The 64,992-nt window shown below is 58.3% G+C and overlaps 7 protein-coding genes across 9 annotated transcripts in view; 3 read left to right on the top strand and 4 right to left on the bottom strand.

Annotated features, from left to right (window-relative positions):
- The first annotated feature begins 7,298 nt into the window (after positions 1–7,298).
- TESK1 (testis associated actin remodelling kinase 1) lies at positions 7,299–19,983 on the top strand. The gene is made up of 10 exons (XM_082074702.1): positions 7,299–7,704; positions 14,600–14,721; positions 14,833–14,881; positions 15,782–15,928; positions 16,098–16,180; positions 16,528–16,618; positions 16,861–16,944; positions 17,364–17,453; positions 17,607–17,757; positions 17,989–19,983. The coding sequence occupies exons 1-10, from the start codon at positions 7,486–7,488 to the stop codon at positions 19,029–19,031; spliced, it is 2,079 nt and encodes a 692-aa protein (XP_081930828.1). The 5' UTR covers positions 7,299–7,485; the 3' UTR covers positions 19,032–19,983.
- A 1,136-nt stretch (positions 19,984–21,119) lies between these two features.
- Positions 21,120–25,566, bottom strand: LOC309451526 (B-cell differentiation antigen CD72-like; the record flags this gene model as incomplete). Its single annotated transcript, XM_082075233.1, has 8 exons — positions 21,120–21,237; positions 21,551–21,718; positions 23,064–23,215; positions 23,541–23,689; positions 23,921–24,235; positions 24,996–25,085; positions 25,307–25,396; positions 25,482–25,566. The coding sequence occupies 7 exons, from the start codon at positions 25,564–25,566 to the stop codon at positions 21,577–21,579; spliced, it is 1,023 nt and encodes a 340-aa protein (XP_081931359.1). The 3' UTR covers positions 21,120–21,237; positions 21,551–21,576.
- A 1,808-nt stretch (positions 25,567–27,374) lies between these two features.
- On the top strand, positions 27,375–30,375 carry LOC309451099 (B-cell differentiation antigen CD72-like). 2 transcript variants are annotated; one of them, XM_082074552.1, is made up of 6 exons: positions 27,375–27,577; positions 27,687–27,779; positions 28,920–29,234; positions 29,342–29,490; positions 29,722–29,762; positions 30,063–30,375. In XM_082074552.1, the coding sequence occupies exons 1-6, from the start codon at positions 27,433–27,435 to the stop codon at positions 30,205–30,207; spliced, it is 888 nt and encodes a 295-aa protein (XP_081930678.1). In that variant the 5' UTR covers positions 27,375–27,432; the 3' UTR covers positions 30,208–30,375. The 2 variants fall into 2 exon arrangements, with proteins under 2 accessions (XP_081930678.1, XP_081930679.1); XM_082074553.1 differs by having other exon boundaries at positions 29,373–29,490; positions 30,063–30,192.
- Positions 30,376–37,477: 7,102 nt separating this feature from the next.
- LOC309451525 (B-cell differentiation antigen CD72-like) lies at positions 37,478–40,403 on the bottom strand. The gene is made up of 6 exons (XM_082075232.1): positions 40,259–40,403; positions 40,057–40,149; positions 38,573–38,887; positions 38,317–38,465; positions 38,045–38,085; positions 37,478–37,746 (listed from the first exon to the last, which is right to left on the bottom strand). Exons 1-6 carry the CDS (start codon positions 40,386–40,388, stop codon positions 37,602–37,604), a joined length of 873 nt encoding a protein of 290 aa, XP_081931358.1. The 5' UTR covers positions 40,389–40,403; the 3' UTR covers positions 37,478–37,601.
- Positions 40,404–41,112: 709 nt separating this feature from the next.
- LOC309451510 (killer cell lectin-like receptor subfamily B member 1B allele A) lies at positions 41,113–44,066 on the bottom strand (the record flags this gene model as incomplete). Its single annotated transcript, XM_082075207.1, has 6 exons — positions 41,113–41,311; positions 41,868–41,971; positions 42,178–42,326; positions 42,907–42,987; positions 43,489–43,599; positions 44,018–44,066. 6 exons carry the CDS (start codon positions 44,064–44,066, stop codon positions 41,113–41,115), a joined length of 693 nt encoding a protein of 230 aa, XP_081931333.1.
- Positions 44,067–44,907: 841 nt separating this feature from the next.
- Positions 44,908–48,063, top strand: LOC309451312 (uncharacterized protein). 2 transcript variants are annotated; one of them, XM_082074908.1, is made up of 7 exons: positions 44,908–45,562; positions 45,673–45,747; positions 45,864–45,938; positions 46,891–46,941; positions 47,145–47,189; positions 47,359–47,502; positions 47,594–48,063. In XM_082074908.1, the coding sequence occupies exons 1-7, from the start codon at positions 45,226–45,228 to the stop codon at positions 47,929–47,931; spliced, it is 1,065 nt and encodes a 354-aa protein (XP_081931034.1). In that variant the 5' UTR covers positions 44,908–45,225; the 3' UTR covers positions 47,932–48,063. The 2 variants fall into 2 exon arrangements, with proteins under 2 accessions (XP_081931034.1, XP_081931035.1); XM_082074909.1 differs by lacking the exons at positions 45,673–45,747; positions 45,864–45,938.
- Positions 48,064–60,603: 12,540 nt separating this feature from the next.
- TMEM8B (transmembrane protein 8B) overlaps positions 60,604–64,992 on the bottom strand; it is an 8,864-nt gene continuing 4,475 nt past the window's right edge. Inside the window, exons 5-13 of the mRNA XM_082074714.1 lie at positions 64,793–64,992; positions 64,178–64,533; positions 63,766–63,862; positions 63,459–63,582; positions 62,107–62,249; positions 61,730–61,908; positions 61,494–61,640; positions 61,304–61,420; positions 60,604–61,077 (exon numbers count right to left, since the gene is read on the bottom strand). The exon at positions 64,793–64,992 is cut by the window's right edge and continues 60 nt beyond it. Of these exons, the coding sequence (XP_081930840.1) occupies positions 60,742–61,077; positions 61,304–61,420; positions 61,494–61,640; positions 61,730–61,908; positions 62,107–62,249; positions 63,459–63,582; positions 63,766–63,862; positions 64,178–64,533; positions 64,793–64,992 (1,699 nt within the window). The 3' untranslated portion in view covers positions 60,604–60,741. The remainder of the gene's footprint in view (positions 61,078–61,303; positions 61,421–61,493; positions 61,641–61,729; positions 61,909–62,106; positions 62,250–63,458; positions 63,583–63,765; positions 63,863–64,177; positions 64,534–64,792) is intronic.

The following is a 64,992-nucleotide window of genomic DNA, read 5'->3' as shown; positions in this document are numbered from 1 at the left end:
GCCCTTTGTTGTATAAATAGGTGCATAAAGTCACGTGCATTTCGAGGCCAGGATCAAACCAAGGGGAAGATCCTAAGCAGATCTACAGCAGTGCTACCGCTGACCTGGATGCAAAGGGAAGGTCTCATTTCATGCAACAACCTCCCAAGGGGAGCCCAAACTTAGTGTGGCCTATTCCCCCTTGGCCAGCAGAAATCCTGTGGAGCCCAGGGCCACGGGACAAGCAGGATGGGGAGACAGGTTTCCAGGTGAGAGTCAGTGAGGAGGGAGGGTGGATGCTGCTTCACCCCTGCCACAGAGGAAGTCAAGTGCCTGGCTGGCACTGGGAGGAGGATATCAGCCTCCCTCAGAGGAGCTCAGCAAGGTGATGCCTGTGATGGTCCTTCTCGTGAAAGCCCAGGCTACATGGCAACCACACAGGTGCTCCTGAATGTCCAGTAAGAAAGGATTCGCCATGAATCATGGCGTGACTTACATGCCAAGTACTAGACTGGTGGTGACACACTTGGCTCACCTACAGCCTGCAGCACCGGGTCTCTCCTGGCTGTAATTACCCCAGGAGACCAGTTTGTCCAGTGCTGGCGCAATCAGCCACAGCAGAACAAGGGCTCAGTAGGGTGGGGTGACCAGCCACCCATGACACAGGTGGACAGAAATTAGGCCATAGTAATCAAAGGTATTAATGTGTTGTGGAGGCATGTAGGTGCTGCCTGGGAACAGGGCTCTAGCTTGCAGGGCACAGCAGGATCATAGCTCTGCCCCATTCATCTCAGCTCTACCTTTTGCTGAAGCCTGCAGAGACCCCAGGTTAAGGCAGCACTGCCACAACTTGTCCTGACTCAAGTATCATTTGTTTTTACTGTAGCTAGCCTGGGACCATCAGCCACTAACATAGCTGAGTAGCACCCACTGTTCTTCCTAATTTTTTACCGTCCATGGGGTACAAGGCTGCTATGTGTGGACAGCCCTGCTCCCTCATCCTGTTGTGGTGTAGAGACATCCCCACATAGAACAACATGCACCTCATCAAATCATAGAGTACTTTAGGGTGGAAGGGACCTTTATAGGTCATCTAGTCCAACCTCTCTTCAATGAGCAGGGAAATCTTCAACCAGATCAGGTTGCTCAGAGCCCCGTCCAACTTGACCTTGAGTATTTCCAGGCATGGGCATTGACCACTTCTCTGGGTAAACTGTTCCAGTGTGTCACCACCCACATTGCAAAAGCCTGTCCCCTGTCCTTCTTATAGACCCCTTTTAAGTACTGAAAGGCCACGATAAGGTCTCTCCAGACCCTTCTCTTCTCCAGGCTGAACAACCCCAACTCTCTCAGCCTGTCCTCATAGGAGGTGTTCCAGCCCTCTGATCATTTTTGTAGCCCTCCTCCTTGCCCTTGTGTTCATAGCAGACCCTGGCACACCTTGTCTGTGCCTGACCCATCCATGTACACCAAGGTGTGGGAAGACTTTTGGCCCAGGCCCCATGGCGGGTGGTAGTGCACCCTCTTGGAGGTCAGGCTGTCTTGAGTCACAAGAGAGGGCGGAAAAAAAAAGCTTGCTAAGCCTAAAGAGATTTTCAACAGCTGGGAGAAGCAATAAAGAGCTGTGATTGAATCAGCTGCAAGAAGCAGCACAATGGTCACTTCCATGCTGAACACAGCACAACTGCCTTCCCTCCCCATGCAGGCTGCCTCAGCGTGTCCTCCCTGGCCAGGGCCTGGGCAGGGAACAGGGACAAGGGAAGGGGTTGTGAAGTGCCCTCAGTCACAGCGAGCTCATGGTCTTGCTTGTACATGGAAAGCTAATGCTCAGTCTTTCAACCCCTCTAACACCTGGACAGAGCATCACTGTCCACATATGGATGTGGCACTGGTCACCTCCAGGTGGAAGGCTCTGATGGACATTCAGAGCCCAGCACCTCCACCCTGCACCTCAGTTCCCCAGCACAGAGAGGGGAAGATGAAGGGAAAAGCAGCAGCCAGAGGAGGCTGAACACATGGCTCCACTCTCCTCTCTGTCTGGAGGTGGCCATGTCCATGTTTCCTCCTGGGAATGGCCCTGACCCATGACCTCCATTGACCCTGTCCTATTTGGAACAAGCCGAAACCATGTCAGGGAACCAGCCTGGCAGCATGGACAATTACAGGGCCATGCTCAAACTGAGGACTTACTCAGAGACGTATCGCCTGAGTGACTTCTGGCTTGAGGGTGGGGAGCCCCTTTCAGCACCTACCTCTTGTTCAGACATCTAGGAGAATAAGCAGGGCTCCACAGTCTATACTTGGGGGAAGGAGTGCACAAGTATCTGGGGACATCTCTCCCACCCATGCTGCTGTTGCCAGGGAGGGATAGGCCATTCCCGAACAGAAGGTCAGAGCTGGCAGGATAAGGGTTGTCCGGCCTGATGCATTGCTTCCTTCCAGAAGGTTTTCCTTTTGTCAGCTCTGGGATGGGTAAGGAATCCAGGGCAGGGCTAGTAATGTTGGTTTGCTACGTAGGGTCTCTGAGGTGGACTGTGCATGTGGGTTTGTCATGTGGGGTTTCTGGCAGGCACTGTGCTGAGTTATGCATGCCCTCACTGGCCTTTCCCTCCACATTGCTGTGCTGTTTCTGAGTTCCTCCCTGCAGTAATGGCAAGCTGTGCAGATCAAAGAGCAGCGATGAACCACAGGTGAAGGCTCTTCCCCAAAGCCATAGGCCAAGGCTCACTGAGCACTCTCAGCCCTGCTCCCCTGCAGCTGGTCACAGGGCTGCTCCCACCAGCTCAGCCGAGGCCAGTCCTGGACCTGCTCTGACGTGGTCCCACTCAGCCCACCAGTGCAGTCAGACCAGCTTCTTGGTGTCCTGTTTCTGGCTTACGTCTGGCAGAATCACAAGCACTTCAGGAACACTGCAGTGGCTGGGGAGTATTACTAATAGCCCAGCAAGGGGCAGGACATGGAACAGAGCTGGCACAGCCTCCTGGGATGAGTGTGGAGCTGCTGAGATGCCCATTGTCCAGGGCTAGGTCAAGAGGGCAAGAAGCAGCTCTGTTACCTGCTGGGCAGACTTGGAGGATGGGAGCATGGCACATATTGTGAGATGCTGTTCAGGCTGGTTCAGGAGCAAGGTGGGATATACTGGAGGTGACAGCATTACCCCTACCTGTTTGGCACAAGATGACCAGTTTCTGGTGAACAGTGAAGCTCCCTGCAGTGCTGGTTCCCTGCAAGAATATAGTTGTGCTCACATGACTGCATGTCGTGTCACCATGGGTCACAGCTGGTGCAAGCACGGCCAGGGCTGTCCAAGCCTCCTTTTCATAGATGGTAGCTGGTTTTGTTTTGTTCTGTTTTGTTTTGGTTTTATCAGTGTTCTCGGTGTTTTCAAATTCACAGTCCACACGGCTTCCAGCAGGAAGGCACTCAGCTGCATTTAGGCATGAGCTGCTCAGTCCCCTGTCGCCTTGTCATGCACCCTGGCAGGGGCATGGGGGCTTGTCTGAGGAAAAGCAGAGCAGGGTGCTGAAATCGTTGCCTGCTGCTAAGAGACAGAGATGGGATGTGGATGCTGCCTCCACAGATGTCACGGTACCAGCACCCAGGCGTGAGAAACATCGACAGGAGATAACAGGAGGCAGTGAGCCAATGCTGCCAGGTGCTGTGCTGAGTCTGCTTGTGGAAAATTAATGACACAACAAATATTTGCAGCCCTTCCACTGCATGCAGCCCCACGTTAGCCTTGCAGCTGTAGTGCCGGGGAGGGAATGGGGTGGGAGGCAGCAATGTGCCTGCACAGCAGGGACCTTACCAGTCCCTGATGGCAGCTGGACATGGGCTGTGCAGCTTGCAGCCATGGTGCTGGGTGTGGAGCAGGAATGGCCCTGTGCTCCCCGAGCTCAGCAGCATACAGTGTGCTGGGAAATGTAGTCCTGCTGCACCACCTGCACTGCATGCTGTTGGGCTTAATCAGGCTGCACATGAACCACTGGGTCTGGTACCTTCTCCCATGTAGTCCAGGATCCTTGCACTGACCAGGCCTCCTAGCAGGTTGCAACAGACCCTGCTGTGCCCCCCTCTCCTGTTTCCTGTGGGGCAGGAGGGGGAGACCTCCTGCCCTCTCATAAGCAGGAAGCTGGGGAACATGCAGGACAGTGGCAGGTGGGGAGGTCTTCTGGGTGATGTGTGGTAATATGGGAAAAGACCAGAGGTTGTCAGGGGACAAGAGATGACACCTGGGACCAAGAGGCTACACCCACATTCTGGGAGAAAGTACCAAAGAGAGTTATTTGAGTCAGTCGATGCTCCTTGTCCTGCTTACCTCTGGGTCGCACAGTCCCTCCAGGCTGGAAATCTCTCCTGCAACAAAGCATTGTGCCTGCTCTGGCACAGCTTCACTTACTCCCCACAGCCATCCCTGGAGTCCCCACAGCAGCAGCCATTGATTTTCCTGAGTATTTACAGAAAGGATGGATGGGCTCATCAGGTCTGGATGGGCTCTCACACGTGGGTGCAGAGGAGGGACCTGCTCCAGTTCAGGTTCTGGGACTCTGAACCCAGCAAGCCTTTCATCAGGGTGGGTTACTGTCAGCTGATCCCAACCAGAGCTCTGATGAAGGGATCTGGTGCTGCAGGTTCTGGTGTGGAATAACACCAGGCTTTCTGCGTGGAGCCCCCCACTGCATCCCTCACTGCCCTGCATGCAGCCTGGCCACCCCACAGCCATGGTGTGCCCTGATCCTCACAGACCAGCTCCTGACCCTGCACCCCTCCAGCACCAGCTTCCTTGGGCTGTTTGAAGGCTCTCACCCCTGCTCTGCAAGGGTGATGCACCATCCCCAGCAGGCAGGGAGGAGATGTTTGTTAATCCCTGCGCCTTCTCCTTGTGAGAGGGATGTGGGTGAAAAGCCCAGACGGAGAAGGGTGAAAAGGACAAATCTTGCCTTCTCTCCCCTGCAGCTCCACAGGAGAAGAGCACAGCCAGGGAGACATCCTTCCTAGTCTTCCTCAACAGGGCTTGAGGAGCTTAATTCAGAGTTTACTGCAGGCTCAGACCAGCCTGGCTTTGCACCCAGCTGCCCAGAGTGTAGCTGCCCGCACCATGGGAGGGATTTGGGGCACTGGGGACCTTTAGCCATGTCTCAGCTTAACGCTGCTGTGCCAGGCAGGAACAGAGCGTGGTGGAAATAGCACAGTAAAGTTACCAGCGCTGATGAGAGAAGGGACTGTAAATCCTGCAGCAGCAATTTCCACAGTCAGGGCTGTCTCTAGGGCTTTAATTTATCCATTACAACTTAATTGGATGTAAACCCAGTCACTTGTAAGCAGCAGGAGCCCTGAACAGGCAGTGGTCCTGAGCTTTTCTCTGCAAGATTCCTCACCAGGACTCCCGTATCTGCTGTGATGCCTTGACCCTCAGGGGGCTACTGCTCAGGTGCACTCAAGGGAATGGGAGACGTGACGTTTGCTCTCTTTCTGGCCCCAGCTGAGCTGGCTTTCCTCCTCTGAGCAGCTCCCTACACCACTGAGGAGCTGGTCACTGGGTGCAGCAGGGTGCTCAGATTTCGGGTACCAGGGCTGAGCCTGGGCAGGCAGGAAAGGCACCCGTTGCCATCCGAGCAGCTGCAGCTGGCCATGGTAGTGGAAAGGCAGAGCCTGCAGCCTCCCATCCCATGACGCGCAGATGCTGGTCTCTCATCTCCATGGCCAACACAAGCGGCCCGTGAAGCTGCTCCTGTCATTCAGGCCGTTGTCAGTGGAACAGACATGTGAGGCCTGGGAAGCTTGAGAATGTGGCGTGTTGCACAGCACGGTTCCCCATGGCTGCAGCAGCCTCCCTGGTACAAGCCATCAATCACCCTGGCAGGCAAAGACACCAGGCTGGAGCAGTACTGGTGAAGAAAGGGATGGCTCAGACCCTGTGAGATAGATGGGGGCTGGCAGAGCCCTGTCCCCAGGCTGTGCCTCCCCACAGGCAGGAAACCTGCCCTGCACAGACCCAGTCCTTTACGTGAACCTGGAAGAGTGGAAATACCAGGCATTTCTAGGGGGCACAGGGAACTGCTCCCACTATAAAAAGGTCAGAGGCTCCGTTCAGCTGCTGTAGCACGCAGGCTTCTTCTACCGTCTAGCATAAGGAAGAGAATCCAAAGCTTCTGATCCATGGTGTCTACATCGTGTTTGGTGGCACCTGGAGCCGAGCCCTGGCCAAAATATGCCACACCAGGAGACACATCATGTGCGTGCTTTTCCCAGCAGGGAAGGCAGCTAGTGTGGTGCAGGGCACGGGGAGCAAGCCGTACTGCACAGGGGAACAGCTGGACCAAAGCAGTCATGGGGTGGCTGCAGCGGCAGGGCAGCACCAGAGGGTTGTGGCAGCACTGGGAGAGGTGGCTGGGCCAGGGCTGGGCCAGCACAGGCAGGTGGATGCCAAAGGAGAGCAGCAGTGGAATGTGTGAGATGGAACAAGGGCAGATACAGCTGCAGGGAGTCCTTGCCTGGGAAGAACAGGACAGACGAGCCTCTGGGAAAAAGCCTTGGGGTGGGAGAGCAGCAAGCAGGAGGAAACTGGGTAGAAGTGGCAGAGCTCATGAAAGGAAGAAAAGAAAAACGGTAAAACAAGCACTGACATTCACTGACAGCCTGCAATTCCATGTTCCTCCAGACAACAGACCTCCACAGGCCACAGGACACCATCCAGGCAGGGGTGGGTGCTTGAGAAGTAGAACCCCATATCTACAGCATCCATCCAGCCTGGTGATGGCTGTGAGGAGACATCCAAGCCTGTACTGATGTTGCCCATCCTGACAACAGCTGCTTGTGTGGGGGAATTGGACCCATGACACTAAAGGGGCTGGGGATGGATATATGGAAACCTCAGATCGCCACGCTGTTGGCTTATCCGCTTGGGGAGTGGGGGCTATGAGGAAAAAGAGAGTCTTGCATTTACAATGGGCATCCAGATGGGACCCAGGGGAGAGCGAGTCCCACGTCTACAAAGAACATCCAGGCAGGGCCCGGGGTAGGGGAGGACCAGGGCACTGTGTCCATGAGGTCTGCCCAAGCCGTGTACCACGACCTCAGCTCCCCATAGCCCATGCAGGAGCGCAGAAAGACGCCAGCTCGGCACGGGCGCTGGTGCTGGTTCACGCAGACACCAGGGCGTGCGGGATCCCCGCCCGCGCGGGTAGGGCGAGGGCTCCGTCCGGCAGGTCTCGGCGGCGGCGGCGGGTCCCAAGGAGTTAAGGGCTGTCCCCGCCCCGGCTCCGCCCCGCCGGTGCCAGCGCTCGGGGCGGCGGAGGCGCAGCGCCGGGCCGCGGCGGGGTCGGGGCAGCGCCGCTCCGCTTGCGGGCCATGAGCGCCGTGCGCCCCGCCGCGCCGCCCGCCCCGCGCCGCCGCCGCCGCTGCCGCTGACATCGCCCCGGGCACCGGGACCGGAGGGGGCTGGGGAGGCGGCGGCGCCCCGGCCGCGGGGCTGCCCGGCCTCACCGCGCCCGGGCGGGGATGTGAATGGCGCTGGGGGTGCTCGGCGGGACCGACATGGAGTGGGAGAAGCTGCCGCGGCGGCCCGGTGAGGGCGAAGGGGAGGCGGCGGGGCCCTGGCCGGGCTGCGGGCGGCTGCGGCCCTCCTCGTACCGGGCGCTGCGCAGCGCCGTCTCCACCCTGGCGCGCATCGACGACTTCTACTGCGAGAAGATCGGGGCCGGCTTCTTCTCCGAGGTCTTCAAGGTGTGCAGGGCGGGAGCGGGGGTGGCGGTGTTCGGCGCATCCCCCCGTGTTTGGCCATCCCCCCGGGGAGCGCGGCTCCCACTCGGCCCAGAGGTGCGGGGGGCCGGAGGGATCTGGCCCCCGACCCCGACAGCTGGGCGAGGTCGAGGGGTTTGTGCCGTGCGGCGGGGACCTGGGCTGCCAGGGAGCCCCGTCCCCCCCGGGAGTGTTGTTCCTCCGTCCCTCCGTGCAGTGGGAGGGAAGGGCGGCTCTGTTTACAACCCGGGAAGGCTGAGTTCTCCGAATCGCTGCGTAGTTCGCAGCGAGGCCGTGTCGGGGGGTCGGGGCACTGCTGGGGTGCTGAGCAGCCCAGCTCTGGGGACCGCTATCAGAAGCCTGGAGCCCTCACAGCTCCAGGCCCGGGATGTGCCTGTGGCAGGGGATGCAGGCAGTGTTTGCAGACCAACCGTGGTGGTTTCCAGCGTTGCTGGGCCTGCTCCAGCCTGCACTGGGCAGGTAGATGGGGTGGAGTGCCCCACCAGAACCTCCTGAAGGTGCCCGAGTCTGGGAGAGGGGTGTGATGCTGCAGAGGAGCGCGGGGGAAAGTTCCCTGCTGGGAGCCCAGAGCTGCCTTTGTCCTCCGTCCTCTCTGGGCTTGCCAGCGTGGGGACACCCGTGTGTGGCCCACACCCTGGTTAGGGGTGTGTGGATGCTGGTGTGGAGCTCCAGGTCCCAAGAGTGTGGCAGAAGTGCCCGGTGATGGTACTTGGCCAGCCCACGCAGTACTGCCAGAGCCGAGGGGCTGTGCCCTGCCCTGCTGCCACGGTCGCCTCTCCTCATCCGAAGGGAGGAGTGTTCATGTGTTGTTTTCGTTCTTGGCATCACGCAAGGCGCCACGAGCCGTTGGGCGAGGACTGCCTGTAAGAACAGCTTTGGCCTAGGCAAGACACCCACCACCTCCCACCGCCGAGGTCCCTGGCAGCCCTGTGCTGTGTCCCCTGCATGGAATCACACTCCAACATGCAGCACACCTGGGTGGCCATGACCCAGCAGGATGCTGAGGTCCGCCCTGCTGCTCTTCCCTACTCATTGGGGAGACCCAAGACCTGACTTCTTTGCAGCCACAAAAGAGGTACCCTTCAAGGGGTGCCTCTCCTCTGTGCTCCCTCTTGCCCTGCGGAGCTGTGGCCTCTCTGCTGGCCAGGTTCCTGCTATTGATCTCTGGCTTGGAGAGCACGGCAGCACCTTGGAGCAGAGGGAGGCATTTAATAATGTCAGGCGTGGATACGGCTCTTTAATAATGGATGCTCCTGTGTCTCAGCCAGGCCATGGTGTTTCTTTGCCTCACTGTTTCTATTTCCCCGGGCCCGGCAGGAGCCACAAAATGCCCCTTCTCCCACTCATTGGTCATGTTCTTGCAGGGCCACTTCTATGTAGGATTTAGGGGAGCAGTGGAGGCTGGAAGGTGAGAGCAGGATCAGGCGGCAGAAGCCAATGTATGTGTATGCTGTAGAGGAGGCTGGGGCAGGAGGGGGCCAGATGGGGCTTTGTGCTTTTGTGGTGGGTTGCATCCAAGATCTCAGCAGGATGTTGGGACAGGCCCGGGATCTGAGCTGAGGCTTGGCTGCTTGAGCTTGCGAGGAGGATGGAGCTTGGCAGGGCAGCACAGGACCTGTTTTCCTCCCACCTCCCTTGTTCCTGCTGTTGATTTCCCTGGCTGTGGGCACTCGCTGCTCAGTCTCCCTCCTCCATGTTGCTGCTGGTTCCTGCTTCATTCCAGCCTTGGTGGGCGTGGGGGATGAGAAGGGGACCTGGACATCTTTGTTCCTACGCAGGTATCTCAGCCCTCTATGTAGCCAAGCCAGGACCAGGCAGGGTGCTGGGGTACGGGCACAGGCGTCTGATGGTGTTCTCAGCATTAAAGCTAAAGTGCTCAGCACGTCTGAGCACTGGTGTCCCAAGCTCGCCCTGTGTTGAGCCTTATCCCGCTCCACCCACTTCTGTTGGAAAGGGCATCCAGAGTGGATGTGAGACACTGGCGATGGAAAGCTGCCCTTTTCCCTGGGGGTTGTTCCCTGCCGATCCCCCGCTGTGCTGCAGAGCTGGGCCATTTCCCTGTGGAACAGCTGGTTCCTATTGCCTTTCCCTGTGCGATTTCAGAGGCACCCGGCCCTACCGTTTTCTTCAGTACATGGACACTGCAGCGAGACGTCTCTCCATCTCCAGTAGACTGAGCAGATTGAGCCGGGTGTGTTTGTGCCAGACATTTTCTCCAGCCCTTAAACCACTGTTACATCTCCTTCCCAAATCCCTCTCTTACTCTTCCGTGATCAGCCTGCAGCAGACGCAGGGGCTGTGGGCAGCATCCTGGCTTCGCTTTCCTGGGGCTGTATCCAGAGGTTTTCGGTCATCCTACTCTGCACGTCACGCCGTGCTGTCTTGCATCCTCCACGAGACCCAGCTTCCCAGGTCACAGCCCTTCGGTGTGCTCGGCCTGGTGGCCTGTTTCCACAGAGGGATTAGCATCTCCCAGTGTGGACAGAACTCAAGATGGGGGCTTTGGTGCTAGAACCACCTGCCCTTGTCTGCTCACTTCCCCGCCAACCTCCGAGATTTTGTATTTACTCCCAATTTACCACCACGACTAATGACACAGCTCGCTCTCTCGTATCTTCTGCCCTTCATCAGTGGACCTTGCCTTGTTTTACAAAGGAGGGTGGAGCAGTGTGACACAGATGGGGAAATTAAGGCAGGCGGGGAGGAAGTGAATTTGCCGAGGTCAGCCAGCCGCGGCGACGCCGGGAGCAGCGCTGACCCCGCTGTCACCGCTTGGGAGCTCTGGGCACTGGAAACACATTTTGCTGACCATCCAGGGAGCTGCCAGCACCTCTCCTGTGCTGTCAAGGGGTGTGATCCACGTTGCTGGTGAGGGCTGGTGATGCCCCGCTGCCGTGGTGCAACACCGGCGCTGCCCTGGCACCTGATGTGCCCATGGTGCTGTGCCTGGGAACGTGGGAGGTGAGGGCTGCTGGTGCTCAAGCATTCGTCGGGAGCAGGTGCTGCATGCCCTGCTTCTTCTGCTTCCCCAGAGGAAGCCTGTCTTGGCTGATCCTACCTTTTCCACATGATGAGCAAGTTTTCCAGTCCCCCCCAGTAAAAGACCTGTTGTACTACTGGAATTCCCACGAGTTCAGATGCAGCTGTCGCAGGTGGCTGTGGGATTACTGGCAGAATTGCTCGCTCCCGTACCTGCCCACCTGTCTCTCTCCGCTGGGTTCCCCAAGGCAAGGGATGCGGGATGATGTCCCTGTGTGGCTGTGCTTTGCCTGCGCCAGGCTGAGGCAAGGTCGTGGGCACTGAGCGGGATGATGTGCGAACCTGTCCCCAGTGTGGGGTGCAGGGGGGCTGGCTGCTGAGACCCCAGCATGGGGAGACTAGTGGGGAGGCTTCACCTCATGTCTAGACGGGAGTGCCAGCTGTAGGGAGGGAGCAGGCCGGCTGCTCGCTCTGATTAGCATGCTCTTTAAATAAGACTCTAATTTCCGCTGTTAAAAGAGCTCAGATCCCTTGTGCCCAGGCTGGGGCCGCAGCCAGCCCCATCCCATCCCCCAGGCCCTCACACTGGCAACAGATGGGATGGGGACCGATACAGAGCAGCACCTCAGCTTGGCCACGGTACGCCCATGAAGCACCCAGCAGAGGGGCCATGTAGGGTGCTGGGGGACATCGGTGAGGGCTTGCCTGGTTCCTGGGTGGGGGCCGGCAGCTTGTCCTCCCCCTCAAACCCCAGCACGGCTGCCCAGCTGAGCTCAGCTCCGGGGAATGCGCTGGGATTCCTGGGCGCCATGCCAGAGCACAGAGAGGCGAGGGGGGACGCCATCCTACCCAGGGAGCCTCAGCTGCCCACTGCCTTCCCCAGACAGCAGTGGAAAAGCCCCTAGCAAGGGGCTGGAGCCCACCTGGGATCATGGCTTGCTCCCTCCTCTGCTGTGCCTGTTGCCAGGGCGCTGGGCTGCTGCTAGCACCTGGCTGGACGGGGTAAACTGGGCAACGTGTGGGAGGCCTTGGGAAGCGCAAGGGAGTATAACCCTATCCCAGCCAGCCTGGGCAGCGACTGGCCTTGAGCTGCAGAGTGTGTAGTGGGGACAGCAAGACAGGGACTTACAAGCAAGCTCAGGATGGTGGATGCCCTCGAGGAGGTCACGTCCAGTGTGTGTGGGGCTGTTGCTGTCCTGGGAGGCCCTGGAGCCCTGCCTGCCCCTGGGGATGGAGTCCTGGAGCAGCGCTGTGCTGGCCGAGGCCTCCTGGGGTCCCTGGGAGAAAACCCAGGGAAGGGGCTTTCACTGGACCTTCCCTCCCCCAGGCTGCCTCTCCTCTTGGATTAAAGCATTAGATGCCGTGTGGCTGCACTCAGGCCTTACCCAGCCAATTGCAATGGCAGGAGGCTTATTAACAGGGAATTAAGCCATGGGCACGTCCCAGCTATGTGAGGCTGAGCCAGTGCCTGCTGGGGGCTGCACACTGATGCAGGAATGCTGCTGCTGACAGGGACCCGGCCAGCCCCACGACGCATGGTCACCGAGTGCCAGTGCTGTGCGTGCTGCCCGGCGTTCCCATCGTGGGCGCGTGGCGCCGGAGCCTCGCCACCCGCAGCCATCCCGGCGGGACCGCGCCTGCCTCCGCCGTCGAGCCGGGTCCTGGCGCCTGGCAGCTGCCGGTGCCAGCCAAACCGACTGAGCCAGTCCTGCCAGCCCCACACAGCGTGGGAAGGGAAGGCAGCGCTGCCGCCGGGTGAGCTGGGTTAGGAGCACTGGGCTTTGCTGGGCAGCACCCAGTGACGGAGACTTGGTGGAGCTGGGGGGTCCCACTGGCCTTGTGCCAGGCTCTGGTTCCCTTGGCCCCTGGTTCTTCAAGGAGCTTGAGGGGCGAAGGGACAGCCTGCCCACCCTGCTTTGGCCTGGCAGATCCCATCCTTAAAGCCCACACAGCTACCAAAGCTGGGCTGGGAGCCCCATTTCTGTGTCTGGCACTGCCTCCAGCTGCCTCGTGCATGGAGATAGGATGGGGGGAAGGCAGCGGTGGGGTTGGGGTGATGGTGCCCCTTGCTCTGCCTGCTGGTGCAAGTGTGGGCAGGGAGCCCCTGGGCATCAGGGTGGGACTAGCAGCAGTACCAGGTGCTGCAGGTGATGGGATGGGGTAGGCAGGATGGTGTCCACAGGGAGGACCTGGGGTGCCATTAGACGGGGAGCCCTGAGGGAGCACAGGGCTGGAGGAGCTGTGCTCCCCACAGCGGGGACTGCGCTGTCACCCTGGGATGGGCATTTTGTCTGCCACTCAGCAAGGAGGAGGCATGGAGGGCACCCATCCGCCCTTCTCCCCACAGTGTGGTAAGGGGCCAGGATGCAGAACTACGGTGGCAGTTGTCTGGGTTGTCCCCTCCTCACTCACCCCAGGGTCCATCCTGATCTCTGCTGCCACATGGCCCCTGCCTGCGGGCCAGGGGTCCTGGCTGGCCGGAGCTGGCTAGAGGTCAGGCAGGTGTAACCAGAGCGGGGTGCCCATGGGCAGGCGGCTGCTGAATTATTCAGAGCTTCTCCATGTGAATACAATGAGCTAGTGGTGGCACAGCAGGGTCGGCTGTTGCCTCTCACTTCCACTCTGCCTGGGGCCGGTTTGGCCTTGGTGTACCCAGACATGCATTATAAAGCAATAATTTACACCCAAAACCCTTTGCTGCACATCCCCTGCATATTGGGTGCTGGATGAGTCCCCACCTCAGCATGCACTCCAGGACAACTGCTCCCCAAAGCAATGCCAGCCATGGGGTGGGAACAGAGCCCCAGAGAGCTCAGCACACCAGCCTCCTCCCACTGTGATGAGGCTGGGGACTGAGCTGTGAGCAGGATGAGGGGCACTGGGGACCCTGCCTCCAGCCAGCCCCCCTCCATGTTTTGCCTGGGGAGGTAATCCCTGGGGCGAGGGGGATGTGGGACAGACCAGGGGCTGGCACCGACACAGCAGTCTCAACCAGCATTGACTAAAAAGGAGAAGAGCGGGGAGCTGACGGCAGCACTGAGGAATGTCAGCGCCTCTGTGCACAGCTCGGTGTGTGCCGGGGGACAACTGGGACCTGCCAGGGTGTCCCCACACTGCTGCTACTCCAAGGGGATCACATCACATCACACCCCAGCACCCACTCAGGAGGGGACCCCAGCCCTGGTTTGGCTTCCCTAGTGTGGTGCTGAAGCAGAGATTCCCATGCTTGTCCCTCACCCTGCACAGGTCAGGGGGGCTGCAGAAGGACGGGGGTGTCTGTGCTTGGCCACGCTCCCAGCTGCTGTTCCTGGCAGGGATCCAGGTCCCCAGCTCGCATGACAGCATTGGGCTGGGGACAGCTAAATATACAGCCTTGTCCAAACGCCGTGCCCCACAGGGCTGGGATCATGCACCGGGGCAATGTCAGCCACCACCAGGGCTGGTCTGGGGCAACTTGCCCCTTCTGTCCTCCACCTCATGCCGGTGGGGTCTGGCTGGGTGGTACTGATCCAAAAAAGCTCTCCATGGTGCACCCCAATTCTGCACCCACCTGTCCATGCAGCAGGGTTGGGGTCACAGCTTGCAGGAGCTGCACTTACCTCCTTGGAAGGGCTGGGCAGCGTAGCGTGGGGCGGGGGCATGACAAGCGGCGTGCCCTAGTGAGAAGGGGGTCATGCATCATTGACACTGAGGGTAACTGGGGTGCTGCTGTGCCAGGAGAGGCCACCCCAAACCCTAATGGTCAGCAGGGTGCCCCATACGTCAAATGTGTGGGATGCTCAGCTCCTACATCTAGGGCTGTGGTGGGCGCTGGGTGCAGGCTGACGTCTGGGGGGCTGTGGAGACACGTGGGGCTCAGCCTCCCTGCACCCCCCTGCAGGTGCGGCACCGCCAGTCAGGGCAGATCATGGTGCTGAAGATGAACAAGCTGACCAGCAACCGGGGCAACATGCTGCGGGAGGTGCAGCTGATGAACCGCCTCTCGCACCCCAACATCCTCAGGTAGGACCTGCTGCTCTGCTGCCGTTTGCGCTCAGAGCTGTTGCTGGGGCTGGGCAAGCTCCTGGGGCTGGTCCCTGCCATGGCCACCCTCATGTCCCCTCTATCTCACAGGTTCATGGGGGTGTGTGTGCACCAGGGACAGCTGCACGCGCTGACAGAGGTGAGAATGGGGCGACGGCTGGGAGTCTCGGGGTTCCCGCGGGACTGGGGAGGGGACAGCCATGGCTTGTGCAAGTGCAAGGTCCTGCACCTGGGTTTGGACAACCCCCAGTAGCAATATAGGCTGGGGGATGAAGGGATTGAGAGCAGCCGCATGGAGATGGACTTGCCTGGAATGTGCACTTGCAGCCCAGAAGGCAAATTGTATCCTGAGCTGCATCACAAGGAGCATGGGGAGCAGTTCAAGGGAGGCGATTCTGCCCCTCTGCTCCGCTCTGGTGAGACCCACCTGGAGTCCTGCGTCCAGCTCTGGAGCCCTCAGCACAGGGAAGACATGGACCTGTTGGAGAGGGGCCAGAGGACAGGCTGAGAGAGTTGGGATTGTTCAGCATGGAGAAGGCTCCAGGTAGACCATATTGAGGCCTTTCAGTGCTTAAAAGAAAGATGAGGACAGACTTTTTAGCAGGGCCTGTTGTGACAGGACAAGGGGTGATGGTTTTAAACTAAAGGAGGGGAGATTCAGACTAAACACGAGGAAGAATTTTTTACAGTGAGGATGGTGAAACACTGGCCCAGGTTGCCCAGAGAAGTGGTGTATGTCCCATCCCTGTAGACATCCCAGGCCAGGCTGGACGGGGCTCTGAGCAACCTGATCTAGTTGAAGATGTCCCTGCTTATGGCAGGGGGGTGGACTAGATGACCTTTGAAGGTTCCTTCCAATTCAATCTATTCTATGATTCTGTGGGGACACTTTCTCAGGCCATGGCACATGCCCAGGGCGTGGTCTGCTGGGGGGCTGTGCTGTGGGGGGGTTGGAGGATGCATTGGGATGAGAGGTGGGATGAGCTTTATGGGGGGGAAGGGGAGCACAGCAACACAATGGCCTGGCTCTTCCCATCAGTACATCAATGGCGGGAACCTGGAGCAGCTGCTGGACAGCCCTGTGCCTCTCTCCTGGTCCATGCGCGTCAAGCTGGCTCTCGACATTGCCCGTGGCCTGCGCTACTTGCACTCCAAGGGCATCTTCCACCGTGACCTCACCTCCAAGGTACAGGACACTCCAAAGCATCCCATTGCCCTAGTTCTATCCCACATTGCTGCCTGGGCACAGCCAAGCGTGGAGCGGGAGGCTGCATTGTGCCAGGACATCCCAGGAGCAGTGTCTGACCAGGCAGGGCTGGTGAGGTTGGTGTGACGGGGTCCTCCTGTATCCCTAGAACTGCCTGGTGCGCTGCGAGGCCAACGGCTACACGGCTGTAGTGGGTGACTTTGGCTTGGCGGAGAAGATCCCCACCTACAGGTGTGTGGGCAGCATCCATCCCCATCCTTGGAGTGGGGGGTGTCCAGCCCACTCAGGGAGGGATGGACATTTGGGATGCAGCCAGAAGGGCAGAGATGGGAAAGGGTGGGGGTGGTCCCCAGGGATGGGAATTCGTGGGACACATGGACACATTTGGGGCTAGCTAGGAGGTGACAGAGAAGGGGATGGTGTGGATGGGGAGAGATGAGTTTGTGGGCTGCATGGAGGAGGGTTAGCCCAGAAAGGGAGATGGAGATGGTGATTTGGGCTGCCCCAGAGGGAGAGTGGGAGGTCAGACAGGGACAGAGGACTGTGGGCAGCTCCTGATGTCCCTCCATGTCTCCCAGTGAGGGCAGCGAGAAGGAGCCGCTGGCTGTGGTGGGCTCCCCATACTGGATGGCACCTGAGGTGCTGCGAGGGGAAATCTACAATGAGAAGGTAAGTCTCTGTGGCTGCTGTGTGTGGGGCTTAATCCAGGCTTGTGCCACCAGCAGTTTGCAGAATTTGCAGCCCTGGCGGCATTTGGGCACACACAGGGAAAATATGGGCATCCCTCGGGTGGCAAAGTGGCAGTGCCCGTAGTGTGGCTCTGCATGGAGGTGGGGGGCTGTGGGTTCACAGAATGGTGGGCATGTCATCTCGGGGCTGCAGGGCCCCCCGTGACTCCCTGCTCTCTGCAGGCTGATGTGTTCGCGTACGGCATCATCCTGTGCGAGACCATCGCTCGCATCCCCGCCGACCCTGACTACCTGCCGCGCACCGAGGTGACTCCCTGGAACGGGGACGGAAGGGAGGGTGGTGGGCAGCAATACCAGGGCTGGGACTGCTTCACCAAATGAGGGGGACCATCCTTCTGTGCTAGCAGAGAATGCAAGAGCTGCCCAGCATCTTGGGGCAGGGGTGCCAAGTCCCAGCTGTTGCCTGGGAAGGGATGGTCTCTGCCGATAACCTGTCCTCAAAGACCATAGTCAGCCCAGGTGTGAGCAGGGTCCCCAGCCTTGCCCCAACTTGGAATGACTGTAAGGTCCCCCCTTGCTCTGCCCCAGCCTGGGAGCTGTCAGGTCCACAGCCCTCGGTGGCATGCGGTCAGTGCAGGGAAGGAGAACCGAGCCATTCCTCGTCCTCCGGGCCCTGTGGTGCCCCAGGGCATCCGACCTCACTCTTTCTCCTCTCCCTGGCACAGGATTTTGGTCTGGACATCGCCACTTTCCGAACCATGGTGGGAATCGACTGCCCAGCAGCCTTCCTCCAGCTGGCTTTCCACTGCTGCAGTGTGAGCCCTTCACCTCTGCTGCCCTTCCCTGCCGGGGCAGCCAGGCAGGACAGACAGCCTTGCCTGCACAGGGGGAGAGGCAGGGAGCTGCCTCTGCTGGGCTGGGGTGCTTGGGGGGCCATAGACCTGATGGGGAACCCCTCCCGCCTGCAGATACAGCCAACCTCCCGCCCCTCCTTCCTGGAAATCACGCAGTGCCTGGAGGGCATCCTGCAGCACCAGATGGATGCTGAGGGCTCCAGGACCACCCTCTTCAGTGTTGGGGAGAATGTGCCCACACCTGGGACAGCGGCCACACTCAACGGTATGTGAGCACTCCGGGAACAGGCTATGGGGGGTGCAAAGAGGGGGGATGTGGGGTGTCCCATCCTACCCTAGCAGCTGGAGGGGAAGGAGTCGGGGGTTCTGTGAGGTCTGCAGGATGAAGCCGGTTGTTGTTTCCCCCTCGGGATGCGCCCCTGGGTTTTTGGGTGCCTGGCAGTCCACGGCACCTCACTCTTGGCAGCTAGTGACCCACTCCTGTGCCCATGCCCAGGGGTAGCCGGGAGGGCGGCCGGCCGCACCGAACAGTCACCCCTGCATGAGCTGGGGACACAGCACCTGCAGCCAGACCAGCACCTGTCCCGCAGCCAGTCCGACATGTTCCCCCCCAAGTCGCCCCCCCTGCTGCGGCCACCGGAGCCTTACGGTGGGGCCAGGACCAAGGAGACGCCCCCCCGCGTCAACCCCTTCTCCCAGCGAGAGGACCTGAAGGGAGGGAAGATCAAGCTCTTTGACACACCGAGCAAGTCCGTCATCTCGCTCACCTTTGATCTGCCCCCGCCGGCCCCACTCCAGCTCAGCACGCCCGTGACACCTGAGCCCACCGTGGAGGTGCAGTGTGACTTCTCGGCCCCCACCGCCACCCCCCGCAAGTGCCGCTCGCTGCCCTCCTCCCCCGAATTGCCTCGCCGGGAGGGCCTGGCGCTGGGTGTGGGGTCCCCCCATCACGCCGATGAAGCCCAGCCCCCTGCCCTCCCTCCACCCCCAGACTGGGGAAAAGCCTCTCCCCCCAGCCCTGGGGTGGAGGAGCAGATGGACTGCGGCTCTGACAGCCCGGAGCTGCCGCAGCCCCCACCACCACCCTCCAACAGCAACTTCATCCGCACAGCATCCTCAGATGCACAACCCTGGCAGCCAGAGCCGCCGGCCCACAACGGGCTCCTCTTCAACAACAACCATGTGGTGGTCAGCAAACCCCTGGCCTGGGGCAGCGGGCTGGAGCACGGCTTCTCTGAGCTCAGCATCACCTGCACGGCGGCGCTGGAGCAGACAGAGTGTGTGGCCATGCTGCCCGAGAACGGCTCTGGCGGCGTGCTGGAGGAGGATGAGGTGCTGCCCTGCCCTGGCTGCTGCCTGGGTCCCTTCAGCTTCAGTTTCGCCTCTGTCTGCCACCGGCCAGCACCAAGCCCACCTCACTACCAGAACCTCAACTGTGAGGCCAAAAGCCTCCTCTACCACAACCAGGGTCACCACCAGAAATCCACGGGGCCAGTGCTGTCACAGCCCAGCCGGAAGCTGCCAGAGGCACAGTCCTAGTGCTGGGGATCCCCGGGGAGCAGGGCAGTGTCCCCTCGCCCCTCGGACCACCCCACAGCCACAGTGCTGAGCAGATGCAGGGGTCCGGTGCGTTCCCATGGTCCATCCTCACTCGCTCAGTGCTTCGTGGCTGCTGGTGGCCACGGTGCCCCGTGCCTTGGCCACCACAGTGCTGCCCCAGCACTTGGGTGCCTGTAGAGCCACGATCAGTCACAAGTGGCTGTGGGGAACCCTGGGGGCGAGCTGGGTCCCTGCCAGGGACTGAAGTGCAATAACACCCCTGCTCCGGGCACGCTCCAGCGCTGACCTGGGCAGCAGGGCTGGTCCCCCACGGGGCCCCTGGGGATCAAACCCTGGGTGTGGGACCCTCTTTCCCCAAGGGCTCACCCCTCTGTGGGGTCTCACAGAGGGGTATGCAGTGAGCCCACTCCCCCAGGAAAACTGGGAGCCTCCCGCAGCCCCCAGGGTGAGGGGTGAGCGGAGCTGGGCTGAGGGCAGAGGGGTCAGTGTGTGTATGTGTGTTTTTTTGGGGATATTTTGGGGCTGGTGGGTATTGCCATGCTTCCCCACAGCATGGGCAACACAGCCAGTCCCTGACACGGGGAGAGGTGTGTAGGGGGCCATAGGGCAGTGCACAGGGAGGATTGCCAGTGCTGGGCTTGCCCCCGGCCATCCAACACTGAGGGCTGGGTGCTGAGCCGGCACGTCACCCTGTGTGCCCCCCGGCACACGAGGTGGGGAGCGGGGTGCTGGCAGAGGGGCTGGGGTTCCATCCTGGCACTGGGGGGAAGGGGCTGCCCGACCCCTGGCAAGGGTAGGAGCCGGCCTTCCTCCCTCCCGCACAATGCACTGGTGAATGCAGAACTCTCGTGTTTTTTTTATTATTAATAATAATAATTGCTAGTAATATATACCCAGCTTATTTAAAGTGTTCAATAAAAACTGAATGTCCCAGCAACTCAGGCTGCTGCTTCTGTCTCTTGGGTGCACGTCAGACACAGAGGGGAGATCAGCCCCCAAAATTTGCATGGGCTTGCCTGATGCTTCTGGGGAGCCCTTTGGGAGCCACAAGCCAGCCTGGCTCAGCCTAAGATCTCAGTGCCCTCAAAGAGGCCATCTCAGTTGAAATGGCTTCAGTCAAATTCCAGTTTATTATTCAGGTTCTTTGGGTTCATGCCCTTCAGTCCGTGTTTGTGGTGGTGCACAAGAAAGCAAAAAGCAGACAAGCTGTGTCTCTTTATTGCTACGAAGTGGGTTCAGCCAGCAGACAAGACAGAGAAGTGACACGTGCCACCTCCAAAAAGCCTTCCTCTAGCATCCTTTTTCTCTTCAAGCAAGCTAATTCCCATAGCAATTAACCAACTATATATCATCTAAACATGGCCCACACAACCCCATAATAAAATAAGAGTATCTTCGCCTGGTTGATCATGACTTCCTCTGCTCTTGCCTGGCTGCAATGTGACATCAGGGCTATTTTGCTTAATCTTTGCATGTGCATGTGTTTAGTAACTATATTTAAAGTCCTGATGACTTATCTCACAAAGCGTCAGTCTGCTGCAAGTGATAGAGTTGCTTTTGCTTTTGAGAGGCACCATCACATCGCACAATGCTAAAGGTCAATGCCCTGATTCCTAATTAGCAAAAATAACCCCAGCAGCCAGCATGGGTGCTGGTTGGTTCAGGTGCAGCTTCCCTCCTTGGGCACACTTGCTGGGTTGCCTGAAAGCTGTGGCCAAGCTGCTCCTGGGATGGGGCCAAGCAAAAAGTCCCTGCCGTGGCTGACTGGGTGTGGGGCTGTTCCGTCCCCTGTTTCTGCATCCGTGCCAGCCAGCACCACAGCTGTCTCCGTGCTGGGGATGTCACACGGCTGCAGCACTGAGCATTGGGGCCGGCTCTGCTCTGTGGCTGTGTCTGGGCTCCCCATCGCGCACCAGCCCCCGTGCTCAGGAAGATTCAGCGTACCCACTGCAGGTGTGGGGCTGGGCTGTGGGGCCTGTACTGCTCTGCTGAAGCACATCAGATGGGGGGAAACGGACACCACCACTGCCTCCCCTAGCCTGCATGATACCCAAGCATCACTGGGCATTGCGGGGAAGGACCTGGGCAGCCCATCTGTGAGAGGGAGGTGGGTTGTTCGCAGGGATGGGACATCCTGGGCAGGGGTGTAGCCGGGCTGAAGCAGAGGTGATGCAGGGTGCAGGTGCTGCAAGGGAAGACAGAGGGTGAGATGCTGCCCACCACACACAGTGGGGCTGGAGAGGCAGTTTGCAAAGGAGTTTCCCCCTTCTTGCCCCTTTGCTGCACCACAGCTTCAGGGGGGTCTCTTGAGCTGCCACAGACCAGGGGCTCCCATGGCAGCAAAGGGATGGAGGCAATCTCCATCCAGCACAGAGAGGGGCCTGCATCCCTCTCCGTTTCCAAGGCAGGGGATCAACATGCCCCACACAGTGGCCCAGGCTCCCCACTTCCCTTCATGTGTCCCAGAGCTCGGCAGAGCCTGGCATGGGCACACTCACCATGGCAATGCTGGGGACAGCAGCTGTCATCCCATGAATGGGGAGCTTGGCCCCGCCGCCTTCTCGCAGATCCAGAAGTGCAGGTCATTGGGACCAGCACACTGGGCAGGTTTGATGTTCCCACGGCTTATTATAGCACAGGACCCATTTGACTTGGACTGCCACAGCCTGGATGGAGAAACAGCAAACACATTGGGGGGCTGCCACTCCCCTGCCCACCACCCCTGCTGAGGCAGCCAGGGCTGCTGATGGCTGTCTCTTGCACGCTCGCATGGGAGGGGTTGAATGTTGCAAAGGGGTGATACTGCAGTTCTCCCCTACTGATTTCACAAGCTGAAGCCTCATTCCTTCCTTGGGCAGGCTGAGAATGACAGAATCACAGAATCACAGAATGGTTGGGGTTGGAAGGGACCTCTAGAGGTCATCAAGTCCAACCCACCTGCTAAAGCAGGTTCACCAGAGCAGATCACACAGAAATGTGTCTAGGTGGGCTTGAATGTCTCCAGAGAAGGAGACTCCACAACCTCTCTGAGCAGCCTGTTCCAGTGCTCTGTCACCCCTAAAGTAAAGGATTCTCTCCTCATATTCAGAGGGAACCTCCTATGCTTCAATCTGTACCCGTTGTCCCTCATCCTATCAATGGGCACCACCGAAAAGAGTCTGGTCCCATCCTCTTGACATCCAGCCTTGAGATATTTGTCAGCATTTATAAGATCCCATCTCAGCCTTCTCTTCTGCAGGCTGAACAGACCCAGGTCTCTTAGTCTTTTCTCATAAAAAAAGAAGATAAATTCCTCTGCAAAAGGTTTGCATCACTTGCGACTCCCCTTAGCCTCCCCGCTGCCTGACTCTCAGCCTTGCTGCTGGGGGATATTTGGTCCCTGCAGTGCTGGGCAGTGGGGAGAGCCTGGTCCTCCCTGATGGCATGTGGATGGCCGGAAGATCTGCCCTGGGCTGTGGGGCACTGATGGGGTGCAGACCCCTGTGGTGGGGCTGAGGATGGAGGGGCAGGCAGTGGACAAGGGCTGGGTACCCAGCACCCAGCCAGATGGGTCTGTTCCTCCCCACTGCTCTCAGACGCTGCAAGAAGAAGCAGTGACAAGCTGGGGATGGGGTGCACATGTCAGGGAGGAGCCCAGGACCCTCTGCAAGTGGGAAGGCTTGATTTCCCCTCGAGGAGGAACCAGAGAAGCACGTGCGTGACAGAGGTGATGCTTGAATGCTTTGTCTAGACCTCAAATAAAACTTGCAGTTTCTTTTGTCCCTTCTCAGCGCTTCCTGTCTGTACAAGACTTGCACATGCCCCTTCCTCCAAGCGTTGGCTTTCCATTTGTATGACCTCTAAGCATCTCTACCACACCACTGCACACACCTCTCCTCAGCCTCAGCTGCCCCAATATTCTTTGTTGCCCAGTGCTTGTGCCTGGGACTGGACACCGATGGGATTTAAAATGCTTCCTAAAGTCATGCTGGAGGATTGAGGGCTTTCACAAGAGGCTGTGCTGCCCAGTACCTTTCATAACGAGAGCCGTCCACCCAAAACCAGGCATCTGAGAACCCCTCGCCATCTGGGTCCCCTTCCTCCAGCCAGCCATAGTCATACCAGGGGTAGCTGCTCTTCTGCAGCCCAATCCAGTATGGGATGTCTGCATTCTTCAAGAAGGCCTGTGGAAGGAGAAAAAGATAATTTTAGTTACTTTTCCGTGGTACCGAACAAGATGAGGTGTTTGCAGGGGATGGTCATCTTCCCAAGGAGCCCTTGGGGCTGGAGCTCTTTGGGGCAGGACACCTAAGCAGCTCTAGCGTATACCAGCATCCAGGGGTGCCAGAGCCTCTCTGCCCCGTGTCCAGCACCAGCCATGAGCTTCAGAGATCAGCCTTCACCCTCCAATATTTGGCAGGGTAGGGGCCCCCAGACAAATGCTGGCCCCCCTGGGGAGCCCAGAGCTGGATGCACCAGCTCCTGCTCTCAGCTACCCCGGTGTCCTACCGGCACAGTCCAGCGACTCCAGGATTTGGTGACCAGGAGTTGAGAATATTTCTTCTCGCACTCATCTTTGCTATCTTCCCATGTCTTCTTTTCCGATGAAACAAAGAGACACTTGCCCCTGTACAGAAGCCAGCCTGCAGGGCAGCAATCTGGGGGCAGGGATACAGTTTGATCAGACACAAATAGCAGCAGGGGGACTGCAAACAGCCCTCCATCTTCCCAGTAGACAGCACAGGCTCTGCTTCAGGCATAGCTTCAGCCTTAGGACCACACTGTCCCCATCACGTGGCCAAAAAATCCAGTGGTCATGCCTCAGCACTGCACCTTATGAGGGTGCCAGTCCCCTGGGTCACCCCATCCCTGCTCCACCAACACCTTACCTATAGCCGTGCAGGAGCGTAGAATGGCCACCGTGCTCTCACTGTTGTTGAGCTTCCCCTGCACCTCTTTGATCTCCTTCTCCATCTTCCCCATGGCACCCTTCATGCTCCACAGCTCAGCGTTCAGGCTCTCCAGCTCCAGCTGGCTGCTGTTGCCCTCCTGCCATGCTTGCTGCAGCTCCGCTCTGGCCCACGCCAGCTCCAGCCGCGTCTGCTCCAGGCTCTGCTCCCGCGCACTCACCTCCTGCGAGAGGCGGCTCTGCTCGGCCGTGTGCTCCCGGGAGGTGTCCTGCAGCCTGTGGGTCACCTGCCAGTCTGGGGACAGGCTGGGTGAGCTGTGGTACAAGGATGGGACAGCCCAGGCAGAGGGACATGGGACTGACCCTGTTTAGGGGGTGCGATGTGCAGGGAAGAGCAGGGAGGTGTCCATGCTGGATGGGAGAGGATGGGAAAGACGTGGCAGGAAAATGTATGGGCAGGGGAGAGCAGGGTAAGGCAGGACAGGGTGCAGGAGCCAACACAACAGAGCAGGGACAGGGATACAAGGCTGCGGAATACAGCAATACAAGGCTGGCGGAAGAGAAGGGACGGGAAGGGAAGGGAAGGGAAGGGAAGGGAAGGGAAGGGAAGGGAAGGGAAGGGAAGGGAAGGGAAGGGAAGGGAAGGGAAGGGAAGGGAAGGGAAGGGAAGGGAAGGGAAGGGAAGGGAAGGGAAGGGAAGGGAAGGGAAGGGAAGGGAAGGGAAGGGAAGGGAAGGGAAGGGAAGGGAAGGGAAGGGAAGGGAAGGGAAGGGAAGGGAAGGGAAGGGAAGGGAAGGGAAGGGAAGGAGCAGAAACAGAGAATGAGGTGGGGAAGATGGGTGATGGGAGACAAGGGAGGCACCCATGACGTGCAAGGGATACAGGGCAGCTTGTGATAGACAGGGCAGAGGGACCCGGCCATGAGCAGTGTGAGATACCATGCCTCTGTTCACCCTCCTCGTTCAGCCAGGGCACCCACCCCAGCCCAGCTGTCTCCCTCTCCCTGTGCTGCCCAGCCACCGCCAGCCCCAGAACTTCCCCCCCACCACAACTCACAGCAAGCCCCCAGGGCCACAGTGGCCACCAGCAGCACCAGGAAGGTTGCCAGCAGCCCCACACGGACACACCACCAGCGGGACCAGCCCTCTGCAAGACACAACCAGCCACAGGCATCACCTGGTGAGACAGGGAACCCCTGGCAGCCCCCCCACCTCCTGCCCACTGGCAGCAGATTGTCAACATGGTGGCACAGGCGGCATGGTGTGGGCACTTCCTCTTCAAGGATGGGAGTGGGAGCACCCCAAAACACCACTCAGTACCTGCACCGGGACCTCCCCAGCTCCCCTGGGCTCCAGCTGGTCCCTCACCTGGGCTGGGCTGGGCCCCACCCCCATCCTGCCCCGCTGGCACTGACTGCATATTCTCATAGGGGCTCTCCGTGTCATCCATGCCAAGGGCTGTTGGAGAAAGGCAGGGGAGAACAGCTGAGTCCACAGGGCTGAGCATGGCAGGGACAGCGTGGGGTGTCCCATGGGTTCTTACCTGCCTCCAGCGCCTGGTTGGCCATGCTCCGGCCTCCCACCACCTTGGCAAACCTCAGGTCAGCATAAACCACGCTCTGGGCCATGTGGGCAAACACTGGGCAAGCCCTGTCTCCCACCCTGCTCTTGGGATGCCTTGCTGGGATGCCCTTGCTCCCCGGTGTTTGCGTCGTCTCTCGCGGGTGCAAAGGAGAAGAGTGGCCGGTGTCTGCAGAAACAGAAGTTGGCTCTGAGCTGTAGCAGATGGGGTCAGTGAGGCATGGCTGCGGAGACCAGCACCTTCTCATTGGTCCCAGCATAACCAGCCTGTCCCCTCCCACACCCCGAAAGTGCTCACAGTCCCCCCAGGCATGTGGCAGGGCCAGGGCAGTGCAGCCTGAGGTCAGGGCAGTGGCAGAGAAAGGGTGGGAGTGGTAAAATACTGCCAGTTTCCCCAGAGAGGTAGTAGATGCCCCATCCCTGGAAACATTCAAGACCAGGCTGGACGGGGCTCTGACCAACCCGATCTGGGTGAAGATGTTCCTGCTCATGGCAGGGGTGTTGGACTAGATAAGCTTTGAAGTTCCTTTCCAACCCAAACCACTCTATGATGGACCCAAATGCCTGGGCCAGGGTAGAGCTCGGAAAGACCAGGGCCAGCCTGGACACAGGAGCACATTGACCTGGGGACAGGCTTGTGGAGGGCCGGAGGTTCTCACAGATGCAGATTTCCCCTCCTGGCCCCTGGGGATGGGAGTTTCCCCATGATGCAGCTTGTGCTGCTGCCTCTCGTCCTTTCCCTGGTGGCCTCTGAGAAGACCCTGGCTTCAGCATCACTCCACACCCTCTCAGAGAGTTTCATAGAGCAAAGACGCCTGTTTCACCTTCCCTTCTCCAGACCACAACACCATCACTTGCAGCATCTTCTCCTTGGTCCTAAACTTCAAGCCTCCCTGAATTTCAGAGGTCTTTACTGAACCACATTGAGTGAAAGGCATGTTTTGAGAGGGACACTGAGGTGGGACCAGCTGGGCATAGCTGGACACAACCATTTCCTGGGACAGGACTGGAGATGTGCAGGAATGCTGGTGGAGCACAGTATTGCAAGGCCACTCTTCATCATCTCTGCAAGAGCATAAGTCCTTCCTCACTGGAGAAAAGCAAAAATCACAGCCAGCTCCAAATGGCACAGGAAGGAGGCTTGGAAAACTACAGGTTGAGCAACTTCCACGCAAACCCCAGAAAGTAGATGGAGCACATCCTCCTGGGCATGTGATGGTCCAGGCCTAGGGAGGACATGCTGGTGAATGGGGAAAGCCAGGCAGGATTTACCAAGGGCAAGTGATGCCTGTCTAACCCACCTGTCTGCTGTTGTGGGAGAACTGGGCTCCGGACAAGGGAAGAGCGATGGGTGCCATTTATCATGAACCTTTGAGGTCTGGGACACGGTTTCCCATGGTCTCCTTGCTAGCAGAATGGGGAGATGTGCCCAGGAGGATGGGACAAGAGCATGAGCTCACTCTATAATGTGGGAACACGTTTTAGGCATCAGAGCAAACATTTCTGCACAGCAGCAATTCTCAAATCCCAGACCAGAGCACACAGAGGGCCATGGATGGGGCCAGCCCCAGAGCCACATGTTCCCATGTGGAACCCACCCCCACTCTCCCTTGCACCATGGATTTGGGTAGACTCTCAATGGGATGAGACCTTCAGCTCTGCCCAGCACCCCAGCCCTGAGCTGCACCACCCCATCGTCATCTCAGGGGACCATGAGCAGTTTCGGGGCGTGGAAGGGGACAGGTTTTTGGCACTAGGGCCAATGGTGAGACACCAGTGAGCTTGCTTTCTCCTCATCTCACATGGAACTTCTGCTTCTGCAAAAACCACCCGCACTTCTCCTTTGCAGCCCCAAGAGAGGAGGCGACAGTGACGGAGCAGGGGTCATCAGACTCACCAGAGAAGCCCAGGGTATGGCCGAGAGCGTGGTCTATACTGACTTGAAGTTTGCAGTGGCCCTGCCTCCCACCGCCCCCGCCTGCCCCACAGCCCCGGATGAGGACGACAGCCCCTACGAGAACATGCCTCTGGGGATGGTGGCCCCAGCACCCAGCCCAGGTGAGAGCCTGGCCACAGCGACGGGCCCAGGGCTGCCCTGCCAGGGAGGGATGGTGGTGGGTGGCTGTGGGACCATGAGGTGACACCCAGGGACTCTCATCTCTTGCAGGGCACTGGCCCCGGCGTTGGCGTGTCCCTGCAGGGCTGCTGGCAGCCAGCCTGTTGCTGCTGCTGGTGGCCACCATTGCCCTGGGGACTTGCTGTGAGTGTGGGCAAGGGCCACGGTGCGGCCAGGGAGGGGGGGCACTGGAAGCAGTTTGGGGTTGGGTGAGGGCCGGGCTGCTGGTGGGGGGTGTTGAGGCCAGGGGGTGCTGGGGGCTGGCGGTTCTTGCTTGGCTGCCCTGAGCTGCCTTCATTTGCCTATATCTGCTTGCATTGCCTGCACTGCCCACCACTGCCTTCCCCTGCCTCCCAGTGCCTCCCAATGCCATCCCACTGCATTCCAGTGCCTCCCAATGCCATCCCACTGCATTCCAGTGCCTCCCAATGCCATCCCACTGCATCCCACTGCCTCCCAGTGCCTCACAATGCCTTCCCACTGCCTTACCCTGCCTCCCAGTGCCTCCCAATGCCATCCCACTGCCTTCCATTGTCTCACAGTGCCTTCTGTTACCTCTCACTGCCTGTCCACTGCTTCTCCATCATGTCCCACTGCCTTCCCCTTCCTTCCCATTGCCTTCCTGTTACCTCCCACATGCCTTCCCTCCCCTTGCCACCATGGGGCTTCCTTTCCCTGAGCTGCCTCCATCTGCCTACATCTGCTTGCACTGCCTGCACTGCCCACCACTGCCTTCCACTGCCCCTCAGTGCCTCCCACTGTCTTCCCACTGTTTCCCCGTTGCTTCTATTGCCTCCTAGTGCCTTCCATCATCTTCCCACTGCCTCCCGCTGAATCCCACTGCCTGCATCTGCCTCCCATTGCCATCCCACTGCCTTCCAGTGCCTCCCAGTACCTCCCACTGCCTACCATCATCTTCCCACTGCCTTCTCCTTGCCTCCCACTCTTTACTCAGGGTCTACCCACTGTTTCCTATGGCCTCCCATTGCCTCCCAATGCTTTGCCCTGCCTTCCACTGTCTTCCTGCTGCCCAACACCTCCTTACCCATTGCCTCCCATTACCTCCCATTGCCTCCCGTTACCTCCCATTGCCTTCCATTGCCTTGCCAGCCTTGGGGTTTCCATTCCCTTTCCACTGGCACCCCCAGAACAGTCCCTGCCCACAAACAGACATTCTTATCTCACTCTCCCTTGCAAGGGCCATGCCCTGAGCAGGGTCAGTCCCGTGTCCCCCTGCCTGGGCTGTCCCGTCCCTGTACCACAGCTCACCCAGCCTGTCCCCAGACTGGCAGGTGACCCGCAGGCTGCAGGACACCTCCCGGGAGCACACGGCCGAGCAGAGCCGCCTCTCGCAGGAGGTGAGTGCGCGGGAGCAGAGCCTGGAGCAGACGCGGCTGGAGCTGGCGTGGGCCAGAGCGGAGCTGCAGCAAGCGTGGCAGGAGGGCAACAGCAGCCAGCTGGAGCTGGAGAGCCTGAACAGTGAGCTGGGGCACACCAGGCAGGAGCTGGATGTGCTGCAGAAGGAGATGCAGGAGGTGCAGGTGAAGCTCAACAACAGCGAGAGCACCGTGAGCAGCCTGCGTGCCTGTGTGAATACAGGTAGGGCTGTGGTGGGGAGGGGCAGTGATGCTGCTGGGGAGATGTGAGGGCTGAGCATGGCCCCTTGAGCATCTCTAGGTGGGCCTAAGCCCTGTCCTTTCCCCCAGATTGCTGCCCCTTGGGCTGGGTGCTCTACAGGAGCAAGTGTCTCTTCATCTCAGTGGAGACGAAGACGTGGTGGGACAGCCAGGAGGACTGCAGAAGCAAATTGGCTCAGCTGCTGGTCCCAGACAACTGGTCACCATGGACGGTGCCGGTACCGAGCAGGGGGGCTGCAGCATTCGCAGAGGGTGGGGGTGATGGCGGGGCTGGGCAGACCCCTGTGGGTTCAGCAGCAGAACATCTGCAGAAGTGCTGGGGTGACACTGTGAGCCCCAGGTTCCCATCCCGGCAGGCTGCAGTGGGGAACACAGACAGCCCCGGGGCTCCTGGGCAGCAGCTGTGTGCTGGGCAGGGGGCACGTGGCTGACATCTTCTCTCCCCACAGCATTTTGTGCAGGCGAGTGGTGCCAGGTACTGGATTGGAGTGTAAGTATCAAAATTGCAGTTGTGAACTTGAGGGACGCTATGAGAATTCATATGCAAAGTAAGTTGTTCCATCCCAGCTACCTACACTGCTCCCACCTTCACCAGTCACAGGTAGAGGTGCTGGGCACTGCCTGGGTGTCTGTCCCAGCCATGGGACCGATGCTTGGGCATGGATGGTGCTGTGGCCTTCCTGCCCAGATTAAGGGCCTCTGGGGCTGCAGCTGCCTAGGGGCCAACACTGGGCTGGCAGTGAGCTGGGGGCATGGGGGTAGCACCTCTCATATGCTCTTTCCCTTGTAGGACATCTCAGTACTCCTGTGAAATAACATCCTCTGGGAAGACACACACCTACCGCTGCTCTGGAAAATTACCATGGATCTGTGAGAAGCCCCCAAATCTGAGCAGCCCATCCAAGACCCGCTTTCTTCTCTCGGCCAAGGGGTGAACTCTGAGACCCTCTCTCCATCACAAGACTGAGGGACAGGAGCTGGGGGTGCACAACAAAGACACCCTGTCCCTCCTGTACAGCTACACCCCTGCACACCATCACCTCAACCGCATTGCAAAGCTCAGGGGATATAGGTTGGGAAACAAGGTGTTTGCATTTTTAAAACAAGACTTATTACAGAGACTGTACTTCTGTGTTCCAGACTCATGCCCACACCTCCATCCCCAGCCCCCGCCCTACAGCCCTGGCTCTTATGACCCAGGATGGGGACACTGGTACTGAGCCCTGCTTGCCTTTGCTGCCTTCCACTGAGGCTGGTTTGGGAGGTGCTTCTTGCACCTTGTGGGGCTTCCTTGGGGAGTCCTTTGGTTTGCCTGGCTGCCCCTCTCCTCTGCCACTGGCTCCTGTCCTGTCCTTTCTCTTCCCTCCATCACCTGCCTTCAGCCACAGCCTGTCCCAGAGCCGAGCTTTCTTCTCCCAGTTGAAAATGAGCTTTGATCCCAGTAAAAAGTTGGAGCATGTCCTCCTGGGCATGTGATGGTCCAGGCCTAAGGAGGACATGCTGTTGGATGGGGAAAGCCAGGCAGGATTTACCAAGGGCAAGTGATGCCTGTCTGATCTTCCTTCTTGCTGTTGTGAGGACACTGCACTCTGTACAAGGGAAGAGGAATAGGGGACATTTATAATGAACCTTTGAGGTCTGGGGCCTGGTTTCTCGTGGTCTCCTCACTGGCAGGGTGGTGAGACATGACCAGGAGAAGAAGAGAAGAAGATGGGTGGAAATGTGAGGATGTGGAGCAAGGCCCCCCTATAACGTCACACAGAAAGAGGCAGTTGACTCCACACCTCAAGACTGTCTCTGATAAGAAAGAAAGAATGGTAATTGTAACAGGCAATTCCCTTCTGAGAGGGACAGAGGGCCCTATATGCAGAGTTGACCCTCATCATAGGAAGTTTGTACTCTACCTGGAGTCCAGATCAGGGACATCACGAGGGTGCTCCCCAACCTGGTGCACCCAACAGACTACTACCCACTGCTGATCTTCCAGACAGGTGGGGAGGAAGCTGCATCCCACAGCTGAGGGGAATGAAGAAAGATTTCAAGGCCTTGGGATGGTTGTTGAAAGACCCTGGGGCACAAGTGATTTTCTCTTCCCTCCTTCCATTTTCGGGTGATGACGTGGGATGGAATAGAAAAATTCAGTCCATAAATGATTGGTTACAAGGCTGGTGCTACAGGCAGAGCTTTGGATTCTTTGATAACAGGTGGTTTTACGAGACACCAGTCTGGACAGTGATACATGGGAAAGGTTTATCTCACAGGGGCAAAAGGATGCTGGGACATGAATTAGCATTTGGAGAGCTTTAAACTCGACTTGAAGGGGGATGGGGTTGTGGCTGGGGCACCAGTGGGGCAGCACTCTAGAATTGATGAAGACTGGGAGGCCTCCCATCCCCCAGGGTGAAATCGGTGTGCTCAGCTCGCTCTCTGAAATGCCTGCACACCAATGCACGCAGCATGGGGAACAAGCAGGAGGAGTTAGAAACCTGTGTTTGGTCAGGTGATTATGATCTGGTGGCAGTTACAGAGACATGGTGGGACAGTTCACATGACTGGAATGTGGTCATGGATGGCTATGTCCTTCTCAGGAAAGACAGGATAGCCAGGCGAGGTGGTGGAGTTGTTCTTTACATGAGAGAGTAACTACAATGTATTGAGTTCTGTCCAGGCATGGATGAGGGGCGAGTTGAGAGTCTGTGGGTGAGAATCAAGGGGCAGGCTGGCAGGGGTGATACTGTTGTGGGTGTCTATTACAGGCCACCAGATTAGAGTGGGGAAGTTGATGAGGCCTCTACAGACAGCTGAGAGCAGCCTCACAGTCACAGGCCCTGGTTGTCGTGGGGGATTTTCGCTGATGTTTGCTGGAAGGACTGCTCAGCCAGCCAGCCACAGTCCAGGAGGCTTCTCCAGTGTATTGATAACTTTCTGATGCAAATGGTGAATGAGCCAACTAGGAGAGGTGCGCTGCTGGATCTCATTCTCACTAACAAGGAGGGTCTAGTCGAAGCAGTAAAGGTTGAGGGCTGCCTTGGTTGCAGTGACCATGAGATGGCGGAGTTCAGGACCTCCTGTGGCAGGAACAGAACACCAAGCAGAATTTCAACCCTGGACTTCAGCAGGGCAAACTTTGGCCTTTTCAAACAATTGCTAGGGGAAATCCCATGGGCAAGGATACTTGAAGGTAAAGGGACCCAAGATGGTTGTTTAGCATTCAGGGACTGCTTCTACCAAGCTCAGGATCAGAGCATCCCAACACGCAGGAAGTCAAGGAAGGGAGCTAGAAGACCTGCATGGTTAAACAGGGAACTGCTGGGTAAGCTCAAGTGGAAGAGGAGAGTTTACAGATCATGGAAGCAGGGGCTGGCCACTTGGGAAGAATATAAGGCTGTTGTCAGAAGATATAAGGAGGCAACTAGGAAAGCTAAGGCCTCCTTAGAATTAAACCTTGCAAGAGGGGTCAAGGACAATGGAAAGAGCTTCTTCAGATACATGGCAGATAAAACCAACACCAGAGGCAATGTAGGCCCCCTGATGAAAGAGGTGGGCGCCCTGGTGACATGAGATACAGCGAAGGCAGAGTTACTGAATGCCTTCTTTGTCTCTTTCTACTCTGCCGGAAGTTGTCCTGGGGAGCCTTGTACCCCTGACACCCCAGAGGAAGGCAGGACAATGGAGGAGTTTGCCTTGGTTGATGAGGACTGGCTTAGGGAGCAATTAAGCAATCTGGATATCTATAAATCTGTGGGTCCAGATGGGATGCACCCGCGGGTGCTGAGGGAGCTGGCTGAGGTCATTGCTGGACCACTCTCCATCATCTTTGCCAAGTCTTGGGAAACAGGAGAGGTGCCTGAGGACTGGAGGAAAGCAAATGTCACTCCAGTCTTCAAAAAGGGCAAGAAGGAGGACCCGGGTAACTATAGACCAATCAGCTTCACCTCCATCCCTGGGAAAGTGATGGAACAACTTATCTTTTGTATCATCTCAAGGCATATCAAGGATAAGAGGATCATTAAGGGCAGTCAACATGGCTTCACCAAGGGGAAGTCATGCTTGACCAACCTCATAGCCTTTTATGGAGACACAATGAGGTGGATAGATATGGCAAAGCAGTGGATGTGATCTGTCTTGACTTCGGTAAAGCATTTGACAGTCTCCCACAGCATCCTCACAGCTAAACCGAGGGAGTGCAGTCTGGACAATCGGGTAGTGAGGTGGACTGTGAACTGGCTGAAGGAAAGAAGCCAGAGAGTTGTGGTCAATGGGGTGGAGTCTAGTTGGGGGTCTATATCTAGTGGTGTGCCTCAAGGGTCAGTACTGGGGCAGGTATTATTTAATATATCCATCAATGACTTGGGTGAGGGAATAGAGTGCACTGTCAGCAAGTTTGCTGATGACACCAAGCTGGGAGGAGTGGCTGACACGCCAGAAGGCTGTGCTGCCATCCAGAGACCTGGACAGGCTGGAGAGTTGGGCAGGGAAAAATTTAATGAAATATAACAAGGGCAAGTGTAGAGTCTTGCATCTGGGCAGGAACAACCCCAGGTTCCAGTATAAGTTGGGGAATGACCAGAGAGCAGTGTAGGGGAAAGTGACCTGGGGGTGTGGCACAGAATGACCTTACAACCCTTGAAGTTATAAGGAAGGTATGCATTTATTTATGATGCCAGACACACGGGGAATCATTTCACCTAATGCGTGTGTAAAATTACAGTAACTGTGAGTTTGGTTAAATGCAGTAAAGTGTTACATATTCATGAAAGTTTTAGGAACACCTATACATAGTCATAACCTGTCCCCGAGAAGGCAGTTCATATTACAATGAGTTCCGGGAGAACATTTCCATAGTCTCCACCTCTGGCTTCTCCTGGTTGCAGCTGTGCAGTGATTGTGAACCCGGGTCCTCTTTCTCTGTACACGGTCACCTTTGGTCCAGTGTGATGAGTTGGTTAGGTCTCAGACTGCTGAGTTGGTTAAAACTGGCGTATCTCCTGTTCTGTGCCCAAGTTTCTGTAATCCAGTTCACCCAAGGATGCACCAACGATTATTATTTTTGCAAGGCGTCAGTGAAGTCCTGTTTTTTGTACAATAAAGTTACACAGAGCTAAGCAAGTCTAGGCAATAGTTATGTGAGTTAAAGGGTTAGCTTTCTAAGTGTCTTTAGTGATGTGGGGTAGGGTTAGATCTTTAAGTGTTAGTTATTAAGTGTTAATAAATCAGTTGTCAATTCCCTGTATCAGGGGTCCTGGTGGACAGCAGGATGATCATGAGCCAGCACTGGGCCCTTGTGGCCAGGAAGACCAATGGCATCCTGGGGTGTATTAGAGAAGGCGGGTGGTTAGTAGGTTGAGAAAGGTTCTCCTTCCCCTCTACTCTGCCCTGGTGAGACCACATCTGGAATATTGTGTCCAGTTCTGGGCCCCTCAGTTCCAGAAGGACAGGGAACTGCTGGAGAGAGTCCAGCGCAGGGCAACAAAGATGATGAAGGGAGTGGAGCATCTCCCTTATGAGGAAAGGCCGAGGGAGCTGGGGCTCTTTGGCTTGGAGAAGAGGAGACTGAGGGGTGACCTCATTAATGTTTACAAATATATAAAGCATGAGTGTCACGAGGATGAAGCCAGGCTCTTCTGGGTGACAACCAATGATAGTACAAGGGGTAATGGTTACAAACAGGAACACAAGAGGTTCCACTTAAATTTGAGAAGAAACAACTTCTCAGTAAGTGTAACAGACACTGGAACAGGCTGCTCAGGGAGGTTGTGGAGTCTCCTTCTGTGGAGACATTCAAAACCCACCTGGACACCTTCCTGTGTAACCTCATCTGGGTGTTCCTGCTTCGTCAGGGGGATTGGACTGGATGAGCTTTCAAGGTCCCTTCCAATCCCCAACATTCTGTGATTCTGTGATTCTGTAAAACCTGGATGGTGGAAGGGCTGCAAGGTGTGTCAGTGATGCTCTTGTCCAACTGACAACATCCCTGTGGAGTCAATCCAGGGGCTGATGCTCCTTGAAGCCTTCACCGGTGGTCTGGATGATGGGATGGGGGTGGCCTCAGGCAGCTTGATGGCAATACCAAACTGAGCAGTAGTGGGTATACTGGAGGGCAGGACTGATTTTTGGAAGGGTCTGGAGAAAATGGGTGATGAAAGCCTGCTGACATTGGATGTGGAAAAAGGTGAGTCCTGCAGAAGGAAGGAAGGAAGGAAGGAAGGAAGGAAGGAAGGAAGGAAGGAAGGAAGGAAGGAAGGAAGGAAGGAAGGAAGGAAGGAAGGAAGGAAGGAAGGAAGGAAGGAAGGAAGGAAGGAAGGAAGGAAGGAAGGAAGGAAGGAAGGAAGGAAGGAAGGAAGGAAGGAAGGAAGGAAGGAAGGAAGGAAGGAAGGAAGGAAGGAAGGAAGGAAGGAAGGAAGGAAGGAAGGAAGGAAGGAAGGAAGGAAGGAAGGAAGGAAGGAAGGAAGGAAGGAAGGAAGGAAGGAAGGAAGGAAGGAAGGGCACGTGTCAAGCTGGGCAAGGAGGCAGCCGTACTGAACAGTCGTAGGATATCCACAAACCAGATGCTGTACAGGAGTCAGTGGTGTTTCTCTGTGGTGGCAAAGCCCAATGACACTGTGGGCAGTGGTGGCTGGAGCTCAGGGCTCCAGAGGCTTCCTTTGTGGACACCAAGGAGACCACGTCTGGGCTCCCCAGGACGAACCAGACACAGTAAGTCCTTGTTTCACATGTTGGCTGAGATTGCAGGGGACCTCCTGCAATCCTGTTGCAGTCTCTCCATGTTGTGGGCTGGCTTCACCAACCTCCTTCTACACATCATCTCCTAGGAGCTGCCCACATCCCTCTCTCTTCAGAAACTCTGAGTGAGACATGGAGGGTCAGTGCTGCCCCTGGACACCCTCATCCCCAAACTGGGTCAGCGACAAGGCACCCTCATCACCCCCTGGCAGCTCAGGTCCCACCATGGTCTTAGGCACATTTCCCTCATAGTGTCAGGGGTCTCCCCTTTCCCTCATGTTCCCAAGCCTTCCCACTGCTCCCCCCTCTCTCCCTCTGTCAAAAGGCTCCTTGCTGCACCCCCATTTTCTCACATGACCTCAGGGCTCCCTCATTAGCTTTCCATGATCTCGGGGATCTTCGCTGCACCATTTCCCCCATGACCTCAGGGCTTCCTTATTCACCCTTCATGGTCTCACAGCTCTTCATTGTATCCTTTTCCCCACCATGGTTTCAGGGTTCCCTCATTCACCCTCCATGGTCTCAGGGCTCCCAAGCAGTTCCAGATATCCCAGGACTTCCCAGCAGTTTCTCATGCTGATGGCAACACTGCCTGTACGCTAATTTCTCTAGGCCCTTCTGAACACCAGTCCTGCCCTCAAGTATACTTATTACTGCCCAGTTTGGTATTGGCCTAAAGTTGCCCGAGGCCACCCCCATCCCATCATCCAGAGCACCAGCTGAAGGCCTCAAGGAGCATCAGCTCCTGGATTGACCCCACAGGGATGTTGTCAGCTGGACGAGAGCATCACTGACACCCCTTGTAGCCCTTCTACCATTCAGGTTTCCACCCATCTTCTTCTCTTCTTTTCCTGGTCACATCTCACCACCCTGCCAGTGAGGAGACCATGGGAAACCAGGCCCCAGACCTCAAAGGTTCATTACAAATGTCCCATATTCCTCTTCCCTTGTACAGAGTGCAGTGTCCTCACAACAGCAAGAAGGAAGATCGGTCCTGCAGCTTGCCCTTGGTAAATCCTGCCTGGCTTTCCCCATCCAACAGCATGTCCTCCTTAGGCCTGGACCATCACATGCCCAGGAGGACATGCTCCAACTTTTTACTGGGATCAAAGCTCATTTTCAACTGGGAGAAGAAAGCTCGGCTCTGGGACAGGCTGTGGCTGAAGGCAGGTGATGGAGGGAAGAGAAAGGACAGGACAGGAGCCAGTGGCAGAGGAGAGGGGCAGCCAGGCAAACCAAAGGACTCCCCAAGGAAGCCCCACAAGGTGCAAGAAGCACCTCCCAAACCAGCCTCAGTGGAAGGCAGCAAAGGCAAGCAGGGCTCAGTACCAGTGTCCCAATCCTGGGTCATAAGAGCCAGGGCTGTAGGGTGGGGGCTGGGGATGGAGGTGTGGGCATGAGTCTGGAACACAGAAGTACAGTCTCGTAATAAGTCTTGTTTTAAAAATGCAAACACCTTGTTTCCCAACCTATATCCCCTGAGCTTTGCAATGCGGTTGAGGTGATGGTGTGCAGGGGTGTAGCTGTACAGGAGGGACAGGGCGTCTTTGTTGTGCACCCCCAGCTCCTGTCCCTCAGTCTTGTGATGGAGAGAGGGTCTCAGAGTTCACCCCTTGGCCGAGAGAAGAAAGCGGGTCTTGGATGGGCTGCTCAGATTTGGGGGCTTCTCACAGATCCATGGTAAATTTCCAGAGCAGCGGTAGGTGTGTGTCTTCCCAGAGGATGTTATTTCACAGGAGTACTGAGATGTCCTACAAGGGAAAGAGCATATGAGAGGTGCTACCACCGTGCCCCCAGCTCACTGCCAGCCCAGTGTTGGCCCCTAGGCAGCTGCAGCCCCAGAGGCCCTAATCTGGGCAGGAAGGCCACAGCACCGTCCATGCCCAAGCATCGGTCCCATGGCTGGGACAGACACCCAGGCAGTGCCCAGCACCTCTACCTGTGACTGGTGAAGGTGGGAGCAGTGTAGTAGCCGGGATGGAACAACTTACTTTGCATATGAATTCTCATAGAGTCCCTCAAGTTCACAACTGCAATTTTGATACTTACACTCCAATCCAGTACCTGGCACCACTCGCCTGCACAAAATGCTGTGGGGAGAGAAGATGTCAGCCACGTGCCCCCTGCCCAGCACACAGCTGCTGCCCAGGAGCCCCGGAGCTGTCTGTGTTCCCCACTGCAGCCTGCCGGGATGGGAACCTGGGGCTCACAGTGTCACCCCAGCACTTCTGCAGATGTTCTGCTGCTGAACCCACAGGGGTCTGCCCAGCCCCGCCATCACCCCCACCCTCTGCGAATGCTGCAGCCCCCCTGCTCGGTACCGGCACCGTCCATGGTGACCAGTTGTCTGGGACCAGCAGCTGAGCCAATTTGCTTCTGCAGTCCTTCTGGCTGTCCCACCATGTCTTCGTCTCCACTGAGATGAAGAGACACTTGCTCCTGTAGAGCACCCAACCCAAGGGGCAGCAATCTGGGGGAAAGGACAGGGCTTAGGCCCACCTAGAGATGCTCAAGGGGCCATGCTCAGCCCCCACATCTCCCCAGCAGCATCACTGCCCCTCTCCACCACAGCCCTACCTGTATTCACACAGGCACGCAGGCTGCTCACAGTGCTCTCGCTGTTGTTGAGCTTCACCTGCACCTCCTGCATCTCCTTCTGCAGCACATCCAGCTCCTGCCTGGTGTGCCCCAGCTCACTGTTCAGGCTCTCCAGCTCCAGCTGGCTGCTGTTGCCCTCCTGCCACGCTTGCTGCAGCTCCGTTCTGGCCCATGCCAGCTCCAGCCGCGTCTGCTCCAGGCTCTGCTCCCGCGCACTCACCTCCTGCGAGAGGCGGCTCTGCTCGGCCGTGTGCTCCCGGGAGGTGTCCTGCAGCCTGCGGGTCACCTGCCAGTCTGGGGACAGGCTGGGTGAGCTGTGGTACAGGGACGGGACAGCCCAGGCAGGGGGACACGGGACTGACCCTGCTCAGGGCATGGCCCTTGCAAGGGAGAGTGAGATAAGAATGTCTGTTTGTGGGCAGGGACTGTTCCGGGGGTGCCAGTGGAAAGGGAATGGAAACCCCAAGGCTGGCAAGGCAATGGAAGGCAATGGGAGGTAACGGGAGGCAATGGGAGGTAATGGGAGGCAATGGGTAAGGAGGTGTTGGGCAGCAGGAAGACAGTGAAAGGCAGGGCAAGGCATTGGGAGGCAATGGGAGGCCATAGGAAACAGTGGGTAGACCCTGAGTAAAGAGTGGGAGGCAAGGAGAAGGCAGTGGGAAGATGATGGTAGGCAGTGGGAGGTACTGGGAGGCACTGGAAGGCAGTGGGATGGCAATGGGAGGCAGATGCATGCAGTGGGATTCAGCGGGAGGCAGTGGGAAGATGATGGAAGGCACTGGGAGGCAATAGAAGCAATGGGGAAACAGTGGGAAGACAGTGGGAGGCACTGAGGGGCAGTGGAAGGCAGTGGTGGGCAGTGCAGGCAGTGCAAGCAGATGTAGGCAGATGGAGGCAGCTCAGGGAAAGGAAGCCCCATGGTGGCAAGGGGAGGGAAGGCATGTGGGAGGTAACAGGAGGGCAATGGGAAGGAAGGGGAAGGCAGTGGGACATGATGGGGAATCAGTGGACAGGCAGTGAGAGGTAACGGAAGGCACTGTGAGACAATGGAAGGCCGTGGGATGGCATTGGGAGGCACTGGGAGGCGGGGTAAGGCAGTGGGAAGGCATTGTGAGGCACTGGGAGGCAGTGGGATGCAGTGGGATGGCATTGGGAGGCACTGGGATGCAGTGGGATGGCATTGGGAGGCACTGGAATGCAGTGGGATGGCATTGGGAGGCACTGGGATGCAGTGGGATGGCATTGGGAGGCACTGGGAGGCAGGGGAAGGCAGTGGTGGGCAGTGCAGGCAATGCAAGCAGATATAGGCAAATGAAGGCAGCTCAGCCAGCTAAGCAAGAACCACCAGCCCCCGGCACCCCATGGCCTCAACACCCCCCCTAGGAGCCCGGCCCTCACCCAACCCCAAACTGCTTCCAGTGCCCCCCCTCCCTGGCCTCACTGCGGCCCTTGCCCACACTCACAGCAAGTCCCCAGGGCAATGGTGGCCACCAGCAGCAGCAGCAGGCTGGCTGCCAGCAGCCCTGCAGGGACACGCCAACGCCGGGGCCAGTGCCCTGCAAGAGATGAGAGTCCCTGGGTGTCACCTCCTGGTCCCACAGCCACCCACCACCATCCCTCCCTGGCAGGGCAGCCCTGGGCCCGTCGCTGTGGCCAGGCTCTCACCTGGGCTGGGTGCTGGGGCCACCATCCCCAGAGGCATGTTCTCGTAGGGGCTGTCATCCTCATCAGCGGATGTGGGGCAGGTGGGGGCCACTGCAAACTTCAGATCGGCATAGACCACACTCTGGTCCATGCAGGCGGGTGCTGTGCTCCGGGTGCTAGTAGTCCAGGGACTCAGTCCTGTCCTGCTCTGCCACGGTTGGATGACAAACTGTGTCTATGACTATATGGGGTGGAGCCACTTCTTCATATGCAGAAAAGCAGAAGTAGTTGCTTTATTTGCAAAAAGTGGTTTCATTTCTGAGGTCACTCTCGCTTTGGAGGCTGGCGGGCCATGAACAAGCTCCATCCCGCATGCCCTGTATCCACCTCCTCGGGTTGCAAGAAGCTGCTGCCCAGCCCGAATCCTCCATGGGACTGGGCTGTCAAAGGGTCACCTCTCAGCTGCTTTTCCCAAGAAGTATAAACCCTGGGCAGCCACCAAGGACAGAAAGGCCAGAGCTCTGGGTGGAACCTGCTCCAGCCTGCTCCACTTATCCACACTGCTCCACTGCTCCACTGCTCCACACTGTCACCAAGCCATGAGGAAGCTTGGGTTGGTGCTGTTTTCCAGCCATCTCCTTCGGTGTGCAGCAGCTGCCATTTCCTACAGGACAGCGACATGACAGAGTCAGGGAGCTGGAGGATGCAGTTCCATACCACCACCCTCATCCCCCAAAACCAGGCACAGCATGCAAGTTTCAGAGTTTATTGGCAAAGTGCAGAGATCCAGAGGAGTAAAGAGGTCTGAGTGAAGGGGCAGCAGCACCAGGTTGGGCAAGGAATAGGGCAGTGGGACAGGCTGGAGGTCCCCACAGTCACCAGGGCACCACACAGGTGTAGGTGGTGTTTCCCCAGAGGAAGGCAGGGGATGAGGACGGCAGCCACCGCAGGGTGGCTGCTCTCTGCTCACAGACCCAGCCGAGGCCATCCCCACACAGACCCCCTAACAGCCCTGAGCCTGACACCCTCCCACAGGGAAGGAAGGACCTGGCAGAGCACTGGTTTGGGAAGCGCCTGCAGGGAGAGAGCAGGCTGAGATGGGATGGGCAGGGAGAAATGGAGCTGTCCCATCAGCAGCCCCTCCAGCCAGGGACCAGAGGCTGCAGAGAGATGCTGTAGGGGCAAAGCTCTCCACCTCCATGGACCACTGCCCCCTGCTACCCTCCTCCCAATTAGGGTACATGATTTGTTCCCCCATAGACCCTACCCCTGCCTATTTGACATGCAGCCCAAGCCCCACCGTGCATACAGCACCCCCAGGTCCATCATGCATGCATGTAGCACCAAGACATCCCTACTGGCAGGGCTTGGCACCAGCTGCACCAAGCAAAGTCTGCAAACCTGCTTTTGGGAGATCCCTGCAACCCCTCACCCAGGCAAGATATGGGCACCAGGGTCATGGCTCTTCATTCTTCCCTAAAACGTCTCTGCAGCCATGGGAAGACAACATGTGGCCAAAATGTAGAGTGCTTCCCTGCATGCCTGTGGGCTGTCTGTGTCCCTGTCACCTCCCCCAGCCCTGGTGCTGGACCCTCAGCAGTCCTGGCTGGGGACAAGCTGATCACCTCATCCCTTCAATGTGGTGCCATCCAGCCACTTCCAGTCAGACCTGGAGCCATCCCACTTCAGCCCCACGTGGAAGACCTCCATGCTGGCTGTGCGCCCCAGGAAAGCCCAGCTCAGGAGAGAACACACATGAGCTCCCCAGGGGAACACTCAGCTCCAGCCACACGATTAGTGGTCAAGGCTGCACAGTACAGGCGCAGCATCACTGGAGTTGAGATGATGCTGGTGATGGCTGCATGGCTGCTAAGGGACCTTGAGGTGGTCACCAAAGCAGCCCAGAGCCTGGTTGGAGAGGCCAGGCTGCGTGCACTCACCGGGGTGGTGTTGGCTCGGATGGTGACCAGCTGTGCCCCTCTGGAGCAGCAGTCCTCTCTGCTCTGCTCACAGGTCTTCTTGGCAGAGGAGAAGTAGTAGCACTGCCCCGCATCCCAGAGCCAGCCAGCTGGGCAGAACTGGCATCGCCCTGTGCACTAGAAATGCAGCCTGCAGGAGCAGCTGGGATGGGGCAGCTGGCAGGGTCTGCCACTGGCCCCCAGGCCAGGGGACAGGAGGGTGACAAATGGCAGGTAGGGTGCCAGCCAATGCAGCACACTCCTGCAGCTGCCCTTTGGAGAGGACTCTCCATCTGTCCTTACCCTGGAGCCCAGATCCCACATCCCAGCTCCAGCTCCGCAGCGGGAGCCCCAGGGGAGGTGGTTTGGTTGCATGAAGGTGCTGGCATTGGGCAGGTGGGTCAGGGAGGGGAGCTCCTTGTTGGGGGAGGTGATACAAATACCATTTGCAAAGGCAGCTCCTGATGCGACCTGGCATGTGGATGCTCATGACAGCCATGAGTCTGGTGCTGGTGGCGTGCTCAGGCAACACTGAGCCATGCTGGGGTCAGCTGCACTAGGGCAGCTCTCCATGCCATGAGCCAGGGAACAGGCAGCAAGGGTGAAGGAAGACTTGTGTAGAGGTGTGTTCTGGAGTAGCAACAGATCCTGCCTCTTGAAAGGAGCAGCCAGGCTCCAAACCTCACCCAGGAGTCCGTTGGTCTCTCTTACCTGGAAGCGCCTGCACCCCATAGCTGAGGCTCTCCTTCACGCTCCAGGGACCATGGGTACAGCTCGCCTGTTGTGCTAAATCTACAGAAGAAAGGCACAGGAGTGTCCCTGCCAACTCTAGGTTCCTGCTCCCAGTATCACCCTGTGCTCTCTCCCATGGGACACCCCCATGGCTACAGCTGAGGGCATTTCCCCCTTTAGGTGACCTGCAAGCCAAGCCTGCCAAGGTCCTTGTGGCTTTTGCTGTGTTTGGGAGCCCATCACACAACAGACTTTCGGGGAAAGTGCTTCTGCCTTTCAGTTTCGGTGTCACCGCTCTCCCTCCCGTCTTCATGTAGTTGCCACGTGATGGAGTGGGCTGTCTCAGCGCCGTTCCCTGAGCCCACGCAGTTCCCCCACCTTCCCCTCCCAGCCATGCACATGAGGTCTTGCCTCACTAATTTTCTTGCCTTCAGCCACAAGCAGGAGAGCTCAGCTCCATGGGCAAGTTGCAGCTCCCTCTTGTTGGTATACAGGCCCCATGGTGCCAACACCAACCCCAAGACCTTGGCTGGAGATGTCCAGACACGAGCAGGTACTCACAGTGGAAGCTCAAGCCAACAAGGATGATTTGTGCCATCAGGAGCAGGAGGTAGAAAAGAGCCAGGCTGAGGGCTGCCCAGCACCAGGGCAACTGCACCGGCTGCTGAGGAGCTGAGAAAGAGAGTTAATGTGGGCCCTGGGGGCTTGGTGGGAGTAGTGGGGACTCCCCAGCCAGCAAATGTCTGCAAGACCTGGGTAGGGTCTCAGAAGGCAGTAGGGGAGCCCAGGAAATCTGAGGGAGAGCTCGTTTGCAGCACCTTGACCCTCCCAGCCGACAGCACTTGGCAGGCATGGGGGAGACCAGGGAAGGTGAGAGACTGTGTGTGCTGTGGCACTGGGGTGCCCTTGAGCCTGTCTTGCCTTGCAGCCCGAGAGCAGTCTGAAACAGGGCTGGAAAGGAGCTGTTTGGAAGAGGACACCCGGGAAGTAGGGAAGCAAGGCTGGAGGAATGGCCCTGCAGAGGTTTCAGGAAGGCAGGAGAGCCCCAGGAGAGCTGGGGTGCCAAGAGCAGGGAGTAGCACGCCACTACCTGGTGTGGGGGGCAAGTGCAGATTGGCGTACGTGACCCCCTCATCCATCCGTCCCGCAGTCTCTCGTTCTGTGCCCCACAGAAGAAGCGGTAAGCCCTTCCCAGCCCCCTATGGCAGCTGGGTGTGATGTGAAATGGAAAGTGTCATTTCCTTTTGGGGTCCCTAGAGACACCATCTGGGCCACAACCCTGGGGGTTCATGGTACTGCCAGTGACTGGGGCGAGGGGGAACCCCAGCAAGGCTGGCACCCAGGCATTCTTGGCATGAGGGAACCCTACACCCCTGGTTTCGGGGCAGTGAGCGATGGTGATGGCTGCTAGCTCAGACATGGGGCCAGGGCTGGGCTGGGCAGCCACATAGAGGGTGACTTTCCCTGGCCTGACCCCTCGGTGCTCAGCAGATCTGTACTAGGAACTGTGTAGGGGACCTGGGCATCCCTGGGGAGCAGGACATGGGGCCCTGTCTGCACCCCCAGACTCCACACTCAAAGCAGCAAGGCCACAAGGTGTTTGCTCAGATGTGGTTTCTGCTACCGTTTTTGCATACGGCTGCGGCTGCGTCTCAGCCCTGGGCAGCCAGCGTGCTGGGGTGCTCCTGCTTCTCCCCGAACCCTGCGGGCTGCTGTGCCCTCGGGATTAGGAGGCAGAATCCCCCAATCGCCCCTGGGCTGGTTCTGTCCCGGTTCCCTTCGCACCCCGAACTCCTGCAGCCGCACAGTGCGGGCAGGGGCGGGGATGCCCGGGAGCAGACAGCGACCCCTCGGCCGGGCTGGCGGGTGATGGCGGGGTTCGAGGGATGGGATCTGATGCGGCCAGGACTACGTTTCCCAGCGGCTCCTCCCCAGGCTGCACATGCTCCGTGCGGCTCCCGGCGACTCCCGGCAGCTCCCGGTGCGCCGCCCGGGGAAGTGAAGGGGCGCTCGGTGCTGCTCCTGGCGCCACCGCCGGTGCGGCCCGCCGGTGCGGCCCGCCGGTGTGGCTCCCGGTGCGGCCCCCGGTACGGCTCTCGGTGTAGCTCCCGTGTCTTCCTGGGAGGTTCTCGGTGCAGCTCCCGGCGTGGCTCCCGGTGCAGCTCCCGACACGGCAGACTCCCGGTGCGCCCTTGGGAGCGGACGGCCGAGCCCCGGGGCTGAGCCCTGCCCATCCCAGCCTCACCGCCGGCCCGAGGCCGAGCCTTTCCCCCGGCACCCACCCTCGCCCCCAGCAGCATGCCCCGCGGGCGAGCCTGGACGCAGGCGGAGGTCAGCAGCCTCCTGGCGCTGGTGGAGGGCTCGGGGGAGGCCGCCCTGCTCATGGCCTCCACGTCGCGACCCAACGAGGCGCTGTGGCAGGAGATCTCCCAGGGGCTGGTGGTGGCTGGCTACGAGCGCAGCGTGGCCCAATGCCGCTCCAAGTGGAAGGCGCTCAAGCAGGCTTTCCACTCGGAGCGGGAGACACGCCGGAGGGCAGGACACCACTCACCCCGGCTGCCTCCGCATTACCGAGCCATGAAGAGCATCTGGAAGGCGGCTGGGCGGCCCGTCTTCGGTGAGCGGAGGATGCCAGGTGAGTTCTCAGGGACGGACAGGTGGGCTGGGTGGGGAGGCTAGACCTGGAATACTGGGGAGTGCTGGTGCTGCATGGCTACCCAGGGGCTGTTGTTTCTCCTCCTCTAGACCTGGTGAAGCTGCCCCCAAGAAAGCGCAGATCAGCCCTTGCCACCCACTCTTCATCCTCACCAGAGTCACCAGGTACCTGTGAACTCAGGCAGCTGCGGTGGGGTTTGTCTTGGTTGTGGGGTGGCAGACACCCCTTATCTTCCAGTTACTGAAGCTCTTTTCTGCACCCCATCACCCTCCTTCTGCAGAGCACGATGTTAGTGTGGACACCCCAGCCATACTGTCCCCGCTACGGCAGTGTGCAAAGGACGAGCCAGAGAGCCGTAAGTACCGGTCTGCCCCGCTGCACCGGGCTGCACGGCCACGGCTCCAGCCCAAACCCATGCCAGCATGATTGGAATGGAGGACTTAGAAAGCCAGGAAACCCATCGGAAGTCCTTCCGCAGAGATGATCACCAATGGGGGTGTTGGGACTTCTGTCTCCAGAGGCTTCTGCTTCAAACCAGCCCAAGAGCATGAGGGAACTGGGATGGGGCAGGAGGGGATCCCCAGCTCTGACCCAGCCTGAGTCTATGGCAAGGCTGCTGGCTGCCCCATGGTAGGTTGTGGGGCTCTAGGGTTTTAAAGGATGGTGGCCTTGATCCAGCCCAGGAGGCTCTTGTGGCAATACAGCACTGCAGGGCATGTGACTCCCCTTCCTTCAGCAGGTTCTGGCTTCCCCCTTCCCCAGTAAAACCATAAAGCTTCAAATGAGTTAGGACTGGGTGTGAGGGCCAGAGGTGCTTGCAGCTCCCCTGCCCTGCAGCCCACCCAGGGACAGATCCTGAATCCCCTTCACTGTGTGCACTCCCAGGGATTTGGCACTGAGTTGATGCAGGATACATCCCTGGGTGTGATTTGCATGGGCACCCCAGCCAGTATCCCTCACTGGGTAATTACCTTCTGTCTCCGTAAATTCCCCAGCAGTTTCAAGTGGATGTGGGATTCTCCTTCACTTCCAGTCCTAATCTGTTGTGTAGCGTTGCTGCGCGCTGCTGCGCCGCTGCTGCCTTCCAGCCCAGAGGTGGCTGCATTGCAGTGGTGGGTGAGTGACTCCTGCTTTTGTATCTAGCTCGTGAAATGCTTTGGGGTGCTGCAGGGTGCTGTGGAGCTGTGGCTAGGGCATGTCGGGCTGCGGGGCTGGCTGGGGCAAGCTGGGCAGACCCTGGGCTGGTGGTGATTCCACAGCAGGTCTTGTCAGACAGTGCATCTCTCCTCTCTGCTCTCTCCCAACAGCTGGTGGGGACCACATCACTGGAGTGCCACCCGCTCCCTCCACGGTGCCACGTAAGGCTTTCCTTACCCTGCTCAGCCCAGTGAACCCCCTCAGCCCCTTGAGCAGGGTCTGATATGGTTCTCATTGCAGACACCAGTCACTGCTTCCCTCCCCTTCCCCTCCTGGGTGACTAACCATGCCTAGGCCATGGTGCTTGTGTGCCCCGAAGTAGGAGGTAGCTGCAGCTCACAGGCTGTGTCTGCTTCCTTTCCAGGCTGTCACACTGCCCTGAAGCAGGAAAGAGCTGAGCAAAGGGCTGGTAAGTGTCTGTGGTTTTGAGCAAGTCCCCCTGCTCCAGGCTTCACCTCTGTTCTGTCCTGTCCTGCTTGTGGGGCCAGAGGGCAGGGGAACCTGCAGGCGGTGCCCTCCTGGGGCTTGGGTGGCTCCGGTATTCTGGTTGCTCCCTCCATGCCAAACCATCGTGTTAGGTTTTCCTGGTGAGACGTCTCCAGGGATGGGGAGAGGAAACCAGGTGCTGCCAGGGGTCGTCACAGCCCTGGACTCCCCTGGGACAGCTGCTATGAGCGAGCAGCCAGCAGTGGGTGAAGAGGCATCAGACATAAGCCTGCACGGTGGGTCCTCCCAGCAGCATCCCGGCAGCCTCACAGTGGGCTCTTGGAGCTGTGGTGAGAGTTTGCTGCAACCAGACCGCTCTCATTGCAGGCTCTGGCGTGGCTGGCTTGCTCCAGAGTGTCCAGCAGCTGCTGGTGCAGATCCTGCAGACATCACGGCAGCAGCAGGCGCTGCTGGAGAGCCTGGCCAGCGACACTGTCTCCCACCTCCACTTCCTCTCCCACAGTCTGGTGCAGGTGGGTGAGACCCTGCACCAGCTCCTGCTCCGGCCGCAGACCTACCCTAGGGCCCTTGACCACTACATCCCCCACATGCCCCTTTATGAGGGTGGCCTTGGGGTGCCCTGTTCCCCTGGTGCTCCCTTAACCTCTGTGGATCACAAAGAGGAGCCTCAGATATCCCCTGCCACCAGTTGCACCCCACCATGACTGCCACCACCCCGGGCCCCAGAGGTGACAGCTTTACTACACAGCCATGGCACAAATCTTTATAGCAGAGTCCCCAGATATTTTGAAAGTTTATAGAAGAGAGACATTTTAATAGCATTAAAAATAGCTTTTTCCAGCAGTGACAATAATCGAGCAATTCTTTCCCCCTTTCTGGGGGATGTTCCCCTTCTCACTTTCGAGATGAGCAGAAGGGGAACTCAGCTATTTATAGCCTCCGAGAAACTCCCAGGCCACACACCGTGGGGTAGATGTACTTTCTCTGCCTCTGCCCACTCCCCAACAGCTTCCAGCTGCACCTGGGGCTGGCAAGCCCACAGCCTGGAGGACATGCTGTCATGTTGTGGGGGTGAGCAGGGCTACCGCTGGCACTCTGGAGGGCAGAGAGCCCAACTGGGGCACAGGCTGCATCCCTCTGCAAGGGAAGGGGCTGGGTTGGGTGATGCTGGGCAGTGCTGGGGCTTGGGAGGCAGTGCTTGCTGCGACTGTGGCCCCTCGATACCAGCTCCTCGTCAGATCCCTTCCAGTGCACAAGGTGAGGGCTCATAGCATGCTGTGCTGAGCCCTGTCCTGCTCCCAGGGCACAGGACATGAATCACCATCAGGTAACAGTAGTTGCAGATTTGCCATGGCCTGTTGTGCTTGGCAAAGCAGCTGCTGGCTCTTGCCCAGACCCTGGTCACATCCTCCGTGGGGATGGAGCGGACATGCTGGCTGCCAGTGCTGGCTGTATCTTGATGTAGCCAGTGCCACTGGCATAAAGCAGGTAGACATCAAGACAGTAGTCTTACCATGCCACATGCCACTTGCTGGAGGACTGGCAGGTGACCTACCACTTCTCCCAGGAAAAGAAGGACCTCATGTGGAGGCTGGTCCACTCCTGGTCATGCCCAGCCTGCAAGGTGGGCAAGCAGTCCATGTAGACGCAGTCATCATCCATCTTGAGGACATAGTGGGGTTGGCACTGCTCAGCTGCCATGTATGACCTTCAGGGTGAAGTTGCAGGACATGTCCCTGTAGCTCCCCAGCAAGATGTTCCCAAAATCCTGCAATTCCTGCTGCATGCCCCAGCCCACTGCTGCCCTGTATGCCTGCCCCACCAGAAACACCATCTGACGGGGTTTTCCAGGGCACCCCAAGCCTTCCAGATTATTTGCCAAGCCTTCGCATGGCCCACCACAGATGCCACCAGGAAGAGCAGGACACACCAGCCAGCTGTAGCACCCAACCATGGTGAGGGGCCAGAGGCATGGCTTTCAGGGCCACCAGTGAGGTGGTGGGGGACAGCAGGTGCTACAGCACCAGTGAGCAGCAATGTCGGAGCCCAGCCGGCACCTGGCAGGGGAGAAGTGTGGGCGAGTGGTGCTGGGAAAGCCCGTTACCTCTCTCAGCACCGTCCCTCATCCCACGTGAGCTGCACACTCTGGCTATGCTGCAGAGGCACGCTGTCCCTGTGACACAGCAGGCGGGGAACTGGGGCCCCCAGGGGCTGCCAGGACCATGGCCAGCCTGCTGGGGACTGTGCTTCTACAGTCACGTACAAACCCTCCTCTGTGCCCCCGAGGAGGGAGCAGAAAGTGTCTGGCTGCTGGCCAGCAGCTGTGGCCCAGGCCTCATGGCAAGGGGACCGCTGGTGCCGAGCAGCTCTGCCCTGCCTTTCCTACCTGGGGGCTGACCAGGGTGGGTGAAGGTAGGAGAAAGGTGGGGTCTCCTTCCCGAGCCCTGCTACTTGCCACAGTGAAGTTGAAATGAGAGGGCACCTTTGGGCTGTGGTTCGCCATGCTCCCTGCCACCCCGCTGTGCTCCCCATCATTCCGCTGTGCTCCCCACCACCCTGCTGTGCTCCTCATCATCGTGCTGTGAGCCCCACCACCCTGATGTGCTCCCCATCATCCTGCTGTGCTCCCCACCACCCTGCTGTGCTCCTCATCATCGTGCTGTGATCCCCACCACCCTGATGTGCTCCCCATCATCCTGCTGTGCTCCCCACCACCCTGCTGTGCTCCTCATCATCGTGCTGTGATCCCCACCACCCTGATGTGCTCCCCATCATCCTGCTGTGCTCCCCACCACCCTGCTGTGCTCCTCATCATCGTGCTGTGATCCCCACCACCCTGATGTGCTCCCCATCATCCTGCTGTGCTCCCCACCACCCTGCTGTGCTCCTCATCATCGTGCTGTGATCCCCACCACCCTGATGTGCTCCCCATCATCCTGCTGTGCTCCCCACCACCCTGCTGTGCTCCTCATCATCGTGCTGTGATCCCCACCACCCTGATGTGCTCCCCATCATCCTGCTGTGCTCCCCACCACCCTGCTGTGCTCCTCATCATCGTGCTGTGATCCCCACCACCCTGATGTGCTCCCCATCACTCCATCACACTCCCCACCATCCTGCCTGGCTCCTGGCCACCCTGCTGTGCTCTGCACTGTAGGCTGCACCCTCCTTCCTCCAGCCTGGGACAACATGGCGCCCATTCCGCCAGTCCTGAGTGTGCTGGTGCAGGCGGGGTCAGCTGTTCCCCGCACAGGGAGGGCGCAGGTCCCTGTCAGGAGGTGAAGTGCAGTGAGGGGTGCCCTGGGATGAGGTGCAGCAGGGGCCTGGCTGCAGAGGAGGATGAGGTTACAGCAGGGCCTGTAACCCAGGTTGCTCTGGGGGTTGCAGATCGAGGGTGTGTGGGGTGGCATTGGAGGTGCAGTGGGAGACAGGGGCGTGCAGTACCGGGAACTGGGGGGGTTAGACTCAGTAAGGGGGTGTGTGGGTGTGCAGCGGAGTGCGTGGGGGTGCAAGGGGGCGAAGCAGGTGCAAAGGGGTGCGGTGCCAGCACACGGGTGCGCAGTAGGATAGCGGTGGGGCTGCAGAAAGGGTGCAGGAGAGCGGCAGCTGCGTGCGGCCGGTCGCACCCCCACCCCAGATCGCGGGGTGCAGCGCCGTGCGCCGGCCACGCGGGTAGAGCCTGGCTAGAGTGACAGCTCGGCAGCCAATAGGAGATCAGGGAGGTGGGAGGGGGGCGCGGTCAGCTCCAGGCCCGCCTCACCTCTGGGGGCGTGGCCGAGGAGCTCTCTACCCAATCGCAGAGTCTGCGACGGAGTGGCAGCGCCGCGGCCAATCACACAGCAGGGAGGGGCGGGGCGAGGGCAGGTGGTTCTTCCCGTGACGTCACGAAAGGGGGTTTCCCTCCCCGACCCCACGCCCGGCCCAGAGCGGGGCGGCCCGCGGCAAACCCCGGGGGAACCCCGGGACCCTGCGGGGTCTCGGCCTCCGGTCTGACCCAGCCTGTCCCACGGCAAGGAAACCGCCCCCTCCCCCCAGGGTTGTCCCTCCAAAGCCGGGGGTCGCACTCTCAGCACAATAGGCGGTGGGACCCCTCACCCCGAGGTCCGCTTCACCCGCGCCCCCCGGCGCAGGGGTGCGTGGATTGGGCTGCTGTCCAGGTATGGGGGTGTCCTACACTGCACGCCTCAATAACACCCCATGCCACGTGGCTTGGGGGAGCCCCGCACCCCCCAGCTTGGGCACAGGCAGGTGCCAGAGGGGCAGTGGGGCAGGGCTGGACTCCAGCCCCTTTCTCATGAGCCCCTGGGTTGCAGGCACCAAGCAGTTGCAGAAACGGGAACTGGGGCTGGAACCAAGGTGGCAGTGGTGTGAAAGGGTCTGGGACAGCCAAAGCCACTGCATATTCCTGGGGGTGTGTGCCTGAAATAACCCCTGTGCCTGGTCAGGTCCCTCTGGCTCCAGGCGCAGGAAATGTGCCCGTGCTGGCAGGGCTGGGGTGGTGGCCAGGAGATCATGGGACGAGCTTGGGAAAGGGGAAAGCAGGTTCCTTTTGGGACATGTGAGGCCTGGTCCATGCTGGAAATACAGCTGAAAGCACCAACAGATCTCAGCAGGGTTTCAATGCTGCTGTCTGGTGGCCCAGGGACCACGAGGGTCCTGCTCTGGACAGCCAAGATGTACAGCTCCACCCCAGGCAACAGCCTGCAATGGGGCAGCCACAGCACACCAAGCAGCCCCTCTGCACCCCAAAAGCCATGCAACCCCCAGAGTGACTGGAGCAGATCCCTGGGGTATTTGGTGTCTGGTAGAGGGGTTTTCCCCAGATTTATCCCATTCTGGAACAAGTCAAAGCTGCACTGCTCTCCTGATCCTTTCTTTCCTGAACAGCCTGTCTGAGCCCAGGGCCTATATATAATGTCTGGAGGAAATGAAATTTTAAAAAAACCCTGTTTTTATTTGCTCATGAAACCTGGCTCCGTCCCACAAAGCAGAAGCATCGATAGTGTGACCCAAATGACTACCCTGAAAGCAGCTTTGGACTGCGTCCTGCGGTTGCCTGTGGCTTCCCCACTGCACTAACCTCTCCTCTGCCCTTTCCTGCCTCAGGGGGTGCCCCAAGCCCTGGGGTGACCAGGTGAGGGGCACACAGACGCCCTGGCCACAGCTCACCCTGAGGCTCAGCTCTGATGGCTGCCCTGCTAAAGCTGCAGCAAAAGCACGGGGTGTCAGCATAAGGAACAGTTCCCTGGCTCTTGAGCCTTGCAAAACCTTTCTCACAAGGTTTACCATGGGGTAAATTGGGGTGCAGTGTGAATCCAACAGGCATCCTGTGCACACACCACTAATTGGGAGGCATCCCAATTAGCCCTTGCATACTTCTCTATTGGACTTTTTTCCGAAGCTGTGATGTTTTTCAATGGAAATGGAGGCACTTTCACCAGCAAGTCCTGACTCTTCATAGGTGGGCCAGAAGGCAGTACCAGAGTATTTGTGTTCCTGTCCTGAAGGTCACCAGCACCCAGCATCTCCCCCTGCAGCCACCCAGCTGGGATACAGCACAGGACAGAGCAGAAAGTAGTATGACTCCAAAAGCCATAACTGAGTGAAGCAGGAGAGGGTGTCTAAGGACAAGGAGAGGAAGCTCCTTTGAAGTGTATCAGGATGTTTATCTTGATGTCAAAAACCCTAGCTCACTTTTTAATGAAGCAGCTCCCCGCTTTGAAGCAGATCCTCCTTGCACTGCACCTGGCTGTGGCTCAGGGGGATCCTGCACAGACTTCAGACTCATCAGACATTAATTTTTCTCATGTGATTTGTCTGAAAAAAAACAGCTCCTGATTGCAGTAGACAGGATGAGACATAAGTCAAAACCCAAGGATGAGAGCAGCCAAGCTGGTGGACCCTCTGGGAGGAGGATGGGGGTTCACAGAATCACAGAATATCAGGGATTGGAAGGGACCTCTAAAGCTCATCCAGTCCAATCCCCCTGCCGGAGCAGGAACACCCAGATGAGGTTACACAGGAAGGTGTCCAGGTGGGTTTTGAATGTCTCCAGAGAAGGAGACTCCACAACCTCCCTGGGCAGCCTGTTCCAGTGTCTGCCACCCTCACTGAGAAGAAGTTTCTTCTCATATTTAAGTGGAACCTCTTGTGTTCCCGTTTGTACCCATTACCCCTTGTCTTATCATTGGTTGTCACTGAGAAGAGCCTGGCTGCATCCTCCTGACACTCACCCTTTACATATTTATAAACATTAATGAAGTCACCCCTCAGTCTCCTCTTCTCCAAGCTAAAGAGCACCAGCTCCCTCAGCCTTTCCTCATAAGGGAGATGCTCCGCTCCCTTCATCATCTTTGTTGCCCTACGCTGGACCCTCTCCAGCAGTTTCTTGTCCTTCTTGAACTGAGGGGCCTAGAACTGGACACAATATTCCAGATGTGGTCTCACCAGGGCAGAGTAGAGGGGAAGGAGAACCTCTCCCCACCTACTAACCACCCCTCTTCTAATCCACCCCAGGTACCATTGGCCTTCCTGGCCACAAGGGCCCAGTGCTGGCTCATGGTCACCCTGCTGTCCACCAAGACCCCCAGGTCCCTTTCCCCTCTGCTGCTCTCTAACAGATCGCTCCCCAACTTATATTGGTACCTGGAGTTGTTCTTGCCCAGATGCAAGACTCTACACTTGCCCTTGTTATATTTCATTAAATTTTTCCCTGCCCAACTCTCCAGCCTGTCCAGGTGTTGCTGGGTTTTTTAAGGCAACCCTGAAGGGAGCACGCCTGGGGTCTGACACTGAATTTCAGTTGAAGCCAATGTTGTGTGGGCCGATGCTCAGTGTCTGGGAGCACTCAGCACCTCCCCACAGTGGGAGCTGCAGCTCCATCCTCGGGGTGTACTAATGCTTATAGGGTCCCCTGAGAGGAGCTGGGTGCTGCTCCACGTTCACCCACCCAAACAGGGAACAAGTCTCCGGCTCAGATTATCCATCTTCCCCACAGGACACACCTTCATTAGTTAATTAGAACAGTCCTCATGGGCTCATCTGGGATTTGTAGCTGTGCTGGCAGGAGATTTGCTGACTGCAGGCAAGCCCTGGGGCAAAGCTCCATGGCAGCACTTGGCTCCCAGAGCCCCTGGGGATTTACCTCCTCTCCTGCAGAACCAGGAGCCTCCAGATTGCACTTGTTCTGAGTCCATTTAATTTTAGCCAAATACTTCTCCTTGAAAAGTGGAACCCTGGGTTTTAACCCCAGAGGTGGTGAAGCATCTTTATGTAATGTAGGAATAAACTAATATTCCCCTCGGTGTTGGCACCACTCGTACTCCAACAGGAAGATTCAATGTGATTTCTTTAATACTGCTTCCATTGAGAGCACTGTTCGTACATAACAACATGTTGCTTAGCACTTGTTTTCCTCGAGGGAAATTTTAGTGGTGATATTTGAGTGGGGGGAAATGTTTTCTATGAGAAAACTTTAATCTGCAAGCTGTAAAGGAAATGGTGGCTTTGCATCCCATGGAAAATATTCTCAGCCTCTGCTAACATGGTTTTATCTTCCTCTGCAGGCTTGCTTCTTAAGATAAATTTATCCAGCATTACATTTGGTGTAACAGTTTGATTTCTGTTGGTGTGAGGCTGATTTCTCATGAGACTAACTGCCTTAATTTCCTACCACTTGACAGCAAGCACAGCTGCACTTTGTACTTGTAGACTTTGTTCTCGCAATCACAGCCCATGGGAGATCCTTCCCCTGCTTGCCTGCCACGATGCACTGAGGCTGCTCCTTCAGCACCAACCCCTCGTGTTGATATACGGGCACGGGATGTCTGCTCCAGGGCTAGAAACACTTAACTTTCTTGTTCTAACACGAAAGGCAAAGGCTTGCAGGACAAGCAGGTCCTACCCCAAGACTCATCCAAAGAACATAGGACCAGGTCAGCCCACTCTGCTGCACCCCTGGACACCCCCAAAGCCTCATTGCTACAGCAACTCTTCAAAATGGGCATTGAAAAATTATTTGCAATTTTGCACTGCTGCCAAGTTCTTCCTCAAAGCCTTTTGGGGGGTTGTTTTGCTGTGGTTTTTCATGTAACTTCATCCCCTTTCCCATGGTCTTTGTTTTGACATTGCTTACGTCCTTGAGGGATGCCCTTTCCCATCCGTTTGCCTGCTCTACTCCACTCCTCGACCACGCTGGCCCTGCAAATCTCGTTAAAGGATGCATTCATTTACTGGAAGTCTCCAGCATGCTGCTCTGAGCAATTCTCGTGCTGCCTGCAGGCGCTCTGCCCTCCTGGCTGCTCTATTAAGTTCTTTTAGCAAGCTCCCTGATTTCTAAGCCATTCCCTTGATGAAGTTAAGCATGACTCAAGTGGCTTTTCCACTTGGCAGACCAGCTCCTCAGCAGCCCTCTTCTGAATTGCCAGGGATAAAGTCCTGAGTCCGTCCCCCCTGCATGTTCCTCCACCAGCCTCTCCAAGAAACTTAATTACCAGCAGCTAAAAATCGTGGTGCTTTGCATCACCAACCACACTTGCCTCCTCTCCCATGCCCCAATGTCCCCCTTCCTTGTCAACTGCTCTCCTCTGGCCATGTGACCATGACAGCTGCTGCTTGTCCCTTAACACAGCCCCCCTGTGATCCTCTGGTCCCTACAAGTACATCTAACCCATTTGTGCCTCATCTCTGTGGCCTCTGCACCCATGCCCTCATGTAAAACCAGGGACCCTGCACCCCACTGCTTTCTCACACTTCCAGGTGTTGCGGCACAGTGTGCTGCTGAGGCAGTGCTGGTTCCTGATGCCCCATTGTCCATCTCTGAGCACCTTGTTTCTGCTCTGTACTGGCTTTGTCATGCTCAGCTCTGTCCCGATTGGGTGGGACAGGTACCCATGTCTTGGTGCAGATGCCTGGAGAGATGCCCCATGGCAAGAGCAATGCAGGAGTATGCACTGGGGCTGGGCTTGCTCCGTTTGTAGCTATATCTCCCACTTGCAGGTGCGTGGGTCCCACCAGGCCCTTGCCCAACACCCTGTAGACTGTGGCTGAAGCTTCGAGGGGTCCCTGGCACGGGATGAGGGCTGGGGATGGCAGTGGGAGGGTACGACACAGTGCTAGGGGATGGGGAAGAAGGAGGGGTAGGCAAGAAACCTCTGCATGCATTGGTCCAGGGGAAACAGGGTACCTTTGCATGCTCCGAGCTGCTTCCCCCAGACTGGCCACCACGGGGTCGCTGTCTGTGGGGCTGGGGGACAGGCAGAGCAAGGCAGGTGACTCCAGTGCCCGTGATCTGTGTGGTGGTGCCATCCATGGGTGATGGATGGGTCTGTGTGGGGAGGGCAGTCAAGGCTTGCGACTCGTCAGAAAATCATCGAGTGGCTGCAGGGTGCACTGGGAAAACTGCAAAAGAAGAGAGCAGCCAGGCCATTCTCCAGCCTTCCATCATCCCCAGAGTGGCACAGTGACAGCCGTGCCCGGCCAGGGAGCAAGCTCTGGCTGCACCCACAGCGGGATTTATATTGATTGTGGTGGAAAGGCTCTGTCTCACTGGGACCCAGCATCAGAGTGAGGAGAAGGCGGGTGAGGATCTTCCAGAGGAGCAGCGGGCGATCTGCTTCCTCTGGCCATGGGATTTCATGTGGATGAAGGGAGCAAATGCTGAGGTGGGGACAGAGCAGGGTTGCACATCCCTCTCTGTATACCTCTCGCTGCACCCTGCAGAGATAATGCCATTCTCAGAGACCACCAAACCCAGGCAACCAAGCTGGTGGCACCAACAGCCACTCTACCACCCCTACCTCACAGCCCCAGGGGCCAGCAAGGGTCACAGCACCCTCCTGCACCCAGAGAGACCCCAAAGGCTGGGACCTCTCACCAGCGCCCACCCGCTGCTGCCAACCTGCGCGGGCAGGGAGAAGAGGAGAGATGATGGGTCCTGCCTGCAAGCACACAGCCCACTGCAGGGCTCAATAATTCAGGCCTGACACATTAAAGTTGCATGGCGTGCAATTGCCGTGTGCAATGACAGACTGCGTCAGGGCTGCTGTCTGGCGAGTCGGGCCCGGCAGACGCGGGCAGGCAGTGGCGGGAGGGCCCGGCAGCCCCGCAGGGAGGGCAGGCTGTGGGCAGCAGACAGAGCATCCCTGCAGCGGGAGTTAGAGGTGGGAGGAGGCTCTGGGAGTAAGTATGGTCCCAGCCGTCAGGTTACCCATTTCCAGGGAATACGTGTTGGAGCAGGGAATGACGGCCCAAAGGCACTGACAGCCCAGCAGGCAGGATGCAGCTGGGATGCAGGAGGATGAGCTGGGGCGATGCTGTCAGTGGGACCACCCCCTTCTCCCGCATTGCCTGTGTTCCCTTCAGCCTTGCTGGCAGGACAGAGGCTGTGAAGGCTTGTGCTGCCCCAGTCACCTGGCCAAAACCCTTCCCGGCTGCGTCTGCCCACGCATTCCTGCAGCCACCCACCCTGGTGGGACTCAAACCCCACCACATCTCTCCCCAGCACTGAGGAAGCGAAGCTCTTCACCGGCTGTTCAGGGATTCAGTTGCCATGGGGATGTCAGATGTACCTGGTTGTTATAGGGACACTGTTGCCATGGTTATGCGGTTGCTGTGCCTGGCAGAGGCAGGGATGGAGCATCAGATAGGCTGTTTACACTGAAGTGGGGGGAATCACAGACATCCCAACACTGAGCAAGGAGGGAAGGCAGATCCAACCTTCACCACAAGCGCAACCACGCGGGGTTCAAGATGGAGACCATGGGGAGTGCGCTGGTAAAGCTCACCCAGCCCCAAAAGGATGGGCGGGCCAGTGCTCCCAACTCTGTAGTGAAGGACAGGTGGCTGAGGGGATGCAGAGTCTCCCATGGTGTGTCCCAGCATGCTCACAATCAGGTTTGATGTGAGATACAGTGCTGCACGCTTTATGCTGGGTGTCCCATGGGAAAGAGCAGCTTCACCACTCTTCATGCCAGGAGCGCTGAGCGAAAAATCTTTCTGTCCTGCAAGATGGTCCTGCCTGTCCCATTCTTGCTCCCCACCCATATGTCCCTGAGACTGTGGCAGCCTCCTGGGCAGGAGGATGGGTTTCTGCCCCACTGGGGCTGGGGGTGGATTCTCAGATCCCAGAGGGCAGCGCACGGGCCCCACGGGACAAGCTGAGCTGGCAGAGAGCACCTGGATCCCCTCCAGTGCTGTTTGGCTGAACTTCCCCTCCAGCAGCATGCTCAGCCACTTGGCCTGTCCTTGAGATGAAAAATGCACTCATAGGTTTAATTAAAATGAGAGGGAGCACTGAGCCACCCCAGCAGCCTGGAGAAGCGGAGCCCAGCAGAGCTGGTGTGTGGCTTTTCCAGGCTTTACTGGGCTGCTCTGCCTCTGCCCACCTCTGCCAGGACCCCTCAGGGCTCCAGAACTGGAGGTACCACCCTGTGGGGTCTGCCATGGGGCAGGTCAGGGGCTGCACAGCTGCTTGCTAGAGAAATGTACATCCCACCACATGATTACTGGGCTCTCTTATTGTAGGGCCTACACAAACTTGGCAAGCAGCGAGTTTGCCCTTCAGCTGTACAGCGGTGAGGTGGGGGATCAGGGTGTGGTTAGGATGCTGCATGGAGCACTGACGACTCCGTGAAATTGGGGTGCATTTGTGCAGGTCCACCCTCCAGGCTGGTGTGCACACCAGGGTGGCACGAGCCCTGTTCTCGGCATGCACCGTACTCCAGCGTGTCGCTGGTGTGAAAACTGAGCTGCTCATTCTCTGGGGGCTGCTACTTCTAGGGGCATGCAATTGGACTTGGTGAAGTGAGCCACATTTTTAATTAAAAATATTAATCCTTCATCAGTCGGCTGGCTGGACCAGACAGGGCATTTTGCATGGCAGAGAAACAGCTGGAGGGTGAACTCTCAGGCGAAGATGGGCAGAGGCACATGTTCCCCAGCCCCCTTGCACGGTGACCAGGGCTCCTGCTCAGCCGCCCCACGCTGTCTAGGGCACCTCCACACCAGGCTGGTGCCCCACAGCCATCACCCCCACCAAAGGCCCAGAGATGCAGGCAGCAAAGCCCTGAACCCACCACCCCTCCTTCTGCTCCTGCCCACCCCACCCCTGAGGTCCCCTCCAGCTGCCCCCTGAGCCCACCCTGCTGCAACCAGCTGGGGCCCAGCTCCCAGGCAGCAGGTTTAATTAGATTGCAATCCTATTACAGAGCTGCCTGCCCGCCCGCAGCTGCTAATCCTGTTAGGCATCCACTAAAGCTCCCTGTGCCCGGCTTTGTCCCTAGGGCATGGGGAGGAGGGGCTGCTGATGGGTGGGCTCTGCTGAGCCAGGATGTTACTTCCAGGATGCAGAGCTTTGCCTGGGAACTCATGCCCAAAGACCCCTGAGGGTTTGGGAAGAGCCCAGGGGCTTGGAGCAGTCGCTGCAGGGGTGAGAAGGGGCAGTGGGGTTTCCCCTCTCCCCTCTGATCCATCTTGCTTGCTCTCAGCTGTGGGGACAGGGTGGAAATGCCCGATCCTTGAGCCATGTGCACAACCTGGGGATTTGACACTGCACCATGGTCATCAGGTGGGTGCTGAGCCCAAGGGTCTGACCACAGGGGAGGTGAGGAATAGGGGCTGAGACAAAGTTGGCACAACCAGATGGGGGAGGTACAATCCATGCAATAACCCCACACACACACAGTTGCTCAGTGCCTTGCAGAGACAGGGCAGCTGCTCATGGCTGGTGGTACCAACAGGGATGCAGCGTCACTGCTCTCCTGGGTGAATGCACCCATGTGTGTGTCACCAAGGGGGGCTGCTCTGGGCAGCAGGGTGACACTAATGAGGCTGTGGGCTTCTGGGGATGTGACGCTTGCAGGCAGTACACTTTCAGACCTGCTCATCACCACAGCAGGCAGCACAGTGCCACTTCCCAGTGGCAGGTTCCCCCATGGCTGCAGGCTCCTCGTGGTCCTGCTGGCTTCTGGGGTCCCCAGCTGCCCTAGCACTGCACAGCTCCCTGTGGCTCAGGCATTAAAGCTGTTCTGTGAAAACATAGTGCCACAGCAAAGTCCTTCCAGCTCTATAGCCTAGCCTGCTGTGAGCAAAAAGGCCCCTGGCCCCAAACCTCTCACTGACTACCTGGCTCCACACTGGAGCCGCATCAGCCCCAGAGCAGCTCATGGCAGAGTATCAGACCTTGCTACAGAGACCTGAGCGAAAGCCAGAGACCAGTGCCATTTGTCCCTCTGCACCCAACCACAATCCCTGGGCACCTCTGTGGCCCAGCAAAAAGAGGATCATGGCCTCAGCTCAGCCTCGAGCCCCCCCAGCTCTGCACCAAACTGAGCTGCAGCAACTCCCGGAGACAAGTTCAACCAGGTTGTAATTGCAAGAACAGGTTGGCACGGGCAGCTGTGTGTCCACCCAGAGGAGTCCTGGAGCTCCCGAGGACGCGTGTCCAGCAAAGAGAGCAGCTGCCAGGCCCCACGGGGCTGCTGTCCGTGCCGGCAGTGTCCGAGCTGCTGTCGACATCAGCTGGTGCAAATGCTGTTGATGGAGGCCACAGCTGGGTCCACGAGCCCCAGCTCCTCCTGTTCGTTGACGCAGAGCTGGTACCCACAGCCTTTGCGCCGGGGCAGCGGCCCGAGGCGCCCGCTGGACTTGGCACGGGGCGGCAGCAAGAACCCAACGCTGCCGGCGATGAGCAGGTGCCAGATGCTGTGGATGTAGAAGTAGTTCTCCTCTGTCTCCACAAAGGCGTAGAGCAGCACGGCAGCCGCCGCAATCAGCGCTCCTGGGCACAGGTAAAAAGCCCAGCGCTTCCAGGTTGGTGGGTAGCAGTGGCGGCGACGGATAGTGCGAGCTGTCTGTGGTGGTGAAAAGGGGGGGGCTGGAAGAGGCAATCCTGGCAGGGATGGACACAGCCCCTGTGCTGCAGTGCCACATCCCCCAGGAGCCAGGGAGGAGGGTTCATGGGGAAGGGTGAGGCAGCAGAGTGGAGATGCTGGCAGGGGAGTGGGGCTAGATGACTGGGCAGGATGCTGAGCACACCTGGGATGGGGACACACAAGGACAGGAATAGCAATTCCTTACCCAAGCAATGGCCATGATCCCTAAGGCAAAGAGGCTGGGCCCCAGCAGGTTCCAGAGCCCATGGCGGTCCATCTGCAGAGCCATGGAGAGCAGCATGGCCCCCAACAGGTACAGCACCTGTGGGGCAGCGGGGCACCATCAGGATGGATCCCCTCTGTGCCCACCCCACGTGCCCCCTCACCGCGCTTGCCTGCTTGACCACAGGCTGGAGCCGGGCCATGGCGATGACAGTGACCCAGACGGACATGAGAGAGCCCAGGAAGTCGCAGAACTGCAGCACGTCGTAGTCCATTATGCAGAACACCACAATGCCCGGCTGGTCGCAGGCGTGGTAAAACTGGGATAAAGGAGAAAGGATGTTAGGGCCTCCCCATACAGCTCCAGCCCCTTGCCTGCTCCCCTCAGCCACCCCTATGCCAGGCTTACAGTGGAGAAGAACATGGTGAAGATATAGACAGCAGCTTCCAGGAGGTAGTGGCTGCGGACAGCGATGGCCACGGGGGGCACGAACATGACATTGCTGAGGCACAGCAGCAGTGTGGAGAGGAGCTGGAAGCCATAGGAGAAAGCCTCGGCATTGTCTGTGCAGCCCCAGCCGTTCCAACCTGTGGATGGGGACAGCTGCCATCAACCCTGCAGCATTTGCAGGGGCTGGGCAGGGATCAGGGAAGACCCTTTCTAATGCCCTGCCGTGAGCTGATGTGGGGGAACTAATGGGATGCACAACCCCCAGGGAGGAGGGGAGGATGCTGGGGGTGTCCCTGGGTGCAGTGGGCACCATGGGTGCCCAGGGAAGCTCTCACCAGCTTTGCACTCGCAGGCAGCATACAGGTAGTTGTTGGTGCGCAGCAGCTTGCACTGGCCATAGATGCCACAGTCGTTGATGCAGGGCGAGAGGTAGGCACGCAGGTACACCTCAGCCGTCACGTTGGTGCAGGGCTCAAACCTGCAGTGCAGGAGAAGGGGGTCAGCCCTTGCACTGCACCCCTCAAGCAGCTCCTGCCTCCACCAGAGGCACCTGTTGCACCCAGATTTGGCAAGTGATGGGAGACCCAGGGCAAGGGCAAGCACGAAAATGACCTGTTTTGGTGCTACATATGGTAGCTGAGAGCTGGTCCCCAAGGATCTGGTGTGCTGCAATTGTCTGTGCCAGGCTGGGTGAGTGGGAGGAATGTGGTCGTGCTTAGACCCACTTTGCCTCTAGAAAAACACGCAGCTGGCTCCCAATTTGTCTGGGTTTTGCTGAGAAAACACCATGCCCTGCAATGCCTGCCTGTGACCATGTTGGGGAAGGACCGACTGCAACTGGCGGCTCAGCAGGAACTAGAATCTCAGCAGAGGGGTTGGAGGAGACACAGCACCCCTGCTGCCCATGCATGGGGCTCTGGGGACACCCAGCACCTCAGCAGCTCCAGCAGGCAGGAACAACGACAGGCCCATGTCCCAACAGAACGCACTAACTGCTGCCTGTGCACACACAGGCACACCAACATGCACAAACATGCACACAGCGCCGTCTGCACACGTGCACAGGGTGTGTGTCTGCTGTCCCTGCATGTGCTCACACGGTCAAACATGGGCATGCATGCACACAGCATTGTCTGCACAGCACAGAGCCCCACATGGACTCTTGTATGCACAAACACGTGCACACAACAGCGTCTCTCCTCCACAGGGCTTTCAGGCAGACACGCACTGCAGAAGCAGAGCTGCAGACACAGGACCAGTCCCTGGAGGTGCTGAGCACAGCAGCCTGCCCAGATCTGCCCCCTCACACACACAGCTAAGCCCTGTCCCTCGCAGTGACAGCCCCGTCCCCTCCCAGGCATGGGTACAGATGGGCACTGCCGCAGAGACAGGCAGGCACCAACAGATGCACGGCGTTCATGAGCTGACAGGCGCTTCTGAACTGAGAGACAGAGGGAAGAGCCGCAGGGACCCACAGATGGTCAGACAGGCACAAGATAGAGCCATCCATGCCCACGCAAACACTCACAGGGTGACACACAGCCCACAAAGCCACATGCACACACATGAGCGGTGACTGCGGCACAGGGGACAGGCACACGCATGGACCCCTGGTGCACATGGATGCAGGGCACAGTGGAGATATACCCTCTGAGTGTAGAGGGAGCGGACATCCCAAGGCTCTTACCCATGCTCTGTGGCACAGAGCGAGCGCAGGCTCAGGTACCAGCTGCCTGTCTGGGGGTAGGGGATTCGCAGGCGGCTGAGGGTGGCCGTGGCATTGACGGAGAGCAGGAAGCCTGCCAGGGACTCTGTGGACACAGAGAGCTCCGTGTGAGTAGGGCAGGGGACGGCCCCTTCTCCTGGGCAGACCTGGGACAGGGACAGAGCACCCTGTGCCAGGCTCCAGGGACAGATGCCCCTGTGGTCTCTGCCATCTCCCACCCAGCCTCTTGCCAGACATGTTCAGGGTGGACATGCACAGCTCAGCCTACCTGTCTCGCAGGTGACTGATGCATTGTCACTGGATGTCAGCGGGACTTCGTGGTTCAGACACCCGAACACTGTCACATTCTCGCCACATAGGGAGCTCTGATGGAAGAGGAGATGGTCCTAAACCAGTGCCAGGAATGTGCCCTGCAAATCACGGCATACCACCTAGCAGTGCCCTAACACACTGCCCATCACCTAAGAACACACAAATCCAGGCCATCACCCTTGCCTTTAGAGCATGCTAATCTCTGTTCCACTATGCATGAACATCCCAAACCCACCCACACTCCAAAACCATGACCCAGCATCCCCAAGCCTGCCCCTCACCCTGCTGCAGTCCCAATGTCACCCATCTCCCAGCCCATGACTCCCAGTCTGCCCTGCCTCAGTCAGGGTTCAGCATGGGCATCTCACCACGTTGAGCCGCAGCTCCAGGTTGAGCACCCCACCACTGTCCAGCACTGGTAGGAGATTGATGACAAAGACAGCAGGGTGGTCGGGTGGCACTGACACATTTGGCCCGAAGAAGATGTAGAAGTGGACGGAGAAGGTGTCCAGCTCATTGCGCAGCGTGGGGCGGACTGGCCAGCACCGCTCACTTGCGGGTGAGGAGGTGGGGATGGGGACCGGGTGCTTCGTGCCATTCGGGCTGGCAGGTGGAGGGTTGTCCCCCAGGGCCAGCCCACCCATGGAGCCGAAGGAGTGTGGCATGTTCATGGAGGCACTGGAGGGCAGGAAGGGTGGCCGGGCCAGGCTGGGTTGTGAGCAGTCTGGAGGACAGAGCAATCAGCCTGGGCACCACACAGACTCTCAAACCCAATTTTAGCTCCCATCTCCCCTTCTTGCCCATTGCTCACCCCCATCTGCAACCCATCCTCAACACCTACTGGTGACCCCATGGCCACAGAGTTGGGTATCATCAAACACCCAGATGGAGCCAGATCCTTCAGGCATCCTTTACGACCCCATCAGTCACCCAAGCAGAATCAAGACCGTGCCACCCACCCATACCTCTCCATGTGTCCTCACCTGTGACTTGCACGATGACCTGGAAGGAGACAGTGCCCGGCACCCCAGGGTGTTTCTCCACCAACACGTAGTACCAGTGCTGCCAGAAGGGCAGGTCCAGTGCCAACTGGCAGGGAGTGTGGTCCCGGCAGTCCATCGCTGTGGAGTTGTGCAGTGGGGGAGCCTTGGCCCGCACACGCAGCCAGAGCGGGCAACCCTCA

Source organism: Streptopelia decaocto (genome assembly GCF_964273445.1).
Source record: "Streptopelia decaocto genome assembly, chromosome: Z".
NCBI lineage: Eukaryota > Metazoa > Chordata > Aves > Columbiformes > Columbidae > Streptopelia > Streptopelia decaocto.
Note: the sequence above shows the minus strand (reverse complement) of the source record. Positions and strands in the feature narration are given on the sequence as shown.

Coding starts and splice junctions, on each gene's coding strand:
- TESK1 (XM_082074702.1), top strand. CDS start 7,486: ATGGCGCTGGGGGTGCTCGGCGGGACCGACATGGAGTGGGAGAAGCTG. Junction 7,705..14,599: donor TCTTCTCCGAGGTCTTCAAG/GTGTGCAGGGCG, acceptor ACCCCCCTGCAG/GTGCGGCACCGCCAGTCAGG. Junction 17,758..17,988: donor GACAGCGGCCACACTCAACG/GTATGTGAGCAC, acceptor GCCCATGCCCAG/GGGTAGCCGGGAGGGCGGCC.
- LOC309451099 (XM_082074552.1), top strand. CDS start 27,433: ATGGCCGAGAGCGTGGTCTATACTGACTTGAAGTTTGCAGTGGCCCTG. Junction 27,578..27,686: donor GGCCCCAGCACCCAGCCCAG/GTGAGAGCCTGG, acceptor CATCTCTTGCAG/GGCACTGGCCCCGGCGTTGG. Junction 27,780..28,919: donor CATTGCCCTGGGGACTTGCT/GTGAGTGTGGGC, acceptor GCCTGTCCCCAG/ACTGGCAGGTGACCCGCAGG.
- LOC309451525 (XM_082075232.1), bottom strand. CDS start 40,388: ATGGACCAGAGTGTGGTCTATGCCGATCTGAAGTTTGCAGTGGCCCCC. Junction 38,466..38,572: donor GCGTGCCTGTGTGAATACAG/GTAGGGCTGTGG, acceptor CCTTTCCCCCAG/ATTGCTGCCCCTTGGGTTGG. Junction 37,747..38,044: donor GCCAGGTACTGGATTGGAGT/GTAAGTATCAAA, acceptor TTTCCCTTGTAG/GACATCTCAGTACTCCTGTG.
- LOC309451312 (XM_082074908.1), top strand. CDS start 45,226: ATGCCCCGCGGGCGAGCCTGGACGCAGGCGGAGGTCAGCAGCCTCCTG. Junction 45,748..45,863: donor ATCCTCACCAGAGTCACCAG/GTACCTGTGAAC, acceptor CTCCTTCTGCAG/AGCACGATGTTAGTGTGGAC. Junction 47,503..47,593: donor ATCAGACATAAGCCTGCACG/GTGGGTCCTCCC, acceptor CTCTCATTGCAG/GCTCTGGCGTGGCTGGCTTG.